The 72,089-nt window shown below is 36.7% G+C and overlaps 1 protein-coding gene across 1 annotated transcript; it reads right to left on the minus strand.

Moving 5' to 3' along the window:
* Positions 1–16,600: 16,600 nt before the first annotated feature.
* On the minus strand, positions 16,601–51,212 carry EDNRA (endothelin receptor type A). Its single transcript, XM_050896126.1, has 8 exons — positions 51,179–51,212; positions 47,736–48,215; positions 34,662–34,789; positions 27,122–27,320; positions 23,082–23,234; positions 20,792–20,925; positions 20,276–20,384; positions 16,601–18,325 (listed from the first exon to the last, which is right to left on the minus strand). The coding sequence occupies exons 2-8, from the start codon at positions 48,135–48,137 to the stop codon at positions 18,185–18,187; spliced, it is 1,266 nt and encodes a 421-aa protein (XP_050752083.1). The 5' UTR covers positions 48,138–48,215; positions 51,179–51,212; the 3' UTR covers positions 16,601–18,184.
* Between the last annotated feature and the right edge of the window lie 20,877 nt (positions 51,213–72,089).

Below are 72,089 nucleotides of genomic sequence, written 5' to 3' on the forward strand. Positions count from 1 at the left end.
TTCAGTGAGTGCCTGCTTGTATTAGTCTGCTCCCTATACAACGTGATGACTTCTGTGGGTGTACCAAATGCAAAAATTTTCCTTCATGCACTGTATAAAGACTCTAAACTCTGGATTCAGTTATGCAGGCCAGGAAGATGAAAATCAGATTATGTGATACTTAGGAGTGCAGTGCTTTGTCTTTTTCTAGATCTGTCCTAGATTCAGCAATAGGGATCTGTCAGATAGAACCATAGAATCATAGAATTATTTAAGTTGGAAAAGACCTTTAAGATCATCGAGTCCAACAGTTAACCTAGCACTGCCAAGTCCACCACTAAACTATGTCCCTAAGCTCCACATTTACACATCTTTTAAATACCTCCAGGGATGGTGACTCAACCACTTCCCTGGGCAGCCTGTTCCAGTGCTTGACAACCCTTTCTGTGAAGAAATTTTTCCTAATATCCAGTCGAAACCTCCCTGGCGCAACTTGAGGCCATTTCCTCTCATTCTATTGCTCGTTACTTGGGAAAAGAGACCAACACCCACCTCGCTACAACCTGCTTTCAGGTAGTTGTAGAGAGCAATAAGGCCTCCCCTCAGCCTCCTTTTCTCCAGGCTGAACAACCCCAGTTCCCTCAGCTGCTCATCGTAGGACTTGTGCTCTAGACCCTTCACCAGCTTTGTTGCTCTTCTCCGGACATGCTCCAGCACCTCAATGTCTTTCTCATAGTGAGGGGCCCAAAACTGAACACAGTATTCAAGGTGCAGCCTCACCAGTGCCGAGTACAGGGCGATAATCACTTCCCTAGTCCTGCTGGCCACGCTATTTCTGATACAAGCCAGGATGCTGTTGGCCTTCTTGGCCACCTGAGCACACTGCCGGCTTGTACGATATGATAGAATGAACAGAATCTCTCTTCCCTTCTCTCTTGCTTCCTTTCTCTATTTCTCTCCATGCTTGTGGTCAGTTCTTAAAATGACCAGATAAGAAACATAGTCTGAGCCTGATCTTTTTCTTCAGAAGTCAAAGGGAAAAATCCTTGTGATGTTAATGAAATCAGAATTGGGCTCCAAGTATTAATGGAAGAAGAAATTTTTTGAGAAGTTTCCTGTATAGTACCTATTATACCTAAAACTCACGCATTTCTACTGTGATTTGTCAAAGCTGCGATTTCTGCCAAGTCAGTATCTGTCTCAATACTTTAAAAAAAATTAATTAAAAGGAATTTTATAGTGATTTAAGTTCAAGTGCTCTGAGATGTGGTCTGTTAAGTGGCTGAAAAGACTGCTAAAAAGGAGAAAAAGAAAACTAAATAGGCTTTTCTTTCCAGAATACATGCATGATTTTGCTTTTATCCTTGCATGGATATGTTTAGCTAAAAGATTTGTAACAGCTTGTGCATATGACTAGGCAGTCATCATGGAACAAAATCGTAAAGACAAAGTTTTCACTTTTTGAGAAATGTTGGTATAAAGAAACATGAAGAGCTGTGAAGGTGAAAATAGACTTTGATCCCTGCCAACATGTAAACAGTAATGTGACTGGAAGATAATCTTCACACTAAATACATTTCTACATACCTACAAATAGATAGCTATTAGCTATTAGTGGAAAAAAAGGGTTTTTCAATAACCATGAAAAACCATAAACCCAAAACCTTTCCTTCTAAAGCAGCACTGTTGTTTAAACATGATAATATTAGAGGCTTTTTGGGTGCCTGTAACAAATTGCTTGATTTTGTGCTGCAGCTTAGAAAAATCCATGAAACAGACTGAAACTCCCTGAACTGGGCCTCTGGAAAAGAAAAAAAAAAAGCTTTTCCATATTTTAAAGTGGCTTTTTAGGCCTCCCGAGTCTTTCTGGCACATCATTCTCAGACCCTTATGGACTGGGATGCTGCCAAACAGCTTTTTTCCCACAAAACTTTAATAAACTTCGAGTGCTGGACGGAAGAGTAGTGCAATTCCCAAAGAGAGATTTCACTACAGGATTCCAAAATACCTACAATATAGAAACTAGCCTCTGAATGAACCCAGCAATATTTGTCCTTGGTCTTCTTACAAATACAAGAAATCAATTCTGTATCTTACACTGGTTTAGCACTTTGCTTTTCTCTGTTTAAGAAATTTTCTTTTACCAGAAATATGATTCCTAATATTTTTTTAGAAATTAGATGTGCTTATTCTAATGCAAGTTTACTATGATTTTGCCAGACATTAAACCATACTTACATTTACTTACAACCACATCAAAATATTTTGTAACTACAGATTATTTAGACACACATTGCCCAAAAGAAGAAACGTACTGGAGGAGTCATGGGCCATATTCAGCTCTCGGTTACCATGGCTAGAGGAACTGAATCCAAGCGAGTCTGTAGCATTTCTTTGGACTGTTATCTACAGCTAGACCTTGTCAAACTTTAGCATTCTCTAACTTCCATTGGAAACAAGAGTATCAGCTGCCATTGAAAATTGAGCTTTTCTATATAATTGCTTTTTTCTCCTAGACTTGCCTCTAACGCCTGTGCTACTTGGAGTTTGGCATAAGCTCATTTTATGTTCCAGGTAGGAATATTGTTTGTTCTGCATGTGCTTGAAGTAGTTCAAAGCTAAAGTAACAGGAAATTTCTTCTGATGTGTTTTGAAGGAAGTAAGTCCATAGGAGGTGGCAAAGAGAGAACTACAGCAAAAAGGTTCACATTAGTCATCTCAGACTCCTAGTCAGTGTGCTACAGCTGGTATTCCAGTCGTGGGGCAGAAGTACTGAACTTGATTGTTTCAGTTAATTTGTAGAGTGTTTATACATCAATAAACATAGAACATTTATATATCAGGGGATCATTATCACAACAGGCTTGGTCCTGTTCTCTGAGCCAGCACTCCCAGGTGCATGTGAGCACTCCTGTGGATTTGGCTGGGAGTTGCTTTCACATAATTCAGAACAGAATTTTGAGTCAAATGATTAATTCAGTTCTGAGAGACACTCAGACAATATCTGAAAGAAGAAATCAACTCACCTCTTAAGTATCTGGTCCTTACCCTGCTTACTCAGGCAAAGCTTCCACTGATTTCCAAGAATCCAGTTTAGCATGTAAAACAGCAGTTAAGTCCATTTCAGTGTGAGTTTTGCTAGAGTAAAGAGTACATAATTATCTTCAAAATTACATACTTCCCTTGCAAAACCCTGTTTTTATTTACTTCCATGATTCTGCAATAATACATTTTGTAGACAAAACTTTCCATGCTTTGTTATCCCTAAGCTGATTCCTTTTGGAAAGATAAAGGAAAATTTATTCAGCTACAGTTACAGATTTAGTTAAAGAAAAAATATATAATCAGCTTCAAAAATGTACACTTTTATGGTTTTGCAGTATTCAGAAACCAGACACCCTTAACACATCTAAGTACACTTCATAAATTGAATTAAGCAAGGAGAAATATCTTTTTTTATTTGGAAGAAAGATGTAAAGTCCCAAATACGTACAGTTTATGTGAATCCGTGTGCAATTGCGGAGCATATAGAGGCAGTTGTGAACACTGTACGTATATGCTCAAGTACATACATACTGTAATACACTTGAAACAGGATGGCATGACAAATAGGACTGGACTATTGATACTACTTTTTGAAGAATGTAGTCATTCACTTAGCAAAATACAGAGTGGACAGATTTTAGCCTTGCTGGTGGTGAACAAATCCTCCCAAACATAACTGTCCATAGAAAACATAAAAGAACAAACCTTTACACTTGGGAGATGCTTATTACTCTGAGTGTCATCTGTGATTAAGAACCCCAAATACAGCAATTTAAAAAGGAGTTACAGTGAAAAAAAAACCCAGGAATAAACAGTGAAAAATTAAAGCTTCAAAGTTTAATTTTTAAAGAAAATTTTAAAAAGAAATCTCTGAGAGATTCAGTGGAAATGGTGTCTTGGGGATTTGACCCCTAAACCCAAAGACATTATTAATGACTTATATTGATGATTTTCCAGGTAATTGTACTTTGACCTGCTTTGGAGTTCCACAAGGCAATGAAAGTTGCATCCCAGAGACACCATGCTACTTTTAGGTACCTGCTTCTAAGTATCTGAGCAAGAACATTTCAGGTGAAAGCCTGATAGGACTTGTAGACTTGTTTTTGGAAGGGCATGAGTGATTACTGATATTTTCTTGTAAGAAAACACATCTTTGGCATAAGGAAGATGACCGGCATGAAAAATTTTGACCCAAACAATTAGTATGCAAGTTTCAAGCAATGAAAAACCAAGTCTTATAATAACTGAACGTAAGAATCATAGAATCATAGAATCATAGTATCATTTAGATTGGAAGAGACCTTTAAGATCATCGAGTCCAACCATAAACCTCACACTGCCAAGGCCACCACTAAGCCATGTCCCTAAGTGCCACATCTACACGTAAGGAAACATAAGAAAATGTCTGAACCCAGGGAAAGTTTTTTTTCCTGTGAGGGTGACAGTATCGCAACAGATTGTCCAGAGAGGTTGTGGCGTCTCCATCCTTGGAGATATTCAAGACCTAACCGGACATGGTCCCGGGCAACAGGCTGTAGGTAGCCCTGCTTGAGCAGGAGGGTTGGACAAGATGACCTCCATAGGTCCCCTTCAACCTCAACCATTCTATGAGCCTGTGATTCTGTAATGCAGTGGACAGCGTAAATAACAAGCAGGAAGAATAGCCCCGTCTATGACACTGTTAACAATTTCTGAGCTGATTGTTTTAAGAGATGTGCCTCTCTATTTGAAGATTGCAGGCAGAATTTGAATAGTTTTGTAATTTCCTTCTACACGTGGCCTTGGCTGGCCTGAGTAGAAAACTATGCAAGGGCAACACTGTTATGGTGGAAGGAGCCTTGATGTGGAAGGAAAGTGTCATGGTTTAACCCCAGCTGGCAACTAAGCACCACACAGCCGCTCACTCACTCCCCCCGGTTGGGATGGGGGAGAAAATCAGAAGAGTAAAAGTGAGAAAACTCGTGGCTTGAGATAAAGACAGTTTCATAGGCAAAGCAAAAGCCATGCGCACAAGCAAAGCAAAACAAGGAGTTCATTCACCACTTCCCATCGGCAGGCAGGTGTTCAGCCATCTCCAGGAAAGCAGGGCTCCATCATGCATAACGGTTACTTGGGAAGACAAATGCCAGCACTCCAAACATCCCCCGCTTTCACTTTCTTCCCCCAGCTTTATATGCTGAGCATGACGTCCTATGGTATGGAATATCCCTTTGGTCAGTTGGGGTCAGCTGTCCCAGCTGTGTCCCCTCCCAACTTCTTGTGCACCCTCAGCCGTCTCGCTGGTGGGGTGGTGTGAGAAGCAGGAAAGGCCTTGGCTCTTTGTAAGCACTGCTCAGCAATAAGGAAAACATCCCTGCATTATCAACACTGTTTTCAGCACAAATCCACAACATAGCCCCATACTAGCTACTATGAAGAAAATTAACTCTATCCCAGCCAAAACCAGCACCGAAAGCTAGCCTATATATTTCATGATTAAATATGATGACCCTGAAGCATTTCCAGTAGAACTAGCTGCAGAAAAGCACTGGCATTCAAAGAGACAACTCATGCAGAACTACTTACTCTTCATTTTCTCCTTCTTAACAATTTCCCATGAAGTTTGTTAGTATACATGCTGTAATGTGAAGTTCCATCTTAATAATGAACTTTCACAGACTTCTCACTAAGAACACTGAATAAAAATACCACAATGTCTAATACCAACAGTTTCAAAGAAAAGGAGTTACGTATGTCTTTAGGTGATAGCTACTATATAATAATATCATTAGATAGGCAATGCACAGATTTAACACGAATAATCTAAACAGAGTACCAAAGCATGGAAAAGCAGGAAATCAAACCAAACATATACTGCTTATCCAGGAATGTTAGAAGTCAGTGAGATTGGGGAACTGGAATACCTGGTTTTCTGCAATGATATTGCTATAACAGATGTATTCAGAATTTGGCAGAAGGAAGATAATCAATGGAAACAGTGGGATGTCTTTGTAAGAAAAATATAGTGGGTTATGTCAGGGGAGAATTGATGTCATATGTGAAATCAGCGATAACCTGTATTAACCAAGTAACAGTCCCTCTATACTAAACCTGCAAATCTAATGTACAAATAGTGCATAAATAGCATAAAGATAGTAAAAAGGTAGTTTTTGTAGTGGCTGAACAGTATGGCCACAATGACTGACATATTGTGGGAGCTGGGAATGTTGTGAGGGTACGGACACACTAATAATGGAGCACTTCAATTACATGAGGTAGAGTGCATAAATGTAATGCTGGGACACAATGCTCAAACTTCCTATGGTATTGTACATGGCTGCTCTGGAATAGAAATCAGGGAACCCACAAGAGGAGAAGTCTGAACATGATTGTGGCAGTTCACAGGACTTGGGTAAAATAACTGCTATCAAAAAAAAAAATTTGAGGAACAACCTGATGAAGAATAATAAATACTTTTTCAAGCACATCAAGACCAGACAGATAGCGAAGACTTATAGATGTCAAAGGTATAAAAGGAAGCTTAGAGAAGATAAAGTCATAGCAGATTAGCTAAATCCATTGCATCCGCACTCGCTGTATTGGAGCATAAGTAGCTTCCCATAACAAAACTGTCTTGATAGTGGTTGTAAAGATCTGATTTAAACCAAGGAAGTACTTATAGGTCAAATCAGAAAAACAGTAACAAATCACTAGTCAAAATGGTATTTACGTAAGTATCCCGAAGAAACTTGTATGAGCTTTTAGCTGTAGGTGAAACAATGCATAGCAAACATATGCTCGGGGAGGGGGAAGAGAGGGAGATTTTGCATGAAACTGCAGATCAGTAAGCTAAAGTCTGTATTCAGGAAACCAGTGGAACCTATAACGAAGAATAGAATTAATGGCTGCATTGCTAAACATTACATATTTAGAAGAATCAACATGACTTTTGTAAAGGGAACTTATAGCTCACAAAATTATGTTCTGTGAGAGTGTCATTGAACATGTTCACAAGGGTTGTCATGTTGATATAATCTATTTGGATTTCCAGAAGACTTTTTACAAGATCCATCTTCAAAGACTTAAATCGACTAAGTTTTGATGGTACAAATACAGTGTTAGGAATTATTGCAGAGGGATAAAGAACAAAATAGATCATGATTATGCTGCTGCATCTAAGTCACGTTGGTCTCTCTTTCATCCCTTGCATCTTTAAAATAGCATAGTAGAACTCAAGAAAATACAGAAAAGGGCAAAAGATGATCAATGGTAGAGAACAGCTTTCATACAACATATGAGTAAACAGACTAGTCAGCCTGGAAAAGACATCTGAGTCTATAAACTCATGAGTAGCAAGGTAAACAAAGAGCAACTGTTTACTGTCTCTTAACACAAGAACTAGAGGATATTGAGGGAAATTATCAAATGGCAAGTTCATAGCGTAGCCTCACACAATGTAGGTTAAATCACTGGATTCATTGCCTCAAGATGCTATGAATACTGAAGGATTACCTAGGGTCAAAAAGATAAATTCATTGAGAAATACCCATCATTTACCCCAAATGTACTGATTCTCTTCTTCATACCAGTGAAGTGTTACTGTATGCTTATACTGTCCTTACACACTTCCCTAGGTGTCTGCTATTGATCGTCATGGGCGACAGGAAGATCTGACTCACTATAGCTGCTTTAGGTTTTTAGATTCTTATGATCATTAATACAAAGAGAGGCTGCTCATACAAAATAGAGCTGACTCTTGAGCTGGACAGGAATTTGTTAATTTTACATAGAGAGCTCTAAACTAATCTATTTTTATAGCATTAATTTTTTCTTGTACCATTTTTTTAAAAATTATTTTTACTTTTGAAGGACCTCTCAAGATATTGGCTTGTCCACTCCTTAAACTATATGCTACCAAAGCTGAATGTTTTAAATCACAGTTGCGTATGCTGAATGCAATTATTCCACATATAATCACACTACAGTCACATATTAAATCCCTACCTTGTGACACTTAATGTCTCTATATATTCATCCCAAACTGCATTTCTCTTTTCTGCTGCCATATTTCAATTGCAAACACATCACTTACTTGGTGATCACAGTCACCTGGAGGTCCGTTTCCATGATTCCATCTTCCCATTAGAGAACAGGTTCTGACTGTCTTCTTCAGTTGTATTTCTTTCCTTTTCCACAAATTGATACCATTTATCTTCTGTCTATGTTTATATACTTTTAGAGTTTAATCCATTCTATGATGTTATTATAAAATTAAATTGATTTACTTCCTTGTTTATAGTAAATCCTTTATGTTCTAAATCCTTTTTCTTTTTAAAGTAATACTTGTGAAAGGTGTTGGGCTGATTGTCCTAAAACATACATTTTCTAGCTATGTTGGGATCATGAACAATACAGCAAGAGCTGTAAACTCCCACACTGTTGAATTCCACACATTGCTCTGTTAATACACTTCAAGTTTGACCTGAAAGGGCTTTTTCTAGGCAGTGATTATTGGTGAAATTTCTAACGTAGCACTCCTGCAACTACACAGATAGAAACAAATGTTTTTGGTTTGGTTTTTTTTCTCTTTTTCTTGTAAACATGCAATTTTGGCACAAGAAGCTAGTTTATGTTAGATTCCTCTTTAAGGATAAAATCTGTAATTAAAGTGCTGAAGAGATTTTGGGTTCTGGACCTTTGTTTCTTTCCTAAAATTCATAACAAAAATCATGACTGCCAAAGATATGCTTGATCTAGTTCTAAATTAATTCATTTGAGCACCTGTAACCATTAATTACAGTAGCATGTTATATCGTTTGCTGTGCTGCTGAGTTAAATTTAGGCTGTCTAGGCTGAGCTCTTTGTCTGTGTAGTGAGATTACAAATACCAAATCTAGATTAAAGTTAATTTGGCTGTATCTGTTTACATCTGTAGTTCGACAGCTCTGGAACTGTTTGTAATAAAAATATTAATCCATTGCACATTAGACTTCAGAATCTTCTATACTATACATATCTAAAAGTTAAAAATTTTATTTATTACTCTTAGCTTAGTATAAGGATTGCATAAAACCTTTTGCTTCCTTGATGTGAGACAGAACCATTCATCTTTTTATTGATTGTGATTCTGAAGAGGCTTTGAGAGAAAAGTTGTGAAAAATTGATAGAAAGCCTTTCCTAAAGATGGAAAACTCATTTCAATAACAATATTTAATTGCTTTTTTCCCCATTAATTTTATTCTTTTTCTTATAATCACCTGCCCTACAACTGTTACATTTTAATTACTTTATCTTCAGGAACTACCCTGACAATTCAAGGTATGTTCACATTGGAACTTTTGGTATAGGGCAGTAGCACCTAAGGCCAGCTTTAGGCCTGGATAATGTTAACATTTGAAGTAGTGGAAGCAGTCCATGGTTCAACATAAATTAATTCATCCTGCTTATTGGCAATGATAAGTCAAGGATAAGAAAGGATCTCAGAGAGAAGGACAAGCTAATAAGAGAGATGTGAAGGACAAACTGTAAGCACCGAGTCAGAGAAATTGGAATTCAACACACAACTTCCAATTTCTCTAACTTGTGTATTAGACTATTTAGAGAAAGTTTCTGTTATCTTTTGAAGTTGCAGGGTTCTCAGGGTTCTGCAGAGTTTGGATAATGAAAAATAGTTAACACTCAAAATTTCTTGCAGATCACTACTTATCATCAAACTTCTAGTATTAAACATTATAAAGTTTCATTTTTAATGTTCTATAAAATTGTTATGCAGCCTATGTTGCCATGGGCTTGCAGAGCATAGTTTTGGAAAGAATTATTAGAGTGTTTATACAACACGTAGTTGAAGCAGCATTTGGAATAGATTTTCAGCTCCCTGGTGAGCTCAAAATTGTTCTTGAATTGCATTGTTTGTTTATTTGGGTTGGTCAATCCTTTCCATTTTCCACCTTGGCACCCACTGTAACAAATTGTTGCTAACACGTCTGGAACTGTTAACCGGTTCTAGGCATAGCATGGCAATTTGGGTTACAAAGTAGTGGTGAAGTAATCGTACTTGAACTAAGACGTAAACAGTATATTAAATTAATTATCTGTATCCAATTTTGAGACAACAGGGAAAAAATTAACCAATTATCCAATAAATTAAGCATTCTTATTTTCAATTCAAGGGAAGGATTATTGACATTTACTAGCAGATTAACTAAAAAGTAATCTACAAGTAATCTACTACCAAATGGAGCTTGATAAGAAGTATGTCAGGTTGGCTTAGTTATAGAGAGCTCCTTTTCTTGTGACATCTAATTCTTTTTCATGTAATACATTTTCCATATTATTTTACTTGATTATTTTATTTGCATACACAGCAACGTTTATGAAATCACATAGCCATGGCAAAAACTGCAAAGTGGGAATGACTGTACATGACACTTCTCATGCAGTGTTTAGTTAGTGCAAACTGTGTTTTCCCAAAGCCTAGAAAATACATCCTTAGCACAGCTAAACAACTAATCAGCTACAGAAGATGAAATTTTCTGAAAGGAGGCAGATCCCAGTGGTCTGTATATCAGGAGAATTGTAAGAGTTTTCAGTTTGACTCATCAGGGTAAACCCCTACAGAGATACTTTTCTCTTGTATATATCAACTTCTTCAGGAATACAGCATACTACATCCCCTGCAGTAATAAAAATTGATCCTGTGATTCCTCTGACATAGGATTGCTATATTTCTGAGAGATATGTGCTCACATTATAATATGTCCACATTGATTTCAGTGTAGACCAGAATTGTTTCAGTAAAACTGATCTGCATAATTGCAGTAGGCATGTCAGGGATACGTAATGTGAGGATATTCCAGCCAACTGTACATTTCCAATATCTGCCTGAACAGTGAAGAGGACACATGCAATAAGTGCTTTGACATAGATCATTCTATTGATATCTGTGCGATAACTTGTATAAGTAAGAGTTACATCTTGGAGTAAGGACAGGATCAGGACAATACTCTGGCTTTTCAGAATATCAATATTTTATACTGAGGCTTGTTCCCTGCAAGTAGACAGTCTTCCTGTTCTCCTATTCTGGCCACCTGCTCTCACACCTGGTGGAGTGGTGTGAGAGGAGAACCCTGTTACCTCTGACTTCTTTTATTAAGCTGATTTTATGGGAGGAAAAGTGTGCCAAAGCTTCTTTTCCCACCTGAACATATGAGATGATAATTTCGCAATTATTCATGCAAGCCCCACAGAATCTTTTACTTCTTCTGTCCTGTTTAGCTGTAATGGGCTTAGTCACATTGCCATAGTTACCATGCTGATGGGGCTCCATCATACATTCTGACTGAAATCCCAGTCCTACTGAAGTCAGTGGCAACTTTATCATTTACTTCAGTAGGTTCAGCATTTTATCCCAAATTACTACTTGAAACTTGAAATTACTTCAATGGCTGGTTTTAACTTTGAATAAGGTAATACCTTCAGCTGGCGAATAAAATAACATCCTGCTTTATTTTCTTATTATTTCAATCAGCGTAGATGCATTCAGTTCTTGTGTGAGCAAATTGTAATCTCGGGTAAGTAAAGCTAGACTGGCTAAGTCTTGATGCCATTTTCATACTTTCCAAGCAGATTATAAAAAACAAAATAAAACAAAATTGATAAAATGTATAGAAGTCCTTAATTGGAAACATAAATCAGTTCCGAAACACAGAACTGGGATACAGTTCATATGTAAGACCACTTCTAGTCTGAAAAATTTGGAACTCTTAGAAGTGAATTTGATCTTTCTTTAGCTGCTTTTTTATACTGAAGTTGTAGCCAACAATTTTCTTTGTAGATTAACCTCATGCCTTTATCCCAGCCATATTTCAAACATAAGCTTAAACAAATTTGGGTGTCCAGGCCAAATTCTTGTATTTGTCATGAAGTTAATTTACCCAATTTTCAAATTTACTACTGTGCTAGTCTCTTTTCTAGAATATTGAATATTGAAACAAAGTTTGATTGTTATGAATGTATCAATTCTTTTCTATTTCTCAACAAGCCCTTTTATGTTAAAACATTTCGGTATTTGATTGCCCAATGGGCTATTTGGAAGTGCTTATAGTTAAATTACACAGTATTTTTTTCCTGCTTTCTCTCTAAATGGCTCACACTTTTTAAGTAAATCGAAGAGAAGATCAGGGTTTTTTTTATAGAAATGCACTTTATATGGAAGAACAACCACTGGTTAAGGTTCTGTGCAAGCAAATTCTCCTATATACAAATGGTCATAAAAAGGAAATAATTCAACATTTTATTCCTTGATTTTGGAGGATTCCTTGGCATTGGAGTTGTTGCAGCTCATTTGTGATACAGGAAACTCAGAAGATGCTGGATATTACAAAAAATATTAGCCAAAGACTTTTTTGCAGTGCAAGAAGTCAATGTTAGTTAACACTCAGTAAGGCATCTCCCTTTCTTCACAATTATCACTGAGGTTGAGATGTCTCTTGGAGCTAATACTTTAGAGAAACATTGCAGGGAAATCAAAGAATCTTGCATTGGACAGTTAAGTCTTCCTAATCTCCAGAATTTAGACCTATTTTATATATGGAAGCATAAAGATTTATAGCCCTTATGTATTTTATTCCAGCTTATGTAACTGTGGACATTCTCATTATTCATGTAAACATCTACTCTTTTAATTATTATTTTAATTCTGGTTGAGTTAGCAAAAGTGATATAGTTTCTTTTTCTTCTGTAAAAAAATCCATGTATTTTCCACTAGTAGTACTGAACTGTAGTATTCATTTGTCCCAAGAGTACTATGTTAATTTTCTGTTTAAATCTTGACCCTAAAAATCTGTGACTTTTCTGGTAGTGTCCTTTAATTGTTCTTCTGTATTGGAATATACCATGTATCTGGAGATGGATGCTTTATTAATACTGTGTAGATATTTGAAAGAAAGCTAATCCAAATGTATACTTTATTTAGAGGCAATACCAAGGAGGCCACTGTATGACAATTTTGGAGGGGAAAAGACACAAAAACTTTATACACAGAGATTTCAGTAAATATGAAGTGTGACTACAGGATGGCACAGTGGTGTCTAGTAATGATGGATTTCTAATCTTCCCCTATGTTTAAAATATATAGCAGAATGCATGTTCTCTGAGATAGCTTAGAAATGCTTCTCATATTAATTGTTTTGGATGCTTGATTCAGTAACTTGTAGACTCAGTCTTGTTACTCCCAAGGAGTAAAACAGCATGAGATTAAAGTAAAGGCCTTATTCTGAGATGCACCAAGTATTTCCAAATCATTGATTTCAGAGCAGTTTGCAGATACTCAGTTACTCTGAGAAATGTGGGCAGAGTGCTGCTGAAGAATGGAATAAATTCTTTTTTCTTATCAGTTGTAACACTTGTTATGTTGAGCTTTATTGTAATAATAAGCTACTGTAACTAATGAGACTGCAAAACTGTGACTTAAGCAACAGTTCATTTCAGAAGCAGTGGTATCTGTACAGGGAAAAAGCTGTTTCTGATGAGATACTAGAGGTCAATTAATTTCATCTTCCTTTAGAGAAACTGGAGATGACCTACATTTTTTAATTTAGTTCTTATCTTCCTTTCCCACACTTGGATTAATGATAAGCTCTGTTTCTTTTAGAGCCACATTTTAAACATGCCTGGTTTTGGTTGGTGTTTTTTTCCTATGCAACTTGGGAATTGTTTCTGTTCTGTAAACTCTTTATGTGTCTTCTCTTACTCTGATTTTGGAGATAATTGCCTTTATTTAGTCATTGAAAGGGTGAGGAGTGTAAATTAGGAATACTTCGCTGAGCCAAGCTTTGCACAACTGATTGTCTGGAAGAAATTTTGCAAGGCAATGTTAGCATGCAGTCCAACTGTGTTTCTTCTAATGAAAATGCATGCTTTGCCTCAGGGACATTTGAGCAGAAATCTGTTCATATAAATGCAGCAGAATTTGAATTTGTACTACGTCTTCTCGCAAAATGAAACCCATAAGGGTTCACAGAATCAAATGATATAGTAACAAGATTGTGGTAAATATGTAAATGATGAGAGAGAAACAGCAAAAAAGCAAGTAATTCCACAAGCAATGGAACTTACAAATACTGGTTTCCAAGAATTTGTGTGTTGTGGTTTGATTCTCAGATGTCTTACAAGTTGCAAGCTCTGATCAAAGCTTTTTCTGCATCTGTAATGTTCATAACTTCTCTCTATCATGTGAATTTGTTGAGTACATATAAACTCAATTTCAGCAATTTTCTGCATAGAGCACGAGTAGGATCTTGTTCTTCTACCCATCCTGCATTTTTTGTGAAATTCTCTAACTTCATAATGATGATAACTCTGTTCTGTAAAATTTATTGAAATTGGGTAGGGGGTTCATAGTCGTTTTTGAAAGATGGAGGGACAGACAGGTAAACATCTGAAACTGACTGTATTAAAAGCAAAAATAAACATATTCAGACATGAGGGTTGCATAAGCCTCCTTTCACAGAACCAAGCTAACAGTTCTATCAGGTGAGATTTATGATGAACTACTACATCGGCATTTTTTTCCAAAGCACAGGAGCTGGCTAGGTCAGGCCTGCAGCACAGGCTTCATATGAATTCACATTCATATGTAAATAAATACAAACATAAATATAAGCGAAAACCTATGTATGCTGTATCTTTGAAGCAAATAAGTATAAAAGATAGCAAAAAGGAAATGTTCAGTGAGGTAGTTTGAAAAAAATGCATATTGAAAACAAGGAGAATAACTGGATTCTAAAATTAAAGAAAACTCTGCAAAGTGTTTGAAGTTGAGATATGAGACTGTATAGGAGGAAACAGTCAATGAAATTTTACACTGACTGGACTGAAAAGAGTTGGGAACTGTGAAGTCCACTAAAAAGATGATTGTGATAGTTAAATAGATTTTGAGTATGATGAACAGATGTTACAAAAAGTTTAAGAAATTGATCTGAAACTTGTGGCATAGAGATCCCGTCAGATGCAGAGAAAAGCTAGGCTTGGTTCAGCTGAGAGGAATGTAAATAGCAGACATAAAAACTTCTGTAAAATAAGAGGAGGATGGAAGGATACTTGTTGTGGAAAGTTGTTCTGATGTAAAAGAGAAAGCAGCTTCTGTGCAACAGCAGAGGAAAATCCTAACTAAACCTACACTGTTTTTGATGCACAAAGAGAAATGCCAGAGCTCATTTTTGCAGAACTTAGCAGGAAAAGGAAAAGTTAAATTTAAATATGGTTGAATTTCAGAATTGTGGAAGACTTTGTCCATTCTTTTGGAAAGGTAGCTTGTTCAGAATTGAGGGTAGATACAATACTAGGAGGAATATTTACCATTATCAGTGGGAAGAGTAGGAGAGAATTTAAAAAGTAAGTACCTTAGTAAGTTTTACAGAAACAGTTCCCCCCTCACCGTAATTGCCACATTGTAACACCCTTGGTCCTTATGATTGGTTTATGAGTAGGAGCAGCCACTGCCAGTGAAAATACAAAAGAGCATGCATGGCAAAAAAGAGTCTGAGACCTCCCGAGACCTCACTTGTCACAGTTATTTAGGCTCTGTCTGTCCTTCCACTGGCTGGAGGAGATGGAATGAGGATCACAAATTAGTTTTTGCAGGCTTTGATCCCTAAGTAACCTTCCAAAAATCATTCTAAAGCATTCTAAAAAACACCTCTCAGATCTGTTAGATACTTTACTCCCTTTTTTTCTTTAGTTAAAAAGTTTTGTATTTTATAATGTTGCTGCTGAGGTCAGTCAGCTCTTTGGGGAGTAGGAAGATATTTTTTCCATGTAGGCTGAACTGGCTTCAAGTATGCTTTGTGTGTGCATGTGCATATATCTTTGCCACATAATAGAACCAACTATTGGTTTGAAAGCAATAGATGTTTGAAGTGTTAATGATGAAAGGAAAACTGATAGCTTTTCATGACTTGTGGTTGGTATCAGGGCTGGTACAGCCTAAAAATCGTCCGTTTCAGGGTCTGAAACTTCTGCAGGTAGATGCTTTTTTTTGTAGAAGTTATGAGTCCTAAAGTTTCTGTCCTGGATTGTCTCTACTGCTCACTGTCTTATGTAGACAGGTAGAAAAGGTTGTCTCTGAACAATCAGATTATTGATTTGCTGGTATAGTATGAACTTTTTGGTTCATCTAACCATCAGATAAATAACAGAAGAGAGGAATGCACACAAAGTTTTTTCCTGCCTTGAAATAAAGAAGGGGCAATTTACAACTTAAATCTATTCCTCACGTCTGTTTTCTGTGTACCTTTATCATCCGCTCAATATATTCTGTCAAAGGAGCAGTGAAGGTGTCAGGATGTAAAGAGACTTAGTACTTCAACCTTCTCAAAGGAAAGGCTTGTTACACATTTACTATGATTTTTGATACAGTTTGAGGATGAAATGTTTTGAATAAAATTCAGCCAGGTCTCATTCAATACCATGCTCTTAGGCACTACTACAGAGCACTGTCAGAGGACTGTTTTTAGGTTTATAACATATGAACATAAATTTGTATGTATTTATACATGCATATATGTCACAGAGACAAAAGCACACAAAAATACATAAACCAATTTAAAGAACTTTTTTTTTAATATACTTTAGAAGATTTGTGTGAATGTAAACATTTGGGAAACTTGTGTAGCAGAAGTCACTGTAGGCACTAGCATTTTGACCTCGTAAATAAGAATATGCAGGATTATATCTTTCACTTGAAATGTAATGGATGTTTAAAAATTTATGGAATTTTAATTACTGCTTCTTAGCCTGGCACAACAGATGCTATAAATTTCCTAGTAGATTTGTGCATGAGGCATATTATATATGACACCACACTATTTAATTCCACTATTTAATGAAAGGCTACCTATTAAAAATTTTTATAGCCAACCAAGGAATCTCTTGCCATGTAACCATAATGGATGGAAATAATAAGTAAATCATCAGTTTACATGTATGCAAGCAATATTTTCTATATATTATTCATAGCATTTTGTATGGTTAACAATTCTGATAAACTATCAAACCCCATTAAATCTTTGAATGTTGTGAGAGTAAGACAAAGAACTCTGTAAGCATAAGGCACAAAATATCCTTGTGCACATCCAACTGTTATGGACTTCCACAGTTCTGCATTCACTATGACTTTAACCTCATGTTCACAATGTGTAAGTAGTGTTGTGCATAGTTGCTATGATAATAACCATATTGTCAGAACTCTTTGGACAGCTTTAATAATGTTTCACTGTGTTCCACTACCCTCATTTTGACTTAGATTTAACGCAGCTATAGTCTAAATAGTTTAATAGGTTCATATAGTTTAAGAATTAACACGACAGGTTAATTAAAAACACATTGTAAGGTGCCCCTCTGTGGGCATCTTTAATTCTTTTTGCTGATATAGATTATGTTTATTATGGTTATTTTGTACAGAGCATTAGAATAAATAACACAGTATAGTACTGTATTATTAATACCTCTCTTTTTGGTATTAATCTGTGCTTAAGTGCCAAATGTTGATGCTACTTTAAATGGTCTCTTCCTATTTTTGAGTACTGAAGTGCTACAAATGTGAACTGCCCAGCTAATGTCCTGACCCATTGTAACATAAGTAAATAAAATACTGGTGTGGACCAAAACATTTTCCAACATAAACCTGAAAAACAACAACAACAACATGCAAAACATACTGGTGCATGGAATATATCCACCACACAAATAAAAATTAAAAGACAAATGGGCAGAGAGAAAATATAGTCACGGACAGATTCCATTTTGATATCTTCTGAAAAATTCTGGAGTGATTAATTCTAGGTGACAATCAGGTAAAAAGATTGTATTGTACCAGTCACAGACACTGGACAGTTCCTGCTTGGTTCAGAAGAGCAAACCACCTGTGTAGTTCAAGTCAGTTTTTTGGTGTCATAATCACATCAATATAATTTTCAGAGACAGAATTACCATCCAGTGGATCTCAGTTCACAGAACATCACAGTTATAGTCAGTCAATCTACTCAGTCACCTCTAGAAGTAGGTACAAGGGTGCACATGTCTGAATTGATTATGGAACAGTCACTGGGCTTCCTGTTGAAATAGCTTTGTTGTGACTTTTTTTTCCTGTTTGATTCTGAAGTGGTATCAGAGTCCTTAATTTTCAGTTTATGCTGTCTTTATGGCTGCTTCGATCTGTATTGTGATTGTTTAGTTCTTGATTTTTCCACTGAATGCTTGTTCCATTCATGGGCACTGAAGTCACTAGACTCTTAGATTGGGAGCAGCAACAGCAAAGACATGACTGGAAATAAAAATAAAAATAAAAAAAAGGTTAACACAAATCTATCAACTCTATGCAGATTGCCAGCCATATTTTTCATTCAGAAAAGAACAGATTATTCTAGCTGAAGGGAATGATAGCTGTACTTAGGCAAATTTTTTATCCTAGGATGCAAACAATTCTTGTGATTAAATATCACAAACACAGCAAATTAGGCCCGGCCTGTGCCTCTTATTTAAGAAAAACTTTCACAATATCAAAAGGAAATTGACTAAGGTAAATAGATTGAGAACCAACAGAACTCAATACATATTGTAAGAAAGAGCTGGGTTTTTTTTTTCTCTCTTTATCACTGCACTTCAAACTTAGGTATCAGCGTGCTGCTTAGCATGTAAGAGAAAAGAAGAAGATTCCCCAGCCTGTGACTTAGGTCTCGTCTCACATCTTAGAAGAAGACAAAATCGTTTAGGAAAAGGGACAGTGAATATATTGAGGTGTATCACTTTTCACAGTTAAGAATGAAGGTCATTCAGGATCATACTCCCAGGTTCTTCACAGGCTGGTATGTTCAGTTGTCTCTTCTGAAAGGAGCAGGAAGGATTCTTTAGCTATCCTCCCCTCCCTTCACAAAAACTAGTGCCTAATTCTATGTAGATGGAATCTCTACTTCAGGGGAAAGAGTTAGGGCCTCAGAGGAGCAATGGCAATAACAGCAGTAGATCAATGACTTCTGTGAACTCAGTGAGAAGGGAGTGTTGCAGAGAGCTAAAGCCAGACTTAAGATACATGTACTATCTATCTGTGGGTGGGTATGTAAAATAGCAACAGAGGTAGGATGAGAAACTCAAATACAAAACGGAAAGATTGCCTGAATTAATGACCTTGATACTAGAAGGGAAAGGGTAAGCTATAATGAAAAGCTGGGAAGGATTAAATAATAGCTGAAAATTCTTTAATTAGAGTTGTTGGATGGTAATTTTATTTGGAAGGACAAATGGGGAGAATGAACTAATTGTATGAGGAGCAGCCTGGTAGTACCCACTGTTACTTCTCCCTTTCACCTGATGACACGTTCAGGCGTATTATCCTCTCCACAGTTCCCAAATGAAGTAGGGGACTGTAAAAAGCAAAGCTGACTTATTTATCATGTGAAAATACTCCCTTAAAATAGTTTGTAAGGCTGAGCAGGCTACAGACAAACAAGTATTCCCTATTCTAATAATTTATTACATTTTTTCAGTAGCTTGAGTTGCCTATTCGCAGACTTAAAGTTTAGTGGTACAGTCCTGTCATCTTCTGTTTTTCTTTGCAGATAAAGCTATTTCAGTCTTCTTTTTCCATGTCATTACTTTCTTTACCACTATATGCTCTCATTTTATTTCTTCCTGTATTGCCTTTGTTAGGTGAACGGGGACTTGCAGAGGCACAGTGTCACAAGGAAATTATTTTAGCCTTAAAATATGTTTTCATGTGTAGGAACTAGAAAAATGCAGGTAAAAGCCATAATGCATATTTAATTGCCAAAGACAACTCAGGTGCCTGCTTTGGTATTCAAGCCTGAAAACTTTAGTCGTTAATGGCATTGTTTATCTACAGGCAGCTTGGTGTCCTATGTATGTGTTCTTTGTCTTCATCTAGAGTGGGAAATAGGTTATCAACCAAAGTCTATTTCATGTACATCACATGCAGATAAATAATACTTACAAGAGCATGTCTATCTCAGTTTACATGTTTACATATGAGGACTATGTATGTCAAACTTATTTACTGGTTTAGCAATTCAGATAAAGTGGATAGTTCCACTTTCAGTTTGGTATGTGTGCTATGTGAGCTGCTAGCTGGTAAACTAGACAATTTATAATCTTTCATTCCTTTGCATGCCTCTTCTCCCAGCTGCTAAAAATAGATAATAACTAAGTGGTTTAGTACAGTTCATTAACTGGACATAAAATCTTATCAAGAATATCTTACCTGGAAACAGTTTTTAAACTTCTTGCTCACAAAATACAGAGCTATTGGGTTTATACAAGAGTTCATGGTTGCCAAGTTGATGCTGATATAATCCAATGGCAGCAAGAAACTAGGCAACAAAAGAGAAAGCAAAACATTTAAACTGTTCATATACTGTAGAAGGACCCGTGCTCTTTGTGGTTACAATCTCTTCCATCACAGAAACTAACTCTCTCTTACTTAACTCCCCCAATCTAATCTTGTGCCATGCCAGCTCTATAATAACGTGTCTCACAGAAGTTCACAAAGCCCAGAGGAGAGTGATTGCAATGGTGACAGGCAACATTTATTGAAATTATGCTACCCCATTAAAACTGAAATCCCTGAAAATGGATGCAGCTGAAAAGTCATAAAATAAAGTGTTTGCTCTTCTAACACCACAGTTGCATGCACAATGACATTTTTCACATAAACTCCAAGTGTATGGCATTATATTTTTTCAGTATAAACAATTGATTGACATAGAAAATGAAGTACCTGAGCAGTTCACATCTGCCGGGGTCTCTTTCATTGTATACCATTTTCTTCAAAATTCGGCTCAAATGGAGAGGGAACCAGCAAAGAGCAAAAATCACTACTAAACAGAAAACTGTCTTTGCAACTTCTCGACGCTAGAAAAAGAAGTAAAGATAACGATGACTGAGTGCCTAATTCATATTTGTAGGTGATTGTAGTGTAGTGATGTTGGCAGCAAAGTAATCTAGATAAAGCATGCAAGGATTCCCAAAGAGCAGCTTCCAGACTACCTGATGTCCCTGAACTTTTTTTTATGGGTCTTGTCATGCTCTTGATTCTGGCCATCCTCAGCAGAACCTGCTCATTATGGAGACTGGAGCAGCTGGAGCACACAAGTCATTGCCAGGACATTGTAGATGTTAGCCAAGGAAAATCCACTGCTGGGCTTTCCTGAGCCTGATTACTTTCCCAGCCCTTCTTATTCCTCTACACCGGATTAGTTTTCTGGCAATCCCTCAGATAAACCTCTTTCTTCAGAAACATGCATAATCTGCAAGAAAACTTCTTCATATATGAGGGAAACTGGGATCACACCTGTTTGATAAACCACTTGTACCTAATCCTTGATGTGGGGCAATCCGTAAACCCAAGGCACCTAAATCAATTGGCAATAAAAGTTCCATTCAACCACATACCCAGTCAGGATGTCAAATTCTCTCTGATGTATTATTTTATATTTAGTATGCATCATGTTACATAAAAAGATACTGCATAGTATATTAATTTTGCTATGTGATCCTTGCTATGTGATCTTGATGTTCTTAAGTAAATAGTTCCTCTACAAAAAAAATTTTAGAAATGTCTGTATTACAGCTTAATCTCATAATACTTAGGAAATAATTTCAATTTAATGGATATTTTATATGGCTCTAGAGATTTACAGATGTTTTAGTGGATTTTTGGCAATGCGTACCAGTGGTGTTTGGTAGGCATGGATTTGATAAAGAGAAGCATATGAAGGGGTAAGAATACCACTTCTGAAACTGCCACTGTAATGTAACAATAACAACCATTGCAAGGCTCTGTCATTAAAAAACTTAAAAGTCAAATGTGTGATTACAGTAAGTCTTGTTAGGCTTTGAATATGACTATTATTGTTTCTTCTTTCATATAACAGCAGTTTTTATCAAAATACAGAAAGGATCGTGACTAGACATTAATATGGACAAGGCTGTAGGGAAGGAATAAAGAAGGGCAAAAGGTGATAGTTAAGAAGACAAGTGTTTGTAAATTGTGGCATAAAGTCATCCTCCAGCAACCACTCTGCGTAGCTTGCTGGGCACTGCACATCAGGATGGGGAAGCTGGAGGGTGAACTCCCCCACCCCGTACATACCATTCTAGTTCTAATGGGTGGAGTAGCTTGTGTGTGGCCCTAGGACAGACTTGTGTTGCAGGCCCTGGGGCCTGATGAGGGGAAAAAGTGGAGGATCTGCACAAGGGGAGGATTTTCCGGTCTGCCCTAATCTGGAATGAACCATCAGAGGAGGAACCTCTGAGAGAACTCACACCGATGCAGAGGGGACTGCTTTAGGGATTCACATCTGTGATTGTGGAATTTGGAAGAAAGAGTGGAATTTGAGGGGCTGACGTTAACGCAGGGGAAAAGCTACAGATTGTTTTTAAAATGTCAGTTAGGAATTAAACATCAGACAGTGCTGCAAAAACAGCAAAGTGAGTTCTGACGGTTCTGTGAGTGACTTTACTCTATGATCATTTGTTTGTACTATTCTCCTGTTGCTCTTTTCAAAGCAGTTACAGTAGTGGTACTGCAACAGTCCAATAACCCTGAAAAAAAAATCCACTCTATTCTAAACCATGTTATTCTACAATTGCTTTTTCTATGAAACTAAAGTTGCATGTCAAAGTGTGCCAAAAGTAGGGAGGACCCATGGAGTCATATCTTTATGAATAAAAAGAAACATTTTTTTGGCAAATCTTTGTAGTTCAGTTTCAAAGCATTTAGCCAGTAGTGATTTGAGGTTAAAGAGCAGGAGAGCACAACTGTCATACATACTTAAGAAAAGAAAGAAACTGTCTAGTTTCCTGAGCATGCTGTCTTTAATACCTCCTTATACTATGATTTAGTCTTGTGTTCCGGGTTTAAATGAATACCTTAATGTCATAAATAACTTACATCCTCACTTTCTATTTCCGTAATTTACTGTATTTAAGTACACTTTGAAATATTTCTAAGCTAACCCAAAGAGAGAAGAACAGTATTTTCAAACATTGGTGTTCCTAATATTTACCTGCTTAAGATGTTCACTGAGAGCGATTCTCAAGTTGCTGTTCCTTCTGTTTAACATTTCACAAGTCATTAGCGTATAAAAGATGGCAGTACATGCCAGTGGCATGCAGAAATAGAAACCAAACAGCCACCAATCCTTTGCATCTTTGTAAAACTGTAGATAAAGTAAAGAAAACAGAAGATATTTTCTTATGATTCAATGGAAAGTACCACAGAAAGGTCTTGGGAAGTGTGACAGTTGGTGCACTGGTGCCTGTCTACTGGTAAACAGCACAAATTATGTAAACCTCCTTATTGTTGATCTGTTTTGGACCAACATCAAAATGGGAGTTGTGGCAGTGTAAACATTTATTTTACCTTATGGATAGCCTGCCTGTACCTTTGTTGCAATCTGTCTTGGGTTGGAATTAATTTTTTTTGGTTGTGTTTCTGAACATTTACACTCATTCATGAAAACTGGTATCCAGTTTCATGAAAAAGACATGCCAAAATGTAGACAGTGTCAGTTTGAGATAACAAATCTTACTAAAAGCTTGTCTCAGGAAATGCCATTTACCTCTATGGCTTCTGTCCTGATTCCAAAAAAGGAAAATTCAAAATGTCTTGTAAGTTTAATCACCTTTTGTTATCAGTGAAAAGATTGGTAGTTGGTTTGCTTATGTACTGGGCAGATAGGAGCCACTTTGTAAGTGTTTGTCTGATATATGCAAAGCTTAGGATGGGTGGCTTCTAGTGGTACAGTTACTTTTAACATTTTGCCTGCCATTCATACCATTTGCCTTTTGTGACAGGACACTGAGGGACTTGATAGAGTAGTGCTTTGCTGTGTAATTTTAAGTGTTAGCTGTGATTTAAGCTGTGGTTTACGTTAACACATTTATGTATTATGGGAAATACTACATTTCACAAAACATTTAAAATTACTCTTTTCTGTAGACGATTATATTTTCAGACTTGAAAAAATATTGTATCTTGGTTTTTAACTTTTATGCTCAGCCAAAAGTGTGCACTGAAATATGGCATTTTAAATGCTTCCTGTCTCTATGTTATTAGTCACTGAGATGGATGTGTGTAAAAGGGAACCTTCTTTCTCATAATCTTTCCCCTAGCTTGTTTATTCCTAGTGGACGTGCTCTTGTAACATCACAGTTCCCACACCAAATGTCAAAATGCTAATAACTGAGGATTATATGAATCCTGTTTGAAAAAGTCAAACTTTTGACATCTTGTTTACATTTAAAACTGAATGGTATTAAACTTTGAAAGATGAAATGGATGCAATTAATAGACTGGTATTTAATAATGTTCATTTTTAAATCTGCTTTAGTTACACTAGAAAGTTGATTTACTAAGAAAAAGGGAATGCTTTTGATTTTTCTCCCTCTGCCCCAACACAGTTAGCTGCTTACAGAGCTTGCTAATTTAGAGTATGCTGCTGGTATGTAGGCCACAACCCCACCTTACAGGACATTTTGAATTGTGTTGATTAGCTTGTTTCCTCGTCCTCATTAGCCTCATCCCTGTGTGAGGAGGGGCTACAGTCTGCTGCATAGTTGCACTCTCCTTGGGGGCAGAATTTCCCCCACTGGGAACAGAGCTTCTGCCAGCAGAAAACCAGAAAACAATATGCCTCATATTTGAAGAGTTTGTACTGAGGGGAAATCTAATTACCACTCCTTCTGCAGAGAAAAGGATTACAAATACATGGAGACAATTATCTTTTCCGTGGCAGATTCCCCTAAGTCAGACTAGAATCATATTGGTTGGGCAGCACAACAAAATGTGTACTGTGTGAATCCATCCTATGTTTACAAGGAAAACTTTCTGTCATATCAGTCTACCAGCTTTCGTGAGCATTGACTGTCAGTCAAGAAAACATATACATAGAGTTCTGTGTCCCAGCCCTGACCAACGCATCAATTCTGTATGAAGACCTGGCTTTGTGAAGTTATAAAACCCCCACAAAAAAGTCTGTAAATGATTAGTTGTGGAATCTGAGTTTCACAAAACTTACATCAAAGCACAAAATTGGGTTGATTTAAGAGAAGTAGACATTCTTTTGTTTGTCTTGAAAGCCCACATGGAACTGGTTTTCTACAGGAAATGTGCATTTTAAACAAGTTTCCTAGTGCACTCAGCCTCTTGGGAATCATGGTCTAGCATGAATCTTTTAAGTCTTTCAAGGATAGCTTTAAACGTGAATAAAGCTCCTGTTAAAAACAAAAGTTAATCATAAATACTTCCCAAAGTTCAGTAATTGTTTATTGTGGTATTTGTGGTAGTAAATATTATAGTTAAGGTTAAAATGGTATTTCCATTTTAATCTCATGTTTGTACTTGCTTGTAATGCATTGAAACAAAACACTCTCCGTTTTGACTGACACATCCAACATTTACTCTCAGCTTGGATGTAAATGCTGGTTTGTTTCCTTGAAAATCAAACTGCTGTGGGGAGATTTGGAGCTTTTGAATTATGCTGAGCAAGTAAAAGATACTAATTCTTACTAATAAAACAAGCTATTCTACTTACCACATTAAGAACAGAACAATAATCATTAAAGTTAGCATGCCTATGGAAGACCTGAACTGTAGGGTTTTTGAGAAGAGGGAAGAGAAAACTATTCTTTTTCTTAGGGAGAGTGGTAGTGAAGATTGTCCAGGCATATTTGTGGAGGAAACAGCCATTACAAAAGGGAAATTTGCTGCAGTGTGCATTTCATAAATCATATTCTTATAACTACGGTATCTACAGTCATATAGTCTGTAGAGTTTAGAAACAAAGATATAGTAAGTCCTGGGCAATTCCACTCCATCTTCACCTGCATTAATTATTTCCTTTAGGGAATTCCTTTTGTCTTCTCTTGCAATTGTCTCTTGCTCTTTCTGCCATCCCGGCAGTCTGTGTAACCCTACCAAAGTTGGGGATGTTCCTCTGAAAAACACTAATCATCCACACTTTTTATATTCTAAATTTCCTAGCTCCATTTTGCCCTATCCTTCCCAATTCTAGCCCAAGCCATGTTCTGATCCAATAAAAGGAGAAGTGCCAGACATTCAAAAAAGAGAAACTTGCACTCTATCATGAAAAATTCTAGTCCAGAAAAAAATATGGAGTTTCCGTCAAGACTTAAGACCTTGCACTGTCTGCCTTCTCTGAGACAAAACAGAACATTACTCTTTTTTTATTACTGGGTGAATGGTGGCTGGCCCTTCTTTGGGTTCACAAAGAAAAAATTAAGATACCACTTTCCCATTTTCTCAGTGTAAGGCCGGGCGGAAAATCACTATCCCCCTATCCAGTAAAGATCTATTAATTCTGTAGTGACTACTCACCTGACTTGCTTTGAACAAGCTAATGTGGGTATTGGCAACTGTTAAGCCACAGCAGCACAGAGGATGGGGGCTATGAAACATGCCAAAGAAGCCTGGTGTGTCTCAAGCACTTCTCTTGCTCTTGAGTTGCTGTATCTAGATGACAGCTAACAATGCCCAAGCTACCTAGACTGGAGATGTAAGTCTGTCAGATTTGTAGTCATGATTTCTTGTAAATGAAGGGATTATTCTCTGCTTGACTTTGTAAGTGCATATAGAATAGGAAAAGTTATGTTAGAGCATGGCCCTACCCTTTTCTCTATCTGCCAAAAGAGCTGGCTACTGCATGCAAAATGATGACTAATCACGGTAAAACATGGTTTTTGACAGTTACAAGCTCCAAGGTGTTATACCTAGAAACACAATACCTTCCAAGGCTCTGGCTACCCTGATAGATCTCTTGATTGTACTTTAAGCAGGCCCGAATTGCAAATTTCTGTATTAAGAATCCTCAGTAGTGAAGAAATGAAAATGTTTTAAAGTCCCATTTAGTATCTCTGGCTGAAAGTAGAGACATGTCACTGTAAATGAAGTATCCTCTTTGCACCAATATACATTAGAATACATTTTGCACTTTAATGGATGAATAAAGCGTGTTATAATCCAGTATCTTAATTGTCTAACCTATATACTATGGGTTCCAAAAAGAGAAGAAAGGATGTTACTCACCAGCATAAAATTATTTGTAGGATTGAGCATGCAAGTAACATAACCTTCATCCTTGTATCTGAAAGGTACCACAGCAAAACCAATTGCTTCTGGAATAGCCAGTATGAAGGACAGAAGCCAAATGGAGAAAATTTCAATAGCAGTGATCATAGGGATTCCAATTCCCTGAACACGGCTCCAGGAGGCAACTGCTCTATACCTGAAAGAGACAGGCATTAGTTTCAAACCTTCAGTTTCTTCCTTATATTCAAAAATCTTGGTTCAATTTTATATGCTAAGTAAAATCCTAAAGCTGACATCTTAGACTTGTATTGCTTCTTTTTTCTGCCTATTCCAGGGGCTCTGCCAGCTATCAAGTCACCTAGGACACAGCAGAGCACATCAAGGGGTGATGAGCAGAGAGCTGGCTGCAACTGTTCTGCTTAGGCACAGGATTGCGTGGAATTCTGCTATGTGGACTACACTAGTGATTTCTAATTACAGTAGGCTAGGTTTGTGAGGACAGACTATATCTTTCACTAGATCAACTGACATAGAAGAAAAAAAGCTTCCAGGCACACAAACCATTCTAATAGATACAAAACAGCCATCTCCTTCAGCTGCCTCATCTGTAACAGCAGTGCTATCTGAAGTGGTCAGCTTCCATGCAATGAAATACTGTGAAAATACTCCTCATGAAATGAAAATGCATTTGTTCTGTTTACACTATTCAATGTTAAAAATACTGGTTTTATGCAGCATATTCTGTATTTGCCTTAGACTACAACTGAGTGCTAGTTAGGACTGTCTGACAGCTATCTCAGCCTCGGCATCACCTTTCTGATGAGAAACTGAAGGGCATGGCTAAGAAGTCTGTACATGCCAAAACCAACATATTTTCCCACTACTTTATCCCTTAGATAGCAAGTTTCTCTGTAAAAAGTGGAATTATTGAAACCTGCTTTCCTATGTGTATGCATCTCATAACTGTAATCTTGGTAAAATGTGAGAACACTTAAAGAAGTTTCAAATACAGCCCATGCATTTCTCCCTTTTCCTCTTCCTCTCTTTACCTTCTCTGTCCCTCCAGTGCTGGAGGATTCTTGTTACCAGGCTGCAGCCTTTCCCCCAGTCGAGGAACTGAGAGGGTCTTTCTCCTCTACTTGTCTGCCAGTTTTCAAGGAACATGTAGAAATTTATTAGCTTTGAGACCTCAACCTCTCTGTCAACTCTGGTCAACAGGTTCAAAAAATTATTTGGAGAAGACTGATAGGCATACAATACAGAGTACAAACCAGTCCATAAATAAAATTTTCAGTAGCAGACTTAACTGTTGTCTAGCAATAACTGCAGTAAATGAGTTACTTCACATTTCCAACAATTTAGCAAAGACAGTGCTATGTAAAAATTATGGAAAGAACAAATATTATTTTTGATCTTGTGATAATCTGAAATGCATGCTGGAGAGCTTTCTGTCATTGGTGATGTAACAGTTTCTAAATTGCTTATTTTACTTCCCCAAAATAATTTTAATAGCACCTTCCCATTTGGAATTACAGTGCTACATGGATATATCATGGCATCCACTGATAAAATAGTCTTCTTTAGTTGAGGAGAAAAAAACTCAAGAAAGGTTGTTCATCTGCTTTAAAAAATGTCAGAATAAGAAGTCACTGAAGCAGATTATAAATTGTAAGGAGCTGTGTCATTTTACTGTACTGACTATGGCAAGTATTTTCTTCCTCAGACATGCCCTCATTTTGCTGAGTCCTGGCAGATACATTTGGATGTGTGCAGCTGCCACCTCTATTCTTTCCAACACCTTTCCAAGGCACGAGCCAAGGTTAAGCATTTCAGAGAAAAGCAAATGGGGTGGTGATTTTAGCTGATGACAGAAGCTAACTGGAGTATAAAAGGCACAAGGAAGGTGAAAGGTATGGGGAAAGGACATGACCTCAACGGACCAGGAAGATACAATTTGTAAGTATGTAGGCTCTGAGTTGCAGGGATGGGTGAGCTTTGGCAAGGGAAGGAAAGAACAGGGGAATTTAGATCAGAAAGCTTTAGGCTGGAGGATTAGGTTGTGAAAGGGTTAGGGTGGGATGGTAGAGAGGTGATTGGAAGGAATACAGGATTTTGGCATGGGCTTAAAGGCTCAGGGATAAAAAGGGTTTAAGGAAAAGAGTAGTTGAGAACTCTGGGTTAGGATGGTTTGCATGTACGGGGAAGTATTGGATTTTGAATTTCTGAGATGGAAGGACTGAAGAGCTTCTGATGGGAAAAAACATTAGTTAAGGGATATAGGACCTAGGCTGCAGAGGTCAGTAAAATTCAGAGTTATTAAAAGGCATCCTCACCCCTCCTCTAACCAAGACACTAATTTGGGATTCACATACACAGCATTTCTTCTGATTTCCTGTATCACACTCCCTTTTTCATTTGGAAGTGTGCTTATTAACAGGATGGAAGACTTGTGAATTAAATCCCCTGTAGCCTCAATGTTAGAGGAAGGAAGATGCATGAATGCAAGATCAGGCTGTAAGCCCCTCACAAAAACTTCAGAAAGCATTATTACAGAACATCACTGGAAGGTGTCAGAGCCTCGTATGCAATCATTCTTGTAGTAAACAAACTAGAAACTTTCGCATTGATATCTATAGCAATATCATACACAGCGTAGTCACAGGTGCGCTACGGACGGGTTCTTAGTACATCATTTTAACAGAAATGTATGTATAAAGATTTTGAACACACTAAAGCAAACTACATTTTGGACTTGCAGATTAAAAATAAAAACATCTTCTAAAGGCATCCTTATCTGCAAAGAATATCAGAAAGGAAGGAGGCAATGGTTCACTCATGGGGAGGAGGTCTATGAGATTGGAATTGTGAAAGCATCGAAACAAATGATCTATACTGAGATAATTGAGAAAGTAACATTCAGCATCATATCTTGTCACACATATTTATTCATATTAAAATTAAAATTTAATTTTAAATAATTTGTGATCGTCTCATGTTTCATTTTACCAAGTATCAAACTTTGGCTTTAATGACTAAATGGAATATTCATAGAAACATAACTTTTCACACAAATACTCAAATACTTGTGAACTTTGGAAATTTAGCAATCAGTTCGAAGTTTACTTTCTACTGACTGGCCATTTTACAATCGGTCCCATCAGCTGCACAAGGTACGTGATACTATCTCATCCTTGGCTGAATGATGTTCTTAGCAAACAGGGGGCTGTAGACTGTACGTATTTTTCAAGCAAGAAATGTAGAGTTTGTGTTGTGTCACTTGTGTAACTATGTAAGTGACAACAAATGGGTTGTAAATTGTGAATCCAATTCTTTCCTTTCTTGCATTTTTGTACCTGTTCTGTTTGAGTTACATCTGTTTTGCACATGAGAAGATCAGTATGAACAGCAGTAAGGATTTGGGTCCTATATGTATTTATTAGCAACTTTTTTTCAGTTCACAATTCAAATAACTATCAGATAAGGAATTATTGGCTGAAGAATTTTATGAATGGTTTCAGCTAACGCATAAGAAGCTCAGTAATTAGGTCAGAATTTGCTGAATGCATATTAACCTGCAATTACTTGGTCTCTTTACTCACTGCTGTAGGAGTGATTTGAAAAATAGTGGTAGTATAATTTTTCAGGTGGGTGTTCTGTGAGTTCTGTAACATATAGGATCTTTGTCTAGCCACAAACCTGCCATAATTAGGAATGGGAAAATACCGCAGGGTTTATTTCCCTCATACTTAGAAAATATAGGATGTCTGCCAGGGAACAGACATAAAATATGTGTCATGCATTACATTTAATTCCCCAATCTAAAATCTGTGTGCATGTTTTTTGTTTTACTTTTCTTTTTTCTGTTTGCTTCCCTTTTGTCTCCAACCTTGTCTAAAATATTCGGTTCTTTTCCAGGTCATTTCCTTTTCTCTGTTCAATGTTGTGGCTCTTCTCTCTCCCCTTTTCATTTTCTACTGCTCATGCATGTGCTGTCAACTTTAGTATATTGTGCCCTTCAGTTGCTTGCTCTCCTCTGTTTTCTTCTCCTCCCTCTTCTCCCATTCTTAGCTATTTATTCCAACTTGCTTTTCATGGACTCTGCAGTCCCTCCTGCTACTTATATTTAGACATGCACAGTATTTAAGGACAAGGGATCATTACATCATGAAGTATACATACATACAATTAAGTATTTTGCACTCCTATCTAGTTGTAACTTGCTTAAAGCATTTCTTTCAGAAGGACATCCTGTCTTGATCTGAGAACATTAAAGGCGGGACACCTTCACCTTTCCCTGGTGGTTTCTTCTTGTAGTTAATCACCTTCATTGTTAAAAATGTGTACCTTATTTTCATTTGGAGTTTGTCTGGCTGAAACCTTATTCTATAGGTTCTTATTATATCTTTCTTTGCTAAGCTAAAGACCCCATGGATATCTGATACATCATCTGTATTTCAGTACTTGGATATTATATTTAATTGGCTTCTTAAGTATCATTTTTGATAAGCAACAAATTGAGATCTGTAAGGCCACTGAATCATTTCTGATGTTTTTCTACGCCCTCTCCATGATTTCATCATTCATTGGTAAAGAATAATTCTAGAAGTCTGGTTAGCCTTCCAGTATTGGTCTCATTAATGCAGCATGGTTGTGGTTTTTGCTGTGGCCCAGGTTAGTTTTTGGAACAATTTCGATGCATTTTACCATAGTGGTATCTAATCAGAATTAAAAAAGAAAATGTATTGTGGGCCTTACGAAATGAAATCAAGGAGTATACAAAAATTAAATCATGGGCTGTAGCTTGTCTGTGGACTATCAGTCCCCTATGCCTGCTGTCTTACAAAGTAGGTGCTTTTGTTTCCCTGTTCCTTTTGATTGCATTAGAAAATTAGTTGTTCAAATGGCCCACTAGTATAATATATTTCTGTTCTGCAAGTGTCATCAGCCCTTTATAAGAAGAAAAAGCAATACAGAAAAGATAAGGTACTTGTCCAAGGACATAAGAAGCAGTCACTGTCGAGATTAATGTCAGAACAGTTCCTAAATGACACTACTGTTGCTGATATCGATCTATTCCTCTTCGTTGTGAGAGAGCACAAGAGTTCTTCATTTTAAAGATAGCCAGCAGTGTGCTGATTGCAAAGCTCTCAATACAATAAAGCTCTTAGAGCTTTGTTTTAGTGGTAAAATCTTGATTTACCTAATACACTTACTGGAAGTTGGGCCAGATAAAAGTACCTACCCTGAGATTACTGTTCTATGCAATTTGGTATGCAGAGGAGGCAAGAAGAGGGTGTATACATATTAAATGAGATTGATATCTTCACTCTTCTTCTTAAAACCATTTCTTCATCAAAATCATTATGCCCAAGACATAAGCAAGAGTAAAAGCTCAGGAAGGGAAATATCCTTCCTCTTAGTCAGTCAGGCACTGTTTAGAAAAAGAGTCATACTATCGTCACCATCATGACCTAGAGTTTAAAAATGCCTGAGAGGCATCTGCAACAAATGTGAGCTTCCTCTGAAGGGTGAATGGCCGGTTTGGTGTTTTCTGTCAGCCTCTTAAAACCCTCTCCAAGTGTTAGTGGACATTGTTCCCCTTCGGCATGCACAGTTAAACCTTAATACACTGTCAGTGCAAGTCACTTTGTGTGAGGGGCAGTAGTAAAGAGTGGAGTTTCACAATGGGATGCAGTTAGCACAAACAGTCCTAGTAGGAAAAAAATAATCTTGTTCTAAATTAAGGCTGTAGTCTGCAAGAGGGACAGGTAGTCAACAATTATCAAAGCTATGGAGCTCTGAATTCATTATACCAATTGACTATCTTTTTCTACCTCGTAGAATGCAATTCCATATATAGACACCCAAAATAACTATAAATGAGATAGATTTCAGGAGCGTTTTAAAGAAAAAAATAACTCGCCTGTAGACCAGGAACAGTCCAGCTGTGACAGCACACAATTCCATATTTACTTATTTTCCATACTAAAAAGCAAACATTAGCTGATGTGGAATTTTGTATTAATGTGACTATGCGACTTCCAGTGCCTGACCTAACTTGTTGAAGGTGCTCTCAGATCCTGATTTCATGGTGATTTAGCCTAAATTCACTTAATGTTAGCCAATATCAGAATCTGGCTGTATGCGTCTGTTTTCCAATACACATTCTCCGCAACCATTTACCAGAGTAGCACCAGATGATAAAGAATATGTCCTTGACAAAGCCTGTAAACTGGGGGAGGAAATAAAATAGTCTGAGTCTGATCCCATACAAGACTTTATACTCAAATGGAAACAGCATTTAGTTGTTGTGAGGATTAGCAAATCAGTGCTTGTAAAAATATATATAAGCATATATAAAGAGGTAGCTTCAGCTGAGTTAGTTACTTCCAATTTATGAAAATGTATGTAACAGTAGGACTAAATCTAGTGAAACTGCATTGGTCAGAACTTATCTAAGAAATTCTCAGTTTCATATGTGCTTGATCTATGATTTATTCCTTAGAGCAGTCCATGGGATTGTGTTTTATTCTGGGCAGATATTGTTTGAGAAACAGAATTCTTTTTATAGTTCTCAGACTCAAAAATGGAAATAGAACACTTGCCTGTGTTACCTTTTTTTTTGTTTCTGGCTTCAGCTAATGAGTTACTGATGCAATAAGGAACTGTATTTCAGGTATGGATACTACTAAGATACTCATTCGTTTCAAATCTTGTACATCAACTTTTTATGTAACACCAAACCAGGATTAATTTTAAAGTTTATTTTACCTTTGCATCGCTGCACTAATACACGTAATGTATTTTATTTCTTAATATTTTCTGTGTTAGAATTACTGATATTTTGGACTAGAACATGATCAAGTAAACTCAAGACCAATAAAAATAGCTTTTACAGAAGTGAAGTCTTCATCTGCTATTGCCTTATGTGTATGAAGGAAAAAAGCATAAAAGAATAATGTTCAAAAGCATCTTAGCTGTTGTTCTATCAAAAAGTTTATGTACCTTCCTGAGCACTTTTAGCAGAGACATTAATTTTCAAACTATCAATGACAAACTATCAAAGCAAGTTTCCAACATGTTTTTCAATAAAACTCATTTAGTTATAGAAGTCATCAAAATAAACACTGTGATTACGGTCCATAGGCAGTGAGTTGAAAACATTATTTTTAAGACTAAAGATTATGATCCTGTTCAAATACAAAACAAACATGAGGTCATATGAAAGAAAGAAGTCTGAATACTGAGTCAAATCCCAATAAATTTTTGTGTGGTAAAGGAAATGGAAGTAATGCTTTACTAGAGCTTTTAAATACCATTAAAAAAACTGTAAAGTTAAGTACTCCAATGGCTTCATATTGTACTTTGAGCCACAGATGTGGTGCTTTTTGTTACAGCCAGAATATCAAAAAACCAGAATGTAAGTTATGTCTATGCTGTAGTCTGCCTGCTAAGAAGACCATACTGAGTGCTCCCAGTTTTAGGAAAACTGCAAGGGCAAGAACAGTGTCAGTCGAAAGAGTAAACCATACTGTACCTGTCCACACTAAGGGCACAGAGATTAAGGACTGTGATTCCCACCGATGCCTTCTGTATAAAGGGAAGGAATTTGCAAAGAAACTGTCCAAATTCAGAATCTCCAAAAGGCCACTTCTGAGCAAGGAGCTAAAGAGAAGATATAAAATAATCAGGATATTTAAACAGTAACTTAGCAAGTATGTAACAATTGTAATTATTTCTTGTCTTAGACACAGCCATTGTAACCTTGAATTCTCCATAGCTCCAGCATATCCTTAGTACTGAGTGAATCTGGGAAGTAACTGCTACTATAGAAGCACAGAGGGTGAAAGTTTAAACTCTAGGTGTTGACCTTGTGCTGTTGTAATAGTAACTTGCACTGTTAAAAGATTTTTTATTATTGTGCTTCAGCCACCAGTGCAGAATAATGAAAATCTAACTCAAGCCTGTCATAAATGGTTGCAATTACCATGTCCCAGAACCAAGCAGTCAAAGCATAACTCACAGTTCATAATGAAATACCTCAGAGCCAAATTCTCATGCTGCACGCAAGCAGATTCTTGTCATTGTAAATGTACCACTGTGTAACTCATGACAATATTCACTGCCAGATTCTTAAGTGTGTGGAGAAAATATTGTACATACATAATTTGTTCCATATTATGTTTTAAAGGACTAGCATCATACATGCATGTGGGCGGTACTACAAGGCAACAGAAAAGCATCCATTTGGAAAGACGTGACTGAGTGGCTGAGGTTTATATTAGTATTTCCAAGGAGGCATTTACATAACAAATATGAATATATTGGTTCATGTGAATAGTTGTGAATAATTAGCATGTAAACAGTAATCTTTCTAGCTGTAACTGTTAAAGGTTTGAACAAGTATACATACAAAATACAGGATACAAAATTATTCAGAATAGTCAAATCTACAACTGACTGCAGAGTCACAGAAGATCTCCCTTTACTGGGTGCCTGGCAGTAAAATGGCAGATTACATTCAATGTAAGTAAATGTAATAAGTGAAAAATTATTAAGTCCATACGAAGTACTGAGCTCTAACTTAGCTGATTCCACTCAAGAAAGGGATCTTACAGTCACCATGAATAGTTCTTTTGAAAAACGAAGTCACTAAACCTTCTCACCAGAAGGGGAAGAGTCACTCTTGCACTACCATTTTTTTTTTTTTATGTTCTTCCCTAAGTCTCTGCTACTGAGCCTTTGTCAGTGGTAGGATACTGAATAAGAGGTAAGATGAGTTCTTTGTGTGATATAGCCCCACAGTTCTTATGCTCTTATCAACTTCTGTTAAAGTGGTGGTGTAATAGAAAGCATTAGATTTGAAATGAAAATATCAAGTGCTTGAGCCAGATATGTAACTTTGTCAACACCCTAGTGGATGTTGTATCCCCTATATAAACAGGGGACACATTTTTAAAGGCAGTAATAATAATTGTCTTACTGGATAATTAACTAATTATTACTACTGTGCAGTCATTGGATTTATATTAAGCCTTACTGAACAAAGGCTAGAGCACAGAATATTTTGATGGTACCATCTAAATTTGGATATGTTTTTATTTGCTTCAGAGGAAGGTATCAAATGATACACTATGGATTAACAATTATAAGCCAAACCCAAGCTTCTGAAAGCTTCTAAAACCTAATTTTGCTGAATTTTTGAAGATACTCAGATCCAGACCTGGGACTGTTTTATGGAACTAAAATAGATTTGAACTTCACAACAGTTTTATTTTCAAGTGCATGAGATGGAGATAAACTGGTGGCACAACAAGCATTTCCAATAAATACAGTATGTGTGATGTGCCACAGTCTAGCTGTCCCTGGTCAAGAGCGCAAAATGGAAAAGAAAGAACAAGGAACCATACTTTCATCTGCACAAATGTGCAAGGACTGACGCCATTGCATTCTGCATGCAAAAATTAGTTGTGTTCTTTCAATGATAAACACAACCTATGAGTCATATATTTTTAATATTTTTACAGTTAAAGCTAAACAAAGATTATACTGGTTGGAATATGATTAAATCAGTAGAAATTTGAATTGTTGTTTTCAGTGTTCACTTTCTTGCAGACCTGTTCTGCCAGGCCATCTTCATGCTTGGACAGACTTCTTTGCTTACAGCTAGTTCAGGTTTTGAGAGTTATCTTTGCAACCACAAGGACTAGAAATTTTTTTCAGTAGAAGCTTAGGCTCTGGAACACACTCATCTTGTAAGAGTGGGTGGATTTTGTCTGCAGAATTAGAAAAACAAATTTTGGTTGTAGCTCAGAACTGTAGTATTCAAAGCAAACATTTTATTTCTATTTAAATTACTGTTAAATTGAAACATACTAATAATCACTACCTTTAACAATATAAATGTTAACTATGGGGAGTTAAAATTCACATCTGTCTTTATCTCAGTTAAGGTAGGAGTTACCTTTCTGTTTTTTTCACAGCATGAGTTTTTCAGAGCACTTTGCTGTAGAGTACAGGATGTTTATCACTGAATGCCAGATTTGTAGAAATTCATCTTCTCTTTATATTCCATCCTGATCTGGCTTTTTCACATCTCTTCTTTTTTACAGCTATTCATCACAATGCTAAATTACTTGTGCTTTTTTTTCCCCAAATAATACCTCAAAAATGCTGGAAGGAGCTATGTACTACCTGTTGCCTATGTCTCCCTAAGACCATATTGATATTGTCATTTGGTTACTTGTATTTCAGGACAGATTTTAGCAACTCATAGCTTTCAGCCAACTAGGTGTTAATACTATGAAGCAAACTTATGTTTATGACTGCTTGTTAAATAGGAAAGGCATTATCTGTTAGGCATTATATTTTTTACTGAATTGTTTTTTCTCTTCAGCTGAATATTAAAATGAGATTTCTCAACATAAGCTATAGGATCAATCCAAGTTTGTCTACTCCCTGTTTCTTGAGGGTGTTAGAATATCATATAAATGTGGTTCCATTTGCTCTTGTTCTATTACTATCGGTTGCTGTGTGTTTTCTAGCATATTGAGAAATCTTGCCTTCTTCAAGGAGAGCTCAGTATCTTATTTACCACCAAGACCACAGCAGAGAAAATGCGAGCACCTTTGCAATGGTATTCCAGTTTAGGACAATCATATTTGATGAAAGAAAATCCCCGTTGTGCCAGAAGGCTAGGGAATGGATCACTAGGATCGGTGATCGGTGTTGTCAGTACCTTCAGTAACAGAGGTAATGAGATTACACCTGCAAGCTGTTGATTAGTTCCTCTGATTTTATCTGTATTTATAGACTGAATGAAATACATTGAAAGCTCCAGCAGAATTATTTTCTAGATAGATTCGCAATATTGTAACAAATGTTTGCAGGGCATATTTTTGCCTTTTGCCTAGAACTCTTGCATGAGGCTTTAGTTTATGTTGGGGCTGCAGAAAAGAAGTTGGAAAAAGAAGGGGAAATCTGAACCCATGGTAATTTTCCAACCAGTTGTAGTCATGTGGAATTTCAGCTCCAGACTCTTGTCTGGGTTTGGGTAAAATCAGAATAGTTTTCAGGCACCACTGGGTGAAGGCTAAATTACAAATGGCACTGCCAGGGAAAACAGGCCCTAGCAGACTTTTGTCAATCCACTGTGCCAACCAGAGCCCCAAAACTGATTTTTCATTACTGATCACACTTTAAAAGGCAACTGAAAGATAACCACCTATTCATTTCTGTGCACTGACTGTGGCGGTAGCATATACCCAGCAATAGAAATGAACAAGCACTTTGTAGTGACTGTGAAACTCTGTTACTACAAGGCAAATATTAGCTTCAAGTGTTGTACTTGAAAAAGGTTCACTGCCTCATTACTCCTCACAGGGAAGCTTTATCATGGTTCCAGTGTGTACACATCTTCCCCGCACACCAGGAAGCTCTCCTTTTTTTAAGGTTAAAAGTATTTTATTCCTTTTGTTTCTTATACTTTTCCACTAATTGAAGTAACATCAATGCCAAATTATTAGACATTCTTTTCAAGTTGATTTTAATCAAAATCACTGGGATCAGAATTAAGTTATTTGATTTTTAGGATTAACTTTGCAATCATTTCCATGGGTATACTCCATTATTATTCCACATCAGCTATGCATTCATTACTTCCCCTTGGATCAGGTGCCAGTTTTTTCTTCTGTAGATATTTTTAGTTGGCAAATCTGGTCCTGGTTTTGGTTTTACTAATTTTACATCAAAACAAATCCATTGCCCTCTGTTCTGCCCTAGTAGGGTACAGAAAATTCAGAGGGAAATAACACATTTATTTTGTATAAAAAAATGGGCCCAAGAATGTAATTGAATTACTCCTGATTTACTTAGGTACAATATAAGAACTAGGACTACTGGCTGTGCTCTTCCAGTGCTTTTCCATGTTTTAATATCCAAACAAAATGAATATAAAATTTTAACAGATTACATTTTCTCTCAAGGCACAAGGATAGGAGGAATTAGGCTGATTATCTCAACTTGTATCCCAGTTCTCCATGAGTTGGTCAAATGGATTCTGCTTTTGCAAACCCACTCACAAAATCTCCAAGGTTTCGAAATAAGACATACGGCAAAGGAAACACGCTTTTCCCCTTGTGCAGTTTGCAACTTAGGAGTATTTCACACAGTTCAACTGTGGTGCAATTCCTGAGCAAGAAGAGAGTGTAGTCAACAGCATATTTTTACATTGAAATCAGAAACCAAGATTTCAAGTTTCTACTGTCAGTCTTTCTTAAAAAACCTCAGCAAAGTGACTAGACAGCCACAGCTTCCTTGAGCATCCACCCTTCTCTGCTGCTTTATATGGCCTCTCTGCCCTGACACTGGAGCTTGAAACAAACAAGACAGCAGCGCTGAGAACATTCCTTTGCAATGATTTTTAAATGTCAGTCAGTTGATTTTATTCTACTGCTGTTGCTATTTTCTAACTCCCATTAGTATGCTAGCTGATGTACAAAACATAAAATCCCACTGTGCATCCCAAGCAATTTATATATAGTCTAAAAGAGAGAATGTTATAATCCAACAACATGAATATCCACCAGTACATGCTCATGCACATCCACAGTGTTTATCTAATACTAGGCTGATACTGTGTGTTTACAGGCAGATGATGACCCTGGAGCTCAGCCCAAAATAGATGGACTGGGTTAGGTGCTGGATATGAACCAGCTCTGAGCTGCTCTATAAAAACTTCTTTGGTTCAACAGCTACTTGTCAGGAGGTCCTCTCTCTCTGCCACATGGCATTGAGGATGAAAGCAAAGGTTTCATACTTGCCCTTTCCTGCTCTGATCTCACCCTAATGCTCTAGAGCTTTCTTCTTCTTATATCCACTTGGGACCATTGTTGTGCTGACACACAAGATCTGTTTCCCAGAAACTGAACTGTGTTTCATACAGATAGTGCTTGCCCCTCATGCTGCCCCCATGCAGGACACTCTCCTGAGTTTCATGACATTTAAGTGTTCAATGATACTGATGGAACAACTCTGGCACAATTCTGGCAGTCAGAGTTTCTGCTCTGTCTTCAGCAGGACAAATAGAAATACCTTCTTTATTCCATGACTTCTGTTACACTTGTGCAGTAATGGAGAAAGGGACCAAACCAGTAGATTTCTGTTTGTACAGGTAATGTCTAGTTGTATAAGTGACCAGCATCTCCTAACTGTGGAGTAGGAGTTATAAAACCAGGGTATTCCAGGGTGATTTCCTTTCCTTGCAACATAGCCCAGAATAAAAGACAAGAGAAATTCCTCTGTTTTTGTCAGATCAGCACATTCAGGGTTTTTTTCCTTTGTTTTTTAGGGCTAGTTTCCTCTAGGAGACATTGAGCTGTCTTCGTAAAGCTCTGTCTTAAATTGTGTTCTACAGTTATGTATGCCCTTGTCTGCTTCAAGGCATGGGCCAAATATGGTATCTGGTGTTTTGGTTGGAATCCAGGTGAAATCTGACTGAACACAGAAGTGTCCAAGGTCTATACCACTGAACAGCCTGCATTAAGTGACAAAAAATGATGATTCTGACTGAAGTGTTCCTCCTGTCTCTGATCTGTAAGACTTGTTAGTTAGGAAGAAGGGTGGATTGAGTCCCCTGCTTGTGGTATTTTGATTGTGGTATTTTGATTCAGTGACTCAACCAGGACCCTTCTGTCCCCGTGAAACTTCATAGGACAAGAATTCACTGCATGCTCTCAAGCCTTTCTCCCTACAACTCATATATCCATGAGAGAATTGCACTGCAGGACAATCCTCATCCATTTCTTGCTTGGGACCCACAGATTGTTGCTCATCTCACTTATGTTAACTCAGCTGTGCTCCACCACTTTGCTGGAAAGAGGGAGAGCTGTAAGGGTGAAGGAGAGAGAACACAGCCTGTCTCTAGGTATTCCTTCCCTTCCCATTGCTGCAGTGAAAAGCCTCAACTTTGGGAAGGACAGTCAGTAGAGGAAAAGTGGAAAACAAAGAACAAGGCTAACCTTTATAATGCAGGGCACAAGACCAATATTGAGTATATCATGGTGACATGATAGTTCAGGCTTCTGCTAACTTTGGTATCACTTGGTTTTTTCCTTATACTTAGATTCACGATACTGCCATGGCAGAGAAGGCACACTGCATCTCTTCAACTGTTCTTTGCAGGAAATATATTCCTAATTTTGCTACAACCAAGAACCATCTTTTTTCCACTTTGGGTTGATAAAAGACCGACTGTGTTTTTTTCTGGCAGGAAGAAAAGTTATGTGGGGATGCATGAGAACCATCAAAGACATTTTTTCCTCTGAATTGCCCTACCACAGCTTTTTCTGCTATTTTGCTCATCTTTACCCAGCTGAGTAAAGGTGGAGGTAGCAGAGGGTCTCATGCCATTTCGTGAATGCCTACAGTCTTTTTCTCCTGCTTAGGCAGCTATGTAAGGGAATGTATGGTTTTTACACAAGAGAAAATAGATTATATTTTAAGAGATCCTGAAAGGTAAGAAAACAAATGCCCTGCTTTTGAAGCAGAATGTTCTGTCTCAACTAACTGGTAAAAAAAAAAATCCTAAGTTTTATGTTCTTGTTAAAATGTTTATATTTATTACAAAAATCTACTTAGCAGTAAAAAGCAATCCTAACAACTCTAGACATCTCCCTTGTGGTATTTTTGCTGTTTACAAAGTAGGATTAGTTTCTTTTTTGTTGTTCCATGGTGTTGGCTAACTTCCCATCCTTTTAGGTAAACTGTTTCTCAAGCTGTGCTGCTCTTCTTCAGGGATATGAGCTGCAAGGTGTGCTTATGTGCATGGTGATTTGTTGAAAAGAATTTTTTCAATCCCTGGGCAAAATATTGCTTTTGTTATTCTTCCAGCTGTGTTGTCTTTTGTGTGTTGCTAAAGAGAGTGACAGGATTGCTAAGAAATTACTGCAGAACTGGTAAACTCTGGATATGCACAATCAAAACAATTCCTTGTTATCTGTAGAGTTCAGCTGATTGAAAAATAAAGAGAGCAAACATACTAAAATATTCTGTTAAACCTAGAGTCTCTAGGTACTGTACAGTATAACAAATCCACAGAGCAGCAAGGCAGGCATGAGATGTGAAATTGAAGATGAGGGAGGAGCTGCCTGTGCATTGAAGGGAACATGTATCCCACCCCGCCCCAAAGTACAGCCATTAGTTAAAGGCAGAGTGGATCTTGAACTAAGACCTAGCATATAAAATCTCTTCCTTAACTCCTACCTTGGTATGCACATTAAACACTTTCTGCTAGGAAGCTGTAGTCTGTAAATGGAGAGAACAGATTCCTGATGGACTTCCCTTCCCTGTTCCATTTTGGGTAACTTCTGCCTTCAGGACTCAGCGATCAATTCCTGTGCTACCTCTGAATTTCTTTTATGTATGATCACTACATGGAGACATACACCCGAATAATACATCATGTTCTGAGCAGGTTATATGGATTTCTGCATCACACTGGGCTGCCAACGCATTGCTTCTTGGAATCACTGATAAGAATTCAGTGAAAGCCAGAAAGCAGTTGTTAAGCTGGTGGCCTCAGAATTTCCCACTGGTGTTGGTACTTCATTGAGGAATATACGCTGCACATATGACAAATTTTGCTTTTAAAGGGGGGTTTCTTTTCTAAGTACACTTAACTTTATGTGTGCTGTGGGCTTGGCCTTATACTCCTTTGGCACAAAACTATAACTACTGTGGATATCTCTTGCTCTATTAGCCTACAGGATCAGTCCCAATGTATTTAATTATCATCCCTGCTTATGTATAATATTAATTCTGTCAGTAAAGGTAATCAGATATGCCAAATAATTTGTGATTAAGAAGGGATTGGTAACACTTCTGCATTTGGTCTGATGTTGAAAAATGTCCATGCCTAGAAATGCCTCAGCTAAGTCTTCCTTTATGGAAGACAAAATGGCTGAAGGTGTTTGCTTATTGCCAGCTACCTTTTATATTTAGACTCATAATGTTCTAGGTGGACTACTCAGATTTAGATGCTGTTGCAAGTAAGGTAAACATGAATACCAATTTACTAACAAAAAAGCTTAGTTTATTAAAGAAAACATCATCTTGAGCTTTTTGAGCAGTGGACACTGTTGTTTGTTATCTGGGTAGATGTCTTTCACTTTATACCAGTAAAATGATTAGGAAAATATTTGTTATTCACATTTAAAGAAACAGGTTAAAAGCTGGCTAATTTGCTTCATCTACTTCTTTATAAAGTAATGGTTTAAGGAGTTAAGCATATTGAGATATGAGGCAATATAATTTATGTCAATCCTATGTAGGTCAGTTTTCAATAAATAGAACTCATTTAAACATTTTTCTCTAAATGGCATAAAAATGGAAGCAGAGACAGCTCAGGACTTCCCAATAACATAGTTAAAACTGAATTTTGCCATTCCAAAGGTGAGAGCCTTGGCCTAGAGTGTTTCTAGCTCCATGAGCTCAGGAAAGAGCTATGGCCGGCTTTTTCTGTGGAGAGCACCTTTTCTTGCTGTTGCTCTGCTAAACTTTAGCCAGTGACAGCAGCAGCAGCAGCAGCAGCAGCCACCATAAGGGCTTTCCAGAGCTTTAGTGCAGCCAAGGCAATAGTGGTGCTATAGATATTCTGCTGCTGCCTATGTATAGCCTTAGAAAACTGTCTAGTTTCTTTATGGAAAGCAGTCCTCTAAAGAAGTTTTCATGCATTGCATCCAAACCTAGCTTATTTGCTACAAATACACGTGGCAGTGATGAGTAACGCAGGTGATGCAGCAGCTTTCAGCTGCGTGCTATGCCGCCTGATACTAGAAAAGGAGGTATGAAACCTGTCTCTTCTTCAGTGCCTTAACTCTACCTCTACAGCAGCATAAAACATAGAGGTTGTATTTCCCAATCTTCTTTTCACTGCAAAGAAGTCATTCTTACTGATTTGGAGGCTTTAGGCTTTGACATTTTGAATGTCTGAGATGGGTATGTTTTGGGTAAAGAGGAAAATATTTGGGTCCAGGTGCTGTAAAGAGGTGATTGAAAATGAAATTGTCTTAGTTCAGTCTATTAAGGCTGGATTTATAACTGGCACCCTTCCTGTAAAACTCAATTTGCTATAATTTTTAATATTGATTTGATACTACAAGTGGATATACTAGTGGTAATTAAGTGTAATGGGTCTTTAATACATCTAGAATATCTTCAAAGGAGGCTAGTGACTATTACTCACATCTCAATCCATTTAACAAATTGCTAAGCGGAATCCACGATATAATTACAGTAATTGGAGAAAGCAAGGGGGAATTTTTGAGCCTACTGTACTCTGAAGAAAGGATAAAAATGTCAAACACCTGTGACCATATCTTTAGCTAACATAAATTACATAATTTTTTTTTTTTTTTTCCGGCATCACATCTTTGTTAATTGTGTGAATGCGTAACAGAATGATGGACTCAATTCTGCTGGGACCTTACATTTTCAATAACTATAATCTTATAGCTGCTTCTTTCTAAGGATTTGTAAAATGGATTTGAATATCAGTAACATTACCTACTTCTCTTTTGAAAGTAGTTCCAAAATAGTTAAGGCTACCTTATGTTTCAGGAAAGTGATTATACCTATTTCTGATATTATATTATAATTACATAGTATTACACATTTTGTTCTATACAATGTGGCCATCTTAATACTGTACTATTGCTTATTTTAATATGCAGATGAATGCTTGTTTACTCTAATTCTGATTTCAGAGCTGTTTTGTCCTCCTAAAAATGAAGATCTGACCTGTAAGGTATTAAGTATTTGACACCTTTTGTCTATATAGGATGCTAATACATGATTCAACATGAGGCTGACTCTGAAGCTAAAAGAATCTTTAAAATAAAGTTCAGAACTAAGTATATAAAATAATATAAAATTTAAACTCTAAAACAAAAATAAAACCACTTCATTTTTTTTCCTTAAAAGACTATCACTTCCACTTTCAAATTGTGATATTTCCAGTGGCCACCCTTCATACTGTCACTCAACTACAGGAGCTAAATTGTGCCACAGATTTTAGGATCCCTACTAATACAAACAGGAATGCCATTTAACAAACTTTAAAATCAACTCCTAATGTAAACACACATATTACTGAATGGTTTATATGAAAAATATACTATAAATAATAATAGAATTTCTTATGAAAAGTACTAGAGCTCCCTTATAAATGCTATAAATGCTTTGCTGTATCATAATACATGCAGCTAACCTTATACAACAAGATGGTTATATATGTAATTTTTAAGTAATTTGTTTTGGAGGTTCAAGTGCTCGAAAAATTACTAAAAGCTAGAATTATGCTTGTAAATGCGATTTTAATTCTGCCTTCTTACATGTGGGAATTGACATACATTGATGTCAAGGGGCTGCAGTTTCATTCACAGCCTTTATTTATCAAATACTTCTCTGCAGTACAGAAATAAATTTTCATATAGGCTAAGGTAATTTAATTTGTACGGAGATATTCAGGACCACAGTTCAGCTCATCATATAAGATATAACAAGGCAAGTGAACCTATAGAATGCCAAAGAAGTGTCAGAAAATTAACAGAAAAAATGTATTGCAAAGTAATAAAGGGAATGTAAAAAATAATGTTTGTTGCTTTTGACTAAACTTCTAAAGAATTTTCAGAAGACCATCAAAAGGCAATTCTGAAAGTCAAAATTAATTCCAGATTTCCATTCCTCTTTGTGAAGAAGCAGCAGAGCTCTTGAAAAGTTAGAAAAAATTGTGTAATAAAAATACGTGTTCTTTCCCAAACTCAGCTCTGAAAAAAACACATGCCATTTTTCCTTAAAATTTCTTATCAGAAATAACAGAAGTAAGAACACTGCCTTAGCAATTATCCATAAAGACATCAGGATAATTTACCAGGGAGGAAACTGTAATGCATCATGGGAGATGCAGTCCAGGCTAGGAGTCCAGTTCGCTAAGAGTAATGGAAACATGCAGAACCCCATTCCCATGTCCCGTTAGGCATCCACACAGCTGTGGAAGACAGGTGAATCTCAAATCAGGCAGGAGCTAATCTTTCTCATCAATTTGTTAATCCAAAATACTCTACAGATATCTGCTATCTTATCAACAAATTGATTATTTAATTTTCCAGGTGGAATATTGAAAAGTGGAAACTAGAATTTCCATTAAATCACGTGTATTATTATTAACAGTCTTTGTCCTAGTTTCAAGTTCATATTAGATTAAAACCAGATAAAGTTAAAAGACTTATCTGTAATTTATACTCCTGGAAGATCAGAACCAGGTACTACATTTTACCGTAGATAATATGCCTCTGTACAAATGTAATGTGTGCACATATACATATTTTTAATCCATTAATGAATTCAAATTTTGATGATCTTGACCTATCAATACCTGCGTTATAATGCAGATCAATAGTTATGATATCAATAGTTGTATAGATACAAAATACCTCTTTTCAATTCACTGTTTCTTTAATTTTAAAATCCAATTCGAAACCACAGGACACTAGTTATTATAAAGCTATACATTAAAATGTTTTGTTTAAAACATATATAAATAGAAGTTAACTCTCTAGAATCTTTAAGGGCCAAAAATGTGAGGAATGGGGCTTTTTCATTATGTTACTTAGTGTTTTATTTACTAACAGAAACACCTTAAGTTTTTACTGAGAAAAGAAAGAAAAATTATAATATCCTATCAGCTTGCACCTGTATACAATCCACAAAGATACAGATAGACGCTTACAAAATTCTTTGAAGGTTTTCTAACATAATATCGGTGACAGTTATTAAAAAAGGACTCAGTTCTGTTCATTCAAGCCTGTCCTGGAATCATGCAAGTTACATTAGTAAACATATATTGCATCAGAAAAAGCACTGCTTTATGGCTTTGTTTAATTAACATGGAAAATAAAAAAACTGGAACAGGATAGCTTTTTACCAGATTAAAGAATTGCTGAGGATCCTTTTTATACTTTGACAAATCCAGATGAAATCTAATATTTCAAAAATGTTCTGTGATATAATCGATTTTACTAACTCTGGAATAATTTTGAGAATCTGCTATTAATAAATATTAATTTAAAACCTTAACGCTCAACTTAACTGACATAATCTCTCTCCATAAAGTCATAACATGAAGCCTGCAGATCACAGAGAGTATTTTCTGTAAAAACATAAAGTAAGGATAGGATATTCCAAAAATAGCAACTAGTCCAATGCTGTATGTCCATCAAGAAGGAGAACAGTTTATAAAAAGTATTCCCTCATAAATTCTCTTGCTAGCTATACTAGCTATAATAAATGAAGAGTTCCTGTGAAATGCCCAAGGCCATGCTTTGGTTAAGAGCTAAGAGCTACATCATCTTTAAAAGGAGATATACACTTTTTCTTTATGGAGGTGAGACCTGAGAGCAAGGGTTTTGTTGTAGAACAAAAAGGAGTTATATTTTTTCTTAAGTGGACTATTCGTTGACAGAAGAGCACTACTTAGACAAAGGAGTAACCACAGAGAACAGACAGCGTACTTGTAAGGAAACTGCAATTAGAATGTATTGTTGTTGCATCCTACCTTGTACACAATGATAGGAATATCAATGACAATATAGATAAGGTCTCCTAGTGCCAGACTGGCTATCAGTGCATTCGGGCCATTCCTCATACACTTGTTCTGGTAAATGATCCTCAGCAGAGTTGCATTCCCAACCATTCCAACGATGAAAATAGCACAAGATACCACTGTGTTAATGTATTTAAAAGTTTCAGCAATCTTAGTCTGCTGGGAGCATTTGACAGTTTGGTTGGACACCAGGGGCTGCCTGGTGGTGAGGAGTATGCTGGATTCAATCCCTGAGAAAGTGGAAAGGTAGCTTCCCAAGTCACTCCGATTGGCAGCATATCTGTCAGAGCTGTCACTGAGGGCAAATCCTGGAACCAGCAGCAGCAAGGAAAATCTTAAACACAAGGCCTCCATCCTGAAGTCCCAAAAGAGCAAATTCAGTCAGAGAGGGTTTTTTTCAGTATTTCAGTGAGATACTTCTCACTTCTTCACCTGCAGAGAGAAACAATAAGCAAAAACAAAAAAGAAGAAAGAAACACAGAATCAGTACAACAGGTAGACTAACACACCCTGTTTCTCACTTAGGAAGGGTATTTGAATGTACAGTCTCTACAGCACATATGTATAAACACCTGTTTATAATCACTGTGCTACTCTGAAATCTAGATTATCCACATTAACTGTGACAAAAGGCAAACACAGAAAATTCTGTAGGTAATTGATAGCTTATACAAATGAGATCCCACAAACCCCTGTTAGTTTGAGGCAGAATTTGTATATGAAGGCAAAAATGGTGGATCAAGTTCTGTTTTAAAATATAGTCTTACAAGAAAGGTGTACCAGCAAAGAGAGGCCTTGGAGACTGCTGAATGATAGTTTAGCTAAGATAAGAAGTTATTCTTTTTTCTTTGAAAAAGTAAGGTAACAGCACTGCATTAATAAGTGAAGGTAGTAAATTTGTTAATTTTCTGAGTATTTTTGATATATTGCAAAAAAGGGGCTTTATACTATTTTTCTCTGACTTTATAATTACCTGGATTTCAAATGAAGACTGAAAATACATATATTTCAAATCAAATTTTGGACCAGATACAAAGTCCCTAAATATTAGGAGAAAGACTTTCATAGTCTCAGGGTAGACCTCTGGCCAGGAAAAGCCCTTCAAACTTTATGTATCATTTGGTTCCTGGATGTCATTGCAACTCATGTTCAGTACTTAGCCACGGCAAAGCTAATTATACAAACTTAAGCTCTTTTAAAGATAAAAAATGCTTGGTTTAGTATTCTAAGCAACAACTCATGACACTTCCAGATAGCAAAGGAAGCATCATAGCATTCTGTCCCAGTAAGTACGACTGCCTATGTGTAATGACCAGAGCTGGCTCCCTGCCACAGGGGGTATAAATACTACACTTCCAGTGAAACCAAGGAGGCCACTCAAGTCCATTTCCTTGAAGCCTCAGCTTCATTTACGCTAAAGATTTTTTTACATGGCTTGTATCTGCAAAACAAGACAAAGTGCTGCAGTGTTGCCAAAAGAAGAGTAGAAAGTAAAGTATTTCTAACATTCTTATTTCTAGGGACTCACATGAAGGATTTGGGAGGATCCTTTTAAATAAATTAATCGTAATTTCATTCCCTATGGGGCTATAAATGCAGAGCTTATAGCAAGAAATTTACCAGAGAAAGAATGTGGGATACAATTTACTGATAGGACTTCTGGAAGCAGCCACAGTATAAATATTTACTACTATTACCCTCTTCTGTTGTGTGTGGTCTGTAGAAGTGTGTGTGTACCTATACACAGCAGCAAATGCAAAGTTAACCTGAGTATTCCTGTCTGGCATGTAGAGTGCTATCCCTCACAGACCAGGGATCTACCTTTACAGTCTTTTATATTGGTATATTTGAGACGAGGATCTGACCAACTGTGAGTTCCTGTGCACTCGATTTTAAAATTTAATATACTAAATAGTAAACCCTTCTTTATTAAATGCCGGTTACAATGGTATCTCAGGGCAGTTAGCAACAGTTTGCGTGATGCAAGTGCTTTCACTTTAGGTTTCCAAATCATCTCAGAAACAACAGACATATTTGACTGTAACTCTTTTCAGGCAAGTATTAATACTTTTATTATTTACTATGACTACGGTTTCCCAATTTACAAATGGAAAAACTGAATCAGTAATGATTTAAATGACTTTCCCAAGTTCGTACTTGCCCAAGTAAATGTGATACAGCTATGAACAGAGCCCACAGCCCTGTGCTTTAGTGGTTATTTTAGTATACTCATTATTTAATGACGTTTTCTTGTGAAAATTTGATATATATATATCATATGAACATGGTGGTAGCATGGCAGTCGTGCAGCCAGCATGCAAAGCTAGGAACAAAATTGCCAGTTACCATCTCTTCCCTCTCCCGGAAGAAACTTTTCCATAAGAAGCAAAACAAGAGAATTTTTAATATAATAATTTCTAAGGATATTTTCTTACGGATTCCTGACAGTCCTTCATTCCTCTGTGCATATTTTTGAAGTATTTATATTGTTACAGAATAGAACATGCACACGGCCTCATATAAGTATCATACTAGCATCCGTAATAACTTTCTGTGATAATGTAATGTAGTATTCTCCTTCACATGTAATCTGAATACCTGGAGTGTGAGGTGGATGTGTTACTCTGGAGGCCACATGCATGTGCTGTGCCTGTGTTCCTACAGCACTGCAGAAGTAGCCGCAGATGCAGAGAACAAAACTCCTAACTTGCCTGGAGTACCAAGCCAGAAAAATTCCCATGCCGAGATTCACAAGAAGAGACCATACTATTGGAAGTGAAATTGTTCACAGTATTAAAGACGAGCTAAAACGTCAACAGTGATCAATCTGCCCAAAAGGCAGCTGAGATGTAAACAGGAGCAAATAAACTTAAGCAGGGCACGAAAGTGCTGAAAGAAATACTGCCGAGAAGACGAATTTCTTTTGGTTGTCTCCCACTCCAGCACAGACAGTGAGCGCTCTTTGCTGTTGGGATAACTGCCTTATATTTCTTCCTCTAACACAAAAGAAAACATTCTCCGCTTATAACACTGTCAAAAGATCAATTCCAACATGCACTTGGCAAATCCGTACTACCTCCCCTGCAGCCTATATAGAGCATCTGACAAGATCTATATACAGTTAAACTTTATTTAATAATAGTTATCCCAAGCTGCCTTGTGCCTGTCTCTTGTTCTCTCTCTCTCTCTCACCCCCTCCCTCCCTCCCTCCCTCTCTCTCTCACACTCACACACGCACACACACACACACGCACACCGAGGTGCACCATCGCCACCTAATCATTATCTGGAGCGTTATCAAGTGCTGAAAGTGTCCCGCGGCTCTGGGCCGGGCGCTCCCCGGGAAGGGGCAGCGGCTCCCGCCCGGCTCCGCCGACAGGATCCCGCGCACTCACCCCCGGCGCGCCTCCTCCGCCGGGCTGGGGCGGACGCTCACGCTCATGCTGTGGCTGCTGCCGCTGCTGCCGCTGCTGCTGAGAATTTCCTCTGAGCGGCTTTTCCTGGGATAGTCTTACCAGATCCTCCTGCCTGCGTCTGACTGGGTGGGATTGAAAATCTCCACCTCCGCTAAATCAGTAAAAGAAAGAGACAGACTGAAGAAGTCAGAGCGTCCCCTCTTTTCTGCCCCCTCCCCCAATTAAAACAAACCTCCAGCCCAAACTGAGCCCCTGCCAATGTTAAACACAAAGGCTGCCTCCCGGGCACAGGGGAACACTGAGCTCTTTAACTGTTTCCTCGCTGAAATTGAGCTGAACTACTTCGCTGGGCTCATCTAAGCAACAGCCTAGGGAATCCACTACTGTAGCTGCCTGCTAATAGCACATAGGATTCTCAGAAAGGTTGTGTATCTGATCGAACCAGGCGACAAAGGAGCCGTGAGCAGAGCAGGGAAAAAAATCTCATGATGAAATATACAGCTTTTGCTTTGCATTTTCCCCAGGTTTGGCCAGGATTATAATATGTTTCCAAGACAATCGGTGAAATTGCATGTGTAAGAGTTTAAAAAATGCTGGATCTGTAAACAGTGACTGTTCCTGGGTGAAAATTTCTGTGGTCCATCCAGGACACATCTTGGTAATACCTCTTAGCTTTCAAGACCAAAAATGCATTTACAAAGATAATAAAAGTGTAGCATTTTCTGGTATTCCTATGTTTCCTAATACTGTTCTTCTGTCAAGGTAGTGGTATAAAAAAACTTGTGCAGAAAAAGTGGGAAGTTCTCTTATAGCTAATAATCTTTTCTCACGATGAAAAAATACCAATGTATGAGAGGGAGCAGCTTGTAGTGGAAACAGTTTCAAAATCCCTTCATGCTAGCGAGTTCAAGAAATTTTGAGTCCCTTGTTGAATCATTTCAGGATCCTCATTTCATGGCAAGTTTCCATCTGGCTGTACTACAGAAATTATTTTCTAAACATATATGGGCTTCTTTTGAATACAAAAAGGCAGTCTTCCTAAATATGATATAAAAATACGTGGTCCTAAAAGAATAAAAACAGACTGAAAAGAACAATAGAAAATATGATGCTAGTGGCCTGCCGAATTAAAATATCTTGGACTAAATCATGTAAGAAATTGTTTTCAACTTTATGAGTTTTGCATAGTTAAAAGAATGTTTCTGTAGACATTATTTTAAATCTTCTGATAAATCTGGAACAGAAAAAAACAGCATCTGGATCGACTGAAATAGCAATTTCTTCTAGAAAGTCATCTCAGTTCAATGATGTGTCAAAACACAAGATCTTTGAAGGAACATAAGTGTTCAGGCTGAGAATCACAAGAAGCCTACTGTTTGCAAATCAGATAGAAAAGTTTAATTCAAAATCTCAAGTTGCCCTGAAGTTGAATAAATGCTAATAAGCCACTATTATATATTATATAAAATATAATATAATATATATATTAGTCCATATATTAGTAAAAGTTATTTTAAATTCTTTACAGTTTGGTCATAGATGCGTAGTAGTAATGATTTGCTTTGTCAAGAATCATCTGTGTGATAACTTGTTGGAAAAACTATTGAAGAGATAGAGTGTACTTAAAGATTATGAGCACTTTATGGAGTGCTTTATCGAATGCAATTCTTAAATCTCTTACATGTTCTCTAAACGTTCTTAACACCCTATTCCTTTCCTAGGATCATTTGACCTTCACGTCTAAACAACTAGAGTTGTTAAAAAAAATGAAATTTATATTTCTGATCTCATTCAAACATACCTTTGTCCTTCCAATTCCTAATTCCATTAATTTGGAAGGTTTACATCATATATTCAGACACTGCCATGCATAACTATATTTACTATTAAATGAAATAATCAAGTTTACTAATGCTGTTAAAGATCTATTTCAAAATATGAAAAAAGAGAGCTCTTATTACCATTGTGAATGCTTCTATTATTGCCAACCCACATAAGTAGTATTAATTATTAGAAATTACTGAATTCCTCAGTTCTGTGTTCTTTGTTATTATTAGTGTTGCTTATTTATCAATTGGACTTTTGTTCTGTCTTTAATCTTTTAGATGTCTAAAACTGAGTTGAATTCTTGTCTTAAACTAAGGTAAATTCAAAATTTGTATTTAATTGTTCCTGCTAGGGTTTTTTTACTGTGTTCAGGAAAGTAACATGGAAAAGGAAGTTATCATACATGAATTATCCAAAAACTGCAGTTGCAAATGCAGTTGACCTCAGCTACTAAGAACAGTGATAAAATACAGTTCTTTAGACCAAGATATTTTCAGCTATTAGAGACACTTTCACCGTCATTGTAGGACTGCTATCCTGTGCGTGCATTCTTTTATGGAAGAGTTCTTGACTGAGGACTCTCTCTTCCAGATTCAGTGCAGTGAAAGTGTTTCCTCTGACCTCTTCTGTTTTGTGTCTTCAACAAACTACTTAGCTTGTCTTGCATAACTTTAAAGGTTCAGAGTAAGGGTAACATATTAGTTTTGTTACAAAATAACCCATTATATTTCAGTTTTAAGGATACCTGGGGTTTGCACCTGGAGTCATGCTTCAAGAAGAACCTCAACATTTTGTAAGCTATTTATTTTCCTGAAGCCTTCAGGTATTAGAAAGGAATACTTTATTGCAAGCATTACTAGCCTAATGAAACTAAAGCTGCAGTGCCTTTTATACAACTACTTGAGAGGCAATAAAAGAGGTTCTTTAGTTGTATTTGGAGGAGTTAATTTTATATGATCGAAATTAATGTTTAGTGAATGTATTACCTGTTAAGCCACTTATCTCCTCAGATTTGGTATGAAACAGGAACATATGTTCATCAGCTCATGGAGTCCTGAATTGCATTCCTGAGATTCAAAAGACCAAAATCAAAACCAGATATTGTCTGTAATTGGCATTTTCATAAGCAGTCAGTTGATGTGTTTATAATCTCTAGCATTTTCAGAAAATCGGAAGAGTTATTCATGGCAGAGGATGTAAATATCTAATTATTTTGCTTTCTTCCACTTGATTTCTGATATAATTTTTGTTCCCTCAAGAAACAATACAAAATATTATGTTAGGAGCCACTTGGATAATTTGGAAAAATGAACCTAGATACTTTGGTTAAAATACTGGATAACTGTTTCACTTTGAATTCAATATGTAGATCTAGAGAATAATTTTGATTTGTATTTTTGAAATAAAAAGGAACTCAGCAAATCCAAAACTTTTCATAGAAACATGCTTGTTTGAAATATATTTGATGGGCAGGTTTCTCAATTTTACTAACCCTGGTTCAGTCAGAAGTTGCACCTCATTGAAAAAAAAAAAGAAGAATCCAAACCATAGACAGTATTTCTATCTTGTGTAGGTTTTCTGTTCTTCAACAAGAGATGCACTTATGCAGCGGCTTTAGAATAATTCAGTTAAAAAGAGTACCTGCCAGAAAATGTAAATTCATTGAAACTCAGGGCCCATTATTTCCAGTGATCATTGAACTATTTATTGGCTTCTATTACCTGATATTTCTGTTTCCCAGTCGCTGCTTTATTTAAGTTGTATCCCTAGTAATGGCATATCTATAACTCTGTTTATGTGCTTAGCACAAATAAATCCTTTTTCTGGTAAGAGTATCTTGCTCCTCCCTCCTTCCTCTCTCCTTTCCTCCCTCCATGTCTCTTTCCCCCCTTCTCTGTCTCTCTCTTTTGTTTCCTTCATGTTGCTAGAAATTTTTGGCAATTTAACATATGAGTTTATAATTCAAAGAGAATTATAGGGAGAATACTTTTATATTAGTTTATTCTAATAATTGGAAAGGTATTTGTATTAGAACCACTGAAATATTCCTGCCCTTGGACTATGGGAAGTTGAAACCTGAAGCTGTGATGGAATCAAAAGGGAAAAAGGATTGAAGTTTAAAGGACAAAATAGACCGCAGTGCCAAACAATTAATATAGGAACAACTGCAGGAACTGTTGCACCCCAAATGGGAATATTAGTTAGGAACTGTGGACTGGGTGTATATAAATTTTGCAGAATCATGATAGAAAAGTTTTAGTAAGAAGTGAGGTTGCTGGACCTTTAGTGTGCAGATTGGAGTAGTAGTAACATGTATTGTTAATTCCCTTCAGTTACTGAGCATTTTAGCTTCTTCTGGGGAGCATTTTTCTACTGTGTTAAATGCAATAAACTATGAACATTTCAGGAAAGATTTACTGGGAGAGGTAATGTTGTTGGTCTCCATTTCCATAGTTGGAAACTCTAATTTTCAAGCTCTTCTTCCGTAGAACCTGATGGGAATGCACCCATGAGTACTGAGGGATTTGGCCAATGTCATTGCGAGGCTACTCATGAAAATGCTACTTATGGAGACAAGTTGGCAGAGAAAGACCTGGGTTTCCTGGTGGACAACAAGTTGCCTATGAGCCAGCAATGTGCCCTTGCAGCAAAGGATGCCAATGGGATCTGCAGCTGCATTAAGCAGAGTATTGCCAGCAGGTCGAGGGGCGTGAACTTACACCTCTACTCAGCACTGACGAGACACATCTGGAGTGCTGTGTAAAGACAGACATGGACCTACTGGAGTGAGTCGAGCAAGGGGCTACAAAGATGATTAAGGGACTGGAGCATCTGTCATATGAGGAAAGGCTGAGAGAGCTGGGACTGTTCGGCCTCGAGAAGAGAAGGCGCAGGCAGGATCTTATCAATGTGTATAAATAGCTGGTGGAAGGCAGTAAAGAAGACAGAACCAGACTCTTCTCAGTGGTGCTCAGTGACAGAACAGGAGGCAATGGGCACAAACTGAAATACAAGAAATTCAATTGAAACATAGGAAAAAAACATTTTCACTCTAAGGATGATCAAACAGCGGAACAGGTTGCCCAGAGAGGTTGGAGAGTCTCCATCCTTGGAGAAATTCAAAACCCAACTGGACATAATCCTGAGCAACCTGCTCTAGGTGACACTGCTCCGAGCAGAGGGGTGGACTACATGATTTGCAAAGGTCCCTTCCAATCTCAGCGGCTCTGCAATTCTGGGACTCTGTGATTCAGATGAAATTTCTATTATGTCAAGAGTATTTTCACTTGAGCTTTGGAATTATACTGTTCAAAATACTTTGAGTTATACTGTTTCTATTGGAAAATGATATGGTATTGAACTGAGCATGAACTACACTAAAAAATGTACTTGTAAATTAATATTCTGTGGCAAGTTGGGTATTGTCCAAAAGAATAATGTGTAATGTTTATTGAAATATTTAACAAAGAGTGTATTTTTAAAATGCTAGGTCTATAAAGAAATTATTTTTTGTTCTTCGTCTCTTCTGAGGCCAAGACAGCAAAGCAATTGACTGTAGAGAACATTTGGGGATCTTCAGCTGTTCTCATTCTTCATCCCCATTGTTTCAGGCAACCCTGAAACTAGCTGTGAGCTAAGGGCGTTCAAGGAACCTGCTCCAAAAAGACCAGTCTTTAATGGTAATAAGTAAAAAGATTTTTACATAAACCCCTAAGTACGCAGTAAAAATGTATACATAAAGAACAATGAAATAGAGACATGTCACAGAAGATGCCTGTTCCATAATCGTGCAATGAGTAAAATTATGCAATGGGTGGTTATATGCATACTAAAGAAAAAAATGGAAGGAAGAACAGGTATAAAGACAAAATTTAATTTAAAGATCACTAAGACGAAAAGAATATATTAGATTAGAAAATCTTTCATAACTTATGTTAGTTCACAAAAGTAAGTTTCAATCTGCATTTGCAGATGGGAGCCTGTGCAGAACACACGTTCTGTGATAGAGGAATGCTGTTCTGCTGCCAGATGCTTCTTTTATTATTTTAAGAACTAATAAAATTATCTAGATAAGATAGTGAGATATTAGAATGCCATTTTATCTTAATCTAAATAAGGTTAAAATTATTTCTATTGGCTACTCTGCAGTGAAGCTGTTTTTCATGGAAAACCCTGACTCATCTCACTTCTTTCTAATGTTTCTAAGTTACCTAATTTGTTGTTAGCCTAACTAAAGAGAAGTTGAAATAAGCTGATTCTACATTTACTTTGATACAGTAAACTCCTGTTCTTATATTATTCAGTGTCTAATGATTAGCATATACTATTCCACATATTACCTTACCATAAGTGATACATGTGGGGCTATTTACAGACTTATCATTAAGTGATAGATCTACAAACTTCTGCATGTTTTTATAGATGTAAGGAATGCTCTGCAACTCCATTTTAGGATAAAGACTTTTCAAACGATCAAGGTTTCTGGAAAAGGTTGCACCATTCCTTTCTGCTATCTAGAAAAACATTCTTTATTGGAAACCAAAGCACACATTTAGGTAGCTAGGATAGCATTAAGACAGTGTAAACAGAAAAATCTAGGTTTGTAATACTTGAGAAAGAAGGAGCAGACAGCTCTTTGGATTTTGGTGATAAAACTCTTCCAACCATCCAAGAATGATCCTTCTATTTTTATGTTTATGCATGTAGAGTATTATGTTTGTTTGTTTTAACAGTACAGCTGGCTCTATCCCATGTTTAGAGGGGCTGGCTTAAGATATGATTGGATTCATGGGTATAGGATTGGTATGATGTGCTGTCATGTGTTGTCACGGCCTTTGTATGAGGCAAATGAGCACCTAAACTGTGATACTTATAAATGGTTAAAGGAGATAGCAATAGTTTTTGTTAAGTAAGTTACCTTTATTACCTTTCATGGTACTACATGGCACTACAAAGACTTCCATTGCAATGACTTTCACCCTCTTTTACGTAGATGAGAAAAACCAAGCATGAATGTTATTACGTCAAGTGACAAATGAAAGTCCTTACGCTAAGGTGTCAAGTTAGTTCCTTGCAGTTGGTACCTACATACATGTTTTGTGGGTTTTTTTTTACTTCATTCAGTCAAGAAATATCAGTAATCTCATGAAAAAAATCCAGGATAATGTCATATTAAACTTTTTTATTAGACCAAATCCAGCATTTTCTGCATGACTGATATAAAACTACCATAATCCAGGAACTTCTTAACAGTCATACACAGATCCACAATGAATAATAACATATTGATGTTAAGGACCTATTTTGAAATCCTGCGTTTTGATCAGAGACATAATTCAGAATTATATTTTGGGTGTTTTCCATAAAAATACCATATACTGATTCAACAGAATCCAATCTCACAAAAATCTCTCTTACAATGAAAGTGCCATGGGACCCATTTCATCATTGGGAGTTGTTCTGTGTTTATTGAAGTTAGACACTACGTGGAAGAAGTGCTTTTACTGGTACTTGGCTGTGTTAATACAATTCAGTGATACTAATTTTCAGAATTGTCAAGAAATCTGAACTTGTCTTGAGGATTCAGAGGGTTGGGAGCCAACTAACCTTGGCTCCTTTCATTCCTCTTCCATCCCAGCTTGTTCATAGAGAGCCTTATCTCTTTTGCTATATTCTTTCTAATGAGGACTACTCATATCTTCCGTATATGCCTGGTAGGCATTGAACGCTGACAACAGTGTTCATCAGCCGTCTTCCTTCTACTGATCCTTTTCCTACCCACTGTTGAAGATCTACTGTAGTTTCTCACATGGTTGGTAGTGTGCCCATCTCTTCATGCACTAAACACTGAATGGATGAATTTTGCTAGTTTACCCTTAATCCCAGTCATAGTGCTGGGATTTGGTGTGGTGAGGAAAGACGGACAAGCAAACTGGGAGAATGTCAAGCCTCTGGCTGGCAAGGCCCCTGCCTTGCTGTCTATGGTATCTCCCTTGGCTGCTGGCTCCCCAGCTCTGAGGGAGCAGCCTGCCCTTGCTGCTCCCTGACAGAGGGAGGGCATGCTGGAAAGAAAACAGGGAGTGATTTTATGTATCTTAGTCCAAGTATCCTAGACAAAAGATCCAACTCAGTTCTGTTATCTTTGGAAAGAAATATTTCTTTCTCTGGTGCAGCAATCTTACTTTGCCTTATAAAATAACTTGAAACTGAGCTGATTTCTATGTGTCAAGCCACTGTGAATTAACTTATGTCCTCTCAAATAAAGGGAAATTATGGAAAGATAAATTAATAATGCTGTTAAAATATACAGACATATTAATACTATATGTGTATTATCTCAGTTTATTTTTATTCTTGTCACAGTACTTTCAGATTTTTCAGAATGTGAAATGAAAATGAACATGAGATATTTTTGCCAGTCTCCCTTTCCTGTCTGATATTCCACTACAGTCATAAGGACTTTCATTTTATAATATTGGATTTTTGTCATGTTGAATCCAGTGCAATAAGAACATAAATAACATACAGAAGAAAGTCCTACAACAAGTCCTTTGTATCAAGCTGTAACACAAGACTATTCTGTTTGTATAGATAAAAAAATTAAAATTTGAGACCTATGCAATTCCGGGGCACAGTATGATAATGATATTATTTCTGTGATAATTCTTATGAATATAGCCAAAAGCAAACTATTGTTAGTAATTAAAAAAAATCATGTATTTTAGGTAACAAGAACCAATATAGCTCAGTTTTTAAATTTTTAACTACTACTTATCTTAGTCACAAACTTTCATCAACTCTTAATTGATTTAATATGCTATGCAATTTAACTATTCAGGAAGTAGGTTAAAAAACACAACCAATAAATGCATGCAAATATAAGTTTATGTACTCTTTGAACTAGTGAGTTTATAATTTGCATCATACTTTCCTAGGGAAAAACATCTGGAAAAACACTTTCCACTTTCTTATGGATGTAAACGCCATATTTTCTAATCCATAAGTAAATAGCACAATGCTAAATCCTAACTAGGTCAGATTTAAGATGGTGGGAATGTAATGTTCTCTTTTGCATGATGAAAGCTCTGTAGTTATTTAAAATAGTGTATTATGAATATACTAAAAAACATGCATATTGTTGTGAAACAGATGCTGGAAACATGCATATCAATATTGTGATCAAATGTTATTTACTTCAGACTCACTGAAATCAAAGGTATGTTGTGGGACTCTTACAACACTGTTGGATCAGATTCTCAGCTGGGATAAGTGAGTGTAAATCTCTTGATGGAAATGGAAATACATTTATTTGTATTGTCAGGGAGTGATCAGAAATGATGTAATTCTTTCCGACTCATATTAATATACTTTATAGGGAACCATGCCATCATGTACATGTATCTCAAAATATATCTGAAACTAGACAGTTGCTGCAATTTTCTGCAAAAGCTGTTTCTGCTTGTTAAGAATTTTGATTCATTTTCGTAATTTTTTTTAGTACTTCCCGACTTTTTTATGATTATTAATTCACTAGTGGCTATAATAATCTGGATCAGTAAATTTTCAATAAGTGTTGAAAAATAGTTGAAAATCAAATTTTGATTCTGAAATAATCTGTAATCCAAAACATTCTTACTGGAAATGAGGTTCCTGGGAGTGAAAATATTTAAAGAAATATGCATCCAAACAAGCTTTAAACTGAAATAAAAAAACTATGTATTGACTTTGTGAATGAGCCTTACTCAAAGCTTGAGTGAGGCTAAACTTTTTTTAATAATTACAAATAATGTATATGTATGAAATTATATTGTTCACATGAAGTTTATAACCAAAGATAAAGTTATTTTAAAAATCTAAACAAATTATTTATACAGCCATATGAAGATCAAACAAGTGTGCAAAGCTGGATTCTTTTAAATTAAATAGTTTAGCTGTTTGGCGTATACTCATAGCAAAATATCTGGATCAAAGCATCAGCAACTGCCTGTGATTGATTTATAATATACAAATAGCTATCTCCTATTTTTTTTTCAGTTGGTGCTATTTAAATCTCATCTGTACTATTACTTTTGAAATAATGGCCAAGAACAATAGAAGCTTTACAAGAATTGTGAACAATCTGGGAAGCAAATGCCTTTCAGATTTAGATTTAAAATACTGTAGCAGTCTAGCAAAATGCAAGATGGACTAAAAAACTGCTTCCAGCTTAGCTTAGAACCTGTATTAGGCTGAACTTTATTTGGGTCAGGATCTGTGTGCTGACTTTTTCTCTTCAATTTATGTTAAAAAGTGGAAAAATGGGAAAAGCCATACCAAAAGCCTCAATATTATTTTCTGAAATTTTGTAATGCTTTCTTGGAATTTTGCAATATACTGAAATACTTGAGAGAGTTGCTTGTGAAAAACTTCCACTGAGACATTTTGGTCTCTGCAACCTTTTTCAGTTCAAGTTAAAAAACAAATCTATTAAAACTGTCCTACCTCTGAGGAATGTTTGTTAGCTCCACTAACTGCACCTTTATTCCTAGATAAATGTCCTCAGATTAAAGAAATTTACCCTCCTTTGCAGTTCTTTGAATACACATGCCTGTACATATATATCAGATACAGAACACTAGAAGATCTTGTTTATTGTCAAAATTCATATATGCAAAAAAGTCTTTCAAGTTATGCAGAAGTAGGAAAAAAGTCTGTATGATTTTCGCTGCTAGCATTTGGCGAGACTAAAGGGAAATGAAACAAACAGATGTCCTATAAGCTGTCAAGACCTAATAAGTCTGGTATTAATAGACATGTCTGGGCCAAGTACTCTTCTAGAGATAGTAACAATAATTGTTGCCTCCAGATAGTCACAAGCCTAGTCTCTGCAATTTTCTAAAGGGTTCAAATTCTCAATTGTGTTTTTAAAATTTTTTAATTAATCATTACTTATTATAATGCTGTCTGTAGATTTAAGTACCCACCCCTAATGAGGTGTCTCAACATGAAACAAAGTTTAAGGGTTTTTTTAGTGGTGAATAGGAACTGATAGTTTAATTCCTTCTGCCCTGGAGGGCTGGTATGACTTGGTATATTAAGAAATGCTAGTTTGAACAGATATGTTTGGCAACTTATATCAAAATGATGAGACTCAGATTCAGGCTATTTCTTTGTATAAAGTTATTCTATTGCAGTACACCTTGCCCTCCATTGTCACCTGATGGTTCTGTTAATTAACACTATTCTTGACTGAGCATCTCAAGTGCTCAGGAAGGTGGATGAATAATACTTTCAGAGACAGTCTTCTTTTCACTTAGGACTCTGGATATGAAATGATATTAACTAATCAGTTTTTTATTTCTTCTGGTAGAGCACAGCAATTTTTGGTCTCTTATTTAACCACTGTCAAACCGTTTATGTGAAAACCCATAGCCTTAGTGGGGGACTTAAGTTTCTTATAGAAATCACAACACTCCTTTATGGAAAGCATGCTTGGAACAGTTGTAAACACAGGTAAATAGAGGGAGTGACATTGAGCATTATTCTGTTCTAATATTTACCCTAGCTGAGGTTAACACCATCTGGCTTGCTAAACAAGCCATCACATCAGTCAGTCACCATCTTAGGAAGGATTTTCTTCAAAGAAAGCAACTCTCTTGTGCTTTCTTATTCTCTAATTTGCTTGTGCATATTTATGTTTATAATATTTTCCTTACTTCAGTTGGTTATATACCCTATCATGACCTACAGTATTCTACAGGCTAGAGACTGTATTTTAAGATTTGTACTTAAGTATGTATCACTTTACCCTGTTTGCTGAGGTATTGCTGCAAAAGATACCATTGTAGTGTATTATTGTTTGCTTTGATTAAGCCTACGCTTCTTAGAGGTCATGCACTTCTGAAAAAAACATTATGTTACTGTATTCATTACAGACAGTCCTTGTGACTGACTTACAGTATCTTGTTTAGGTCACCTATTTCTAGAGCACTATACTTATTGCTAAGGTTTTAAGCTTCATTGTTCCTGCTAGAGTTTCGGAAAACTAAATTCTTAAGATTAACTTTGAATAATGAAGGACTGAGATAGATCCAAAATTCTAATGAAAGCCACTGTTCTGTTTGGAAGACAACACATATCATGACATGCATGTACTTATCTGAAGGGTTGGGGGTCCTTTGCCATTTTCTTTATTTATGCATACATGATAAACCATGCTCAGAGAAATACTCATGGGGTGTGTTTATCCTGGAAAGCATTCAAAAGACTCAATTGTCAGTTTAACCAGATCTTTCATTAAACATTTACATTTTCAGATATATCTGATATCTATTTCTCTCCTCTGTGTACTCACAAACATCCAGAGGGATTAAAACTATCAATATTTTTAAAAAATACACTGTTTGTGTGTAACATCACTGTAGATGCATATGAAATTCTCAGTGGCAGTGCTGTGGCATTTTTAAAGAAAGAAAAGATTTTAGGGTTTTTTGCTTTTGAAATGGTTGAGTCATGTTTTCAACCTCTTAATAAAAACAAGCTGGTACTAAGCTTTTATAATAAGGCTCAAAATGGCTGGCACTAGAAAAAATATCTTTGCACAGAAACTGGAACTTTTCTGCAAGTTTGTGGTATTCTTTTGGGTTTTCAGTAGGAGGAACTGGTATACAGAATCCGCTCTCTGATTGCTTTGAAGTAAAATAGCTCTTCACTCCTAGTTCAAAGTAGGCCACAAACAGGCATCTTCTGAATTTAGTTGCCCAAATTTAAGATGGTGCTACCAATCCATTGCTTGTCACCAATCAGAAGCTGAACATATCCCTCCCCTAAAGCTCTGTTAGGAGAAGAAATATTGTGTGTATTTCTAATTCACCTCATGCCAGGTCCACCTGGTAACAATACCCACTTGCACTTATGCATTAAACTAGGGCAGCTGAGTTGTTCTGAAACAAATAAAGGGATCCTTGGGTAGGCCTCCTTTGTAGAGAAAAAGTTGGCAGTGACAAACAGGTGAGGGTAAAGTAGTTTTCAAAGACATAATTTCTTGCAAAATAGACATCATTTGGTGGCTGTGACTCTAAGAGTGCTATAAAGCTCAGAAAAGTTTTCAATTATTTTTGTGTCAAAACTACAGAGTACTTCTGATTTAAGTGGCTGACACTATTAACTAGCATGTGCTGGCAGTTGCTATAGCTGAAGCTTTATGGAAAGGAAAAAAATTTGAAACAAACTGATGTTTTAGTTAAACGTTTCCAGCTTCCTGTTTTGCACAGTTTGACTTTTCCTTATATTTTTCTTTCTTATTCTCTTGTCTGAGTATTGTTCTGATTAGCATGAATTCCAAACAGTTTGTGCTTTGCTCAGGAGTGTGTGAATGTGCTGACAGTTCTCAGCTTGGCCATTTACATTGTAATCAATTGATTGAAGAAGTTCTTCAACTGTGGAAGACCCTCTTCTAAACAGAGGGAGAAGGTTTAGCTTTTCCTTGTGCTATTTTTTTATCTTGTTATTTATATTTGTTATTATGTGATACTATTATGCTTTTTTTAAGCTTTTCTTATTTTTTCTTAATTCCTTCAATATGCTTTCTGAATAGACACTGAAGTAGAATCAGTGATTCATGCCTAATCAACATGCCTGATTTTCAGCTGTTAACTCTGACTGTAAAGTACCACGTTTATTTTATTTATGACTGCAGAGTATGTGACTCTTTGGTGAGAGGCAAGTTTTGTTCAAAGTGTATTTCTTGAAAGGAACATGCTGTTTGCTCAGCCAAAATCCATTAGTAGAAAACTATCCAACATGTATGAAAAAAATTACCCCAACCCCAAATCACACAGATAGTTTATAAAAACAACTTCAGAAATTGCAGGTTTAAAGTCTGCCTAGACTAAAATGTCTAAATGGTTTGAATAACTACTGGGGAGCAAAGAGATAATCTTTCACTCTTTGCATGTGTATTTTACAAAGTAAAACCTGTTTTGAATCAGATTGGAAAGATTTTTCTCTTTCCACCGATCTGTGCCAGAATCCAATTATAGAACACATCCCAGTAATGGCAATAAATAATAGTTATAAGAGGAGAATGAGGAATGGGAAGGCATGCTACAATTTGTTGTTGCCAAATAAGACCCTTTAATAAGAAGCCTGCTTATTCTCTTTAAAGTGACATTTCAAAGGTTTTCTTCCCAATTTACAACTTAAGAATTGGTATACTTCCAGCATCTTGGTGCATTTGAAAATTAACTAAATGAAGCATATTTTTTTAAACTTCAACAGCTTATTCCTCCTCTGAATAAAATATCTGAAGCATATAAGGAATGAAATCCTGACCACTTTGAAATCACTTGGAAAATTCTTTTTGTCTCTCAGTGAAGCTAAAATTTCACCCCAAAAGTGACTCAAATCTTACGCTATTCTAAGTTGCATTTTAGAGACCAATCTTTTTGTGGAGGAAGTCAGATTGCCATTTTACATCATTATCCTGTTTTAAACTTTAAAATAAATTCCAGCTGGCATCTTGCTCGAACTCATTAAAGAACAGATTATTCTCTTCAGCTTCTCTACCTAGTCTTGGAGGCCTGAGAGCCAATATGGAGTTTCAAAATTTTCACACTGAAAAACAGAAGTGAACGTAAGGGTCCATGGTCCTGTGATTGTACAGTAAAGACTATATACAGAAGGACTTTTCCTGTGAATAATTAAGAATGTTGGCTGCATCAACAGAGAAACAGCAAGTCCAACAGTCGTGATTTCTAGAGAGTCATAGTGGCTATTTCACTGATATTACATTAGAAGCATTAGGGTTCCTCACTGCCAATTACAACCCTATTGCAGAATAGGGATGGAGCGCATTAAGAGTATTTCCTTGTGCATTTCCGGTGCTGATTAGTTTCCTTCCATTTATTTGCTACCAATTAATTTTCAATCAAGGAAATATCTGTGCTGGCTTTCTGATGGTAATCACCCACAGCATTCAAGATTTGTGGGGGTTGACACTAACTCTACAGACATAATGAGGTCCATGTTGGAAGGGATGCTTAGTGAAGTCACAACCATCAAAGTGATGACTTTAGAGACCTGCTGTCAGTAGGACTTAAAAATCTCAGCAATTTTCATGGAACATTTGGTGTGGTTTAGATTACTTTGTTCTAAACCTTTTTCCCCTTCCTGTGTCTGACATAGAATATACTGTGGATACAGAACTGGTAGCTTGTCTTGGACAGATGTAAGGGTATCCAGCCATGTCAATGTTACAAACAAGATTTTTTTTTTTTTTTTTCCTTACCATGGAAGTAAATTGTAGCACTTTTGAAAGTGCACAGGATAAAATATTGGACTGAATACAGATGTTAAGACAAAAGATAGTAGAGACCCCAAGAAAGAGGGTGAAAAACACAGGATAATCTTGCCAAGAGAAATTATTTGTATTTCCAGAACTACAAGAAGGATAATATGTTCTTTATTATAAATCCAGTCCAAATTCCTTTCAACAGAGAGAAATACTGTAGAGCGTCTCCGATAATATAGTCCACAAATAAGTATGACTAGAGTAAGTAAAATTGGTAGATAATAAATGATAGCTTGCAATCTATAGAACAAGTTTATATTTGAATGTTTATATGGTGTAGGAAATATGTAATCCCTGTGGAGGTGAACACATTTTTTTATCCCTGTACCTGGGTTATTGTACAAGGTATGCTTCTTCAGTAGAAGATGCCAGGCTCACAGCCAATATGTTTTCCTTTGCTCCCTGTCACTTTGTTTATAGGAAGGAAGCAGATGATGTAATTAAATTGCAAATGTATATTTTACAGTATATAGGAAAACACTCCAAAAGGTGAGTTGAGAAAGACATGCGTACATCATAGGAGGCAATTGATCTTTTTCTGGTTGATGATTTCACATTTTGCCTCAACATGAAGACTGGATCTTTCAGTGTCTACCATTATGGATGTGTATCAGTACTGGGCTGTAACTTAAACTAAGTAGTCTGAAATTCTCCATAGCCTGCTATTAAAAACCTGCATCATCACTGGGCAAATTGCTGTGCCATCATACAATATAAGTTCAAACTGCTCCAGTAAAGTACTTCTTGGTTTATATATATGCCCTTAGATTAGCAGCTTGCCTCTTGTAAATTTTATACTTTTGTTCTTGTCTGTCACAGAAAGATAACTAGCACAGCATGCAACCTATAAGAAATAAATTTCCTAAAGCAAAAAAGCAAAAGTGATGTGTTGCTGTATCGGTACTAACATTTCTTGGAGCCAGAAATGTAACCATGGAATGATTAAATTTGGCCTATGAATATAAACCCCAAACTTCTGGCAGTTCTAAAGCTCTTCTGTCTTAGGTGGTGCTGTTTTGTATGCTAGTTCTGCCATTGCTGGTAGGAGTTATAACGTCATTTTCTTTTACTAAGATCAGCCAGTCTCTGACTTATAAACAAATAAGCAAAGGTAGCTGAATGTGTATGGAGAGATGACAGGAGAATGGAAAAAACTTGTAGGAGTGCTTGCATGTGAGTAGCATCACATGTGTTAGCATTGTCATTGAGAGATTACGTTCAGACCTCTGTTAAAAGTAGCATGCAAGTCCAGCATCTCAGAAGTAGCCTTAAAAGAAACTGTTGTCCAGAATTTTATGTCATAACTCTTTTGTTGCTCCACCTCATCCTTAGGTCCTGTGATATCCTATGGCTTTTCTGGCTAACCTACAGTAGGGGACTGAACCATGTACCTGCCTCTTTCTTGCTGCTTCTTACTCTTTCACATTCCTATCACATCTGGAATGAAAGTCTTAATGAGGTGGCAGCTGTTATGTGCAATCAAAGTGCACAGACTATCCCTGAACTTTGCTGCTTTAATTTTTCTGAATAGCTGATTCTGATTAGAATTATTTCAGACTATAGCAGAAACTTTGATTTTTGGTCTGTTAGTTCAGAGTTTGCCTAAACTGTGGTAAGTATACAACTGGTGATCCTCAAACTAATTCAGTGTGATCCAGCTGCCACCTGTCTTTGTAGCAATGAGTTGAAGTGTAAGGTGAATTGATCTGTTTTGGATTGCGATATTAGGCTTGGAAATACAACAAATCAATGCAAAGGGACATGAAGAAGCCCATGAGCAGCAATAGGTATTCCCATTCCCACCTGATGTGCTTCTACATTGGCTCATGCAGCTATTGTGGAACTTTTAATGAGCTGCATTAGAAATGCTTGGTGTAAATAAACAGTTAGATGGAATGTAATGGGGAAGCTATCACACAAATCCTGAACAAAGCAGCTCCATAGCTCATGGATAGCAAAGCTTTTCTTTCTCTCCTGGGAAGACTGGAATTTACCTAATGTTATTTACATCTTAGTAACATTATTGACAACGGGCAATGTGTCCTGTCAGCAAAGCCTCCACTTTGTACTAAACATGTTGAACTATTCTTCTCAGTGTGCTTAGAGTTGAGTTTGACCTGTAGGATGTTTTCATCCCATTTTTGAGTTTTATTGCATTTGGTTTGGTAAAGTATGTTATGCACAACATATTGAAAAAAATGCACTATATATTTTGGGCAAATATTTCCTTTATTATTGTTGATATTGATGAGACAAACCCAAACTACTTGGTCTAACTGCTCCATGCCCTGATAGCCGATACTATATTGCATCTGAGAAGAGGACTGCTTTTTCTACACTGTTTTGAAATATTGCTTTACTGTCTTAGTGATAATATGTATAATGATTATATCACTGCACATACCCCATGTGTGCAAAGTTTCCCTAACTGGATTAAAAAAAAGAAAAAAAGGAATTTTCCTATATACCATAAAAACGGTATCATGTAAAGTCAGTTTGAACCCACGATTAGAAAGTCTTCAATGGTCTAGATTCATGCCTCAAGTTAGTCCACTGTGTAGTGGCATTGCCCTAGATGCAGAGGTAAGATGGTACAGTGTGACTTGTAAGAAAAATTGGTAGTGACAACCTCAGGTCACAAAAGTCTGCCTTGCAGATCCCATCCATACCAGGACACACCCTTTTACCCTGGTGAATTCCATTGATTTAAATTAAATTAATTGTCTGATTTTGCAGATATGTTCACAATTCTGTCAACATTGACATTAATAGACTTAGTGTAGATTTTCACAGGGACAGCAGAGGGAAGATTCTGTTTTGGTCCCTTTCTTACAAAAATGGTTGAGTTTGCCTTTGAAAAGCCTGTTCTGCCTAACTTTCTGTTACCAGCCAGATTCCAGTTCAATAGAAGGTTTAATGGCAGTTGTGCACACTTTGGATATGTCAACACTGACATATACTGAGTGAATCAAGTTGAAATGTAGCATTTGTAGTCTGAAAACATGGGAAGCCATTTTAGACTGATCTTTACTTTTATTTAAGTTTTAGACTTGAAGCTAAGCATAAAGTGATCTTACTGAAAATCTACAAATAAAATAGTAAAAAGGGAATCTTTACCAGAACCAATGTTGATTGAAAAGCTTCTTAATGCTTCTCTGCTTTGAAATTACAAAGGTGATCAAAGGGAAAATGGTGTCTTTAGAGAACACAAAAGGATTGTGTGCTCAGATTTTACACTAATTGTTACATGTCAAACTTCAAGATTTTGTTGGGTAGTGAGTGGAAGTTTGATGCTTCTCCAAAATGTAAGCCTACTTCCGAGATGAACAAAACTGGTCTGGAAGCCTCAGGAGACTAGGTTTTCTTGAAAGTTTTCTGGTACTTCTATGTTCTGTCTTTGGAAGTGCCATTCAGACAGCCTTTCCTACAGCATTTTGGTGCTACCAGACTTGGCTTTGTCTAAAGAAGCTTCTTGAATATACAAAAACTTGAATTACCAAGTCTCAGACATGAGCCGATGTTGAGTCTCAGTGAAATTGGCTTAATTTATATGGAGTTGTTTCATTCACAGTAGTACTTTTAAAATGTATTTTCTTGAGGAGAACACTCATGAATCCAAAGCATAGACCTTGTTCTACCTGTAAATTAATGGGTTTTAGTAGTTCCCTGGTTTATCTAGCTTGTGTAATTTGTGTTATTGCATTTCCACAATTTTTGGTTTTCTTAGCAGGTGCCAGATTCTCCACATAAAACTCGCTGATCTTGCCTTCCTCTGAAGAAATGTTGCTGCTTCTTGGATGTGTGCAGCTAAACACTTCTTTTCCCCTTCCTGTCCTTTAGGTTTTCTTTTGCTTAAAACAATGCTTTGCTGTGATCTTTGCTTATAATTTTATTGCCAGAAGAGAATTAAAAAAAAAAATTTGTCCTGTGCTACTTGAATGAATAATATAATAGCTCGTAAGGGATTACTTGGGCATTAGCTTCAATTTCCCTAGTCCAGGTTGTAGGCAGAAATTGATTTGATTTCTGCTCATAAATTTTGTGGTGAATTTATTATTCTTTTTAAAGTGAGTTATATTTATTCTTATTAACGTAGCTTTTACTGATCTTAGGACAGCAATCAGACAAACCAATTGGAAATCTAGGATCCAGAATCTCCAGACGACTGGCATCAGGCTCTGCTGCCACAGACAACCATATCATTTAGTGTATTATGAGAATTTATCAGTGGTCCTCCTTGAAACCAGTTAGGTTTCTTGGCCCTCCTAGTTCCTAATTAAAGGGTGTTCCGAAATATACTCTTCCAATCTTCGGCCTAAATTTATGTAGGGTTTCATTGAAGAAAATTTCTTTTATGCTAACATTTTATTTAACCTAGGTCATTTTTCTTCTTTAGTGTTATTTAGAAAGAGAGAAATAATTTCTCTTGCAGACTTTATTTTGCTTGGCTAGCAAACTAGGTTGCCTTATGTCTGTCTTACAATAGGTTAAGTGGGAACCTATCATTCTTCTTTACCTGTTTCTGCCTGACTGATTCTTTCTTCACTATGAGTAATGGAAACTGTGGACAGGAGTTTCTGTTGTAAACCAGGACAGCCAGAAATGACCAAAAAAAAAAAACACCCAAAAAACCTTGCAGTATTTAGTCAATATTTGACTACAAACCATCAATTTGAAATAAATCATAGACTCATAGCATAGTTTGGGTTGGAAGGGACCTTTAAAGATCAGTGCAGAAAATGCAGTGTTACGATGCAGTGGCAGGTAGGAGTGTATCCCAAAGATACAGGGAAGTTCTAATGCCATTGCACAAAGCACTAGTGAAATCCTCTGTGTTCTACTTCAGAATGCATGTTCTTGCTAACAATCTTATTTGTTTGTCTCTATTTAAATGTTATCTGTTCTCCTTCTGAGATGATATCTATGGTGGCATAGCTAATGTCCTGATTTGTGTGATCGGGGAAAGTGTTTTCACAACATTTAAATGTAGGCAATGAACGAATAGAGGTGTCAGTATTCATCCCACCTAATTGATGCACCTAAGCTAGAAGGGTCATCTGTCTAGAATCTTTCCTAGTCGCTGGGGAGAGACATCTCTTTTCATCTACTGTAAAGGCAAATCATCCTCCTAACATAGGCACCTAAATGTGATTATTTGAATACCCTCCTTTCTGCCTTCAGCCATCTTTAACATGTTCCTACTTTGTATAAGAATTTATTTGTTCAGTGTCCAACTTGGTGTGAAAAGGCATTTTGCTAGGTGTGTCTACTAACTCATAAAAAGTCATGATCCTAGCTCCAAAAGACTTAGAGCCTTTAAGGAGTGGGGAAGAGGGATACAAAATGATAAGTGCATGATGTTATCTACTTATAGGTACTGTCAGTTTTAAAAGTGCCTCAGTCTTGCTATGGTTAGGGAACTGACCTTTAAAGTCCTTGTGATTGTGTAGCTGAAATTAGGCATATGCAGCCATTAATAAAATTACGTGCATAGATTAATGTTTGCCAGGTCTTAGCTTATGAGAATATTTTTTGTATAGGTACCATGGTAGGACTGCATCCAGATCAGAGACTGAGAGAGTTCTGGAGAGAAGTCTGAATATAGAGAAATTGGAAATGATAACTGATCCAAATGATAGTACTTTTTTTGTCTTTTTTTTTTGAGAAACAAACTTCAGTATATATACATTAGAGGTTTCTTTAGCAATAATTTGTGTCTCTGTGCAAAAGCTT

Source organism: Gymnogyps californianus, chromosome 4 (assembly GCF_018139145.2).
Source record: "Gymnogyps californianus isolate 813 chromosome 4, ASM1813914v2, whole genome shotgun sequence".
In the NCBI taxonomy this organism is placed as follows: Eukaryota; Metazoa; Chordata; class Aves; order Accipitriformes; family Cathartidae; genus Gymnogyps; species Gymnogyps californianus.

Bases quoted from the DNA above. Each gene is read 5' to 3' on its own strand.
- EDNRA (XM_050896126.1), bottom strand. From the start codon at position 48,137: ATGGAGGCCTTGTGTTTAAGATTTTCCTTGCTGCTGCTGGTTCCAGGA. The intron at 34,790-47,735 runs GTAGGATGCAAC...TCTTCTCTTTAG, and splicing joins TTCCTATCATTGTGTACAAG to CTCCTTGCTCAGAAGTGGCC. The intron at 18,326-20,275 runs GTAAGATATTCT...TTTTATTTCCAG, and splicing joins AGTTTAAAAACTGTTTCCAG to TCATGTCTTTGCTGTTGCTG.